The following is a 72,089-nucleotide window of genomic DNA, read 5'->3' on the forward strand; positions in this document are numbered from 1 at the left end:
TCCTTCTCTTCTAGGTTGTCCTTCACTTGTGTGTAATTTGAATTCCCAATCTATTGTTCTGTCTTTTATTTCTTTGCTGAGGCTTGCCCTTGCTATTGATTTTTTTATTCTGCTGTTTTTGTAAAGTAGGACATAAATCTAGCTCTCATAATTTTTTTCTCTTTTAAATCAGGAGCAGCCTGTTGTGGTTCCATATTCTCCTTACTTTCAACAGGGTCCTACATCTCTTCAAGTGTTACATTATTTTCCTTTGTTTTACAGTATTTATTCATTGATGCCTAAATTTGTTTATTACACATAGAGACTATATTTCCTACTGTTGTTACAGTTTTTTCTTTTGATTTATTTGTTTGCTTATTTGATTTATGTTCAAGGTCTGAGATTCTCCTTCCAGAAATTTTTGGTAGCTTCAGTTAATTTTTTCATAATTATTTCCTTCCTAATCACTCACTTCTTGATTCCCTTCTAATCATGGTTTCCCAGGGAGCTTGAAATTCACCACCAATCTAGGTCTTTGCCCCAAATGATTTTTGACAGGTCAGATATAGCTCCAGCCCCATGCTGTGCTCTTTCCTCAGGCTTGGTAGTTTCCCAAATGCATGACATCCTATCTTTGTGAACTGTTTTACTACCTCAGTTCCTCAGGGCTCTACACACACATACATACACACACACACACACACACACACACACACACACATATTGTGTGTGTGTGTGTGTATGGATTTATTGTGTATTTATAACCTGTTGCTGATTGTAGTCAAATAAGGATGGAACAATTTGGCAGTAAGAGGTTGAGCACCACTTATGTGTGGGCAGGACATTTTTTTTTTTGCATTTAAATTCCAAATCATTGGATTCTGAATTGAAATTGAAAGTTTTTCTTTCCGCTTTCCCACTTGAACTTCTAATAAAAGAGCTATAAAAACATAGGCTAGAAAATAATAGTACTATACATTTACCTCATGTTTTACATTTTCTTGTGCATCATTTGATTCTCACAACAATGCTGAAATGTAATTTAAGCTGGTATAGTAGAAGCCTTGGATTCAAGTCCTGGTTCTCTTCTACTAACCATTTGTGTGTGAGCTTGGTCAAATCACTTAACCTCTGATTCTTAACTTACTCCTCTATAAAACAGGCATAAACATTCTTACCCTATCTTCCTTAGGGCAATGCATACATATACTCTAATACATTTTTATAAACTTTAATATATTTTACAAAAGTGAACTCAAATTATTACCCCCATCCTGAAAGAGTAAACAGTCTATAAGATTTGTTCATCGAACACACATGAACTCCGATTTTTCTAACTTCTAGTCTAACATCCTACTTTCTTGGGAGGGAGAAGATATAAATGTATGAAACATTTACTACAACCATATTGTGAGCTTATAAAAAAATGCCATACTCTTCAAGTGCTTGGAATGCAAAAGGTTTGATAGCACAAACATTTTTATTGTGCTCAAGTATTTAAAGAAAGCACCATATGCATAAAAATAAACCCTCAAATCTGTAAACCTCATTCCCCATTTATTTTTTGTTTCTGAGAAATACAAGATATGAAAATTAGTTTACATTTCTGGCACAAATGCTCATGAAGCAGCAAGCCTAAGTTCTCATATGTATCAAAACAGCCATGTAAATACACCCTTATCAGTTTAAAAGTGTGTAGAATTTTCACATCCAGAAAAATATAGCTAGCCATTCCCTTCTTTTTAGACTTAATAAAATATCAAATCTATTATTACTGCTTCATTCTACAGTTATGAACAGGAAGATGTAGGATGATTGGAGTTACATTATGACTAGTGTATACATTAAATGTAATGCCTCCTGGGAATGATAGAGGAATGGGAAAGATACAATGCATCAGACTGTTAAAAAAAAAAAAAAAAAAAAAAAAAGAAAGAAATTCTGAAAGTTAGTCACAAATGGACATCATTGTTTTACTGAGAACATGATGCAACAAACTGATTAAATCTGTAGTTCACAATAATTGGGGGGAGGGGGAAGTTAATTTAGTATCTATTTTGTCTGGTAGACACACACAATCTACTTTTTCTGTCCTTGTAACTTCGCCAAAATAAAACTTTTGTCATCAATTGCCTCAGTCAAACTGAGACCTCTTAAAGACCTTAGTTTTTAAAAGGCCAAAATTTCTCACCATCCAGGGCCATCTCCAATAATCTTGATCTCTATCTTGCCATTAGAGCCAGATGGCTCTGGAAGGGAAAGTGAGGCTGGTGACTTTGCACGGCCCTCCCTCATTTAAATCGAATTCATTTGTATGCCATAGCATCACCTCATCTTCAAGAATGAAGGACAAACAAAAAACAACTTTTGCCATCTAACCTACTGGAAAATATTCTTGAAAGGCATATGCAGAAACTGTCAGTGATATACTAAGTATAACCAAAGAGAGTATCTGTAGTAAATATGTAAGAATTATTGTCATTAGGATGTCAACCTGCCATGCTCTAAATAACAGGTTATTTTAGATTTTCTTCTTCTATCAACTGCAAATCATTAAACTGAACAAAAAAATGGAAAATAGGCATTTTTCCTTTAAAAACCAGGAATATTTTATATCTCTCTCCAAAATAAATGGTTCTCTAAACCTCACGTATAACTTTTAAGACTAAATGCAATGAAAAGTTTTAAAAATAAATATATATTTATTATAATAAATCAATTCAACTCAAACCACTCAGAGCTAAGGACTACAGAACTGAAATTCTTGTAATAAACTATTATAGATCATCTAGAGAGGAAAGACCAGCTTTTCAGTATAACTATAACTGAATGCCTTTTATCATGGGCACAATTTAGTGTATTTGTAGGCATAAAATGAGATATTTAAAGGAAGGGGAGCCCTAAACAGATAGACACTATCAAAAAAATCTGGCTCAGGAAACTTGAAAGAAAAAGGTTAATCAATGTTATGATAGATTTTTGCCTATCTGAGCCAACTAGGAAAAAAATAGAGCTATAGCCTTTAAAAAATCCTCATGCTTTGGTTGAAGTCAGACCCTTTTAATGATACAACTGTCTATTATAAGGAATGCATATGTAACGAAGAAGCCTGATATTTCCTTTAAAATATCACTTCAGCAGATCTTCTGTCACATATAACTTTGCTTGGTCTATAAGTCATATCTGTAGACTATCCTGGATGCCATGACTAAGAAAGTATTATTCTCACCTAACGTTATGAAGTCATTGCAAGCAACTTATATCAAGCTATTATGGATTAAAGGCATTCCACACCATTTTATTTTAAAATTAAATCAAGAAGTTCCAAAGATCAAAAGTAATATATTTAATCCCCTCCTCAGTTTTGCTACAAGTATATATGTATATCTATATACATATACATATATGGGTTTTTATTTTTTTTAATTTTTTTTTTTATTTTACAAAATCCTTTCTATGTGACCACAAGAAGAGGCTTATTTCCATAAAAGTGAATCCAAATGGCCTCACTACAACAAATGTACCTAGGAGAAGACTTTAGGATGAAAATGCAAACAAGAGCCCTCCAACTGAGAAGAGCTAATAATGGCCAGTATGAAACAAGCAGCAGCTAAAGCTCATCATAGGCACTTACTATGGAAGTCCATTAAATAAACAATGGTCCTGCTCATTGGAAACAGCATTCCGGGGAGCAAGGGAGTTCTTGGAGATAATAGCTTTAAAAAAATTGCTAAGGTAGGTTATGTAAGCATCATTAACATATGGTGCAAAGGTAAGGTTCTCTCTTAGTTAAGTGTGGGTTGTCCAAATCAATTTTTAGAAAAGTGTGGCATTGGTTTTCTGTTTTGTCTGGTTTGAACAGATATATGGCAAATCATGGGCCTCTTCTCAATCAATGAATGGTATTCTAAGGAACAAAATTTATCTATTCAAACTTCAGCCTTTATGAAAGTTAAATATATGCCACTGGATGAATCCCAAACTTGTTTTAATCAACACAAATTCTCTATTAAATTTAATTTGTTTTTTATGTAACTATTATAGTAAATATCTTGGGTAAAGTGAAGAGAAAAGGAAATGAATAGGATAAAATGGAACATAGGAATTTCAGGTTATGGCTATTTAAGATATTGTAAACAATGATGTTTCTAAAATTTTATTTTTTTCTTCAAAAAAACATTTTAGAAGACTGCCTTTTCACCATAGGTTAGTAGAGGGAAATTTCCCAAGCATTTTAACTTGGAGAGGAACTTTTAAAAACTCTGTCTATGAAATATTTGTCTTTCTATGTTACGCCCTGTGGCACTACCCTGCTCACCCCCTTTCCCCAGCTCCTCTTTCTCCCATTTTGTAGCTATGCTAATATAGCATGATTTGCTTCCATTTGGGATCATCAAGAGATAGTGCTGCATTTAACATTTTCTCATCAGGAGCAAATAGAAGCATGATGGCTATATTGTAAAAGTGACAAAGAGAGGTGTTTAAACCTACTGACAATGGGAAAAATCGTCAGGAATCAAGGAAGCTGAGTTTTGAAAACCATCCTAGAAATTAGTTGAGACCTAAACAATTAAAAAAAAATCTTCATGACTTTATATGCCACAAAATTCATTTTTGGTCTCTATTACCACCAGGAGTAGGGGAAGGGGAAGGAATAAGAGAAAAGAAATAAATGTTGTTATTCTGAATTACCAGCAAGTAACCCAGTCCAAAGTCCTATTTCTTCCCATTTCTTGCAGTCTGTCATTTCCCACACCATCATCTCTCTATCTCAGAACCTAGAGAATCAGTCTTCACCCTTATATTTGCATAGTATTAATATTTCCCAGAATTGTATTGTTGTCTTCTTGCTCTCATCCAGGTTCCTGAAGAAGAAAGAGCTTTTCAAACATGCATCCCACCCACTTGCACAAGAGTCTATAGGTCAGATCCCAGTTAGCAGCACGTTGTCCAAATTGTTGAAAAACCATTCTCTGTTTTTCAGAATCATGATCAAGCCGTTTTGTCCACAGTTTCAGATTTTGCCCTCTGGATCATACATCGTCGGATGATGCTATCGAAACTTCCAAGGTAGAATAAAGCAATGGTTCGAAAAAGACCCATGGTAACGATCTGAAAGAGAAAGTGGGAGCTCATTCATTAGCTCATTTCAAGAATGCTTTTAAGGGCATCTTTGCATTGGACTGGGTGATTTTCTCAGGCATATTTCTAGTTTACTTTAAATCAAAGAAAGCTCTACTGAGAATTTCAATTGTAAAAACAACATTCACATAAACTATAAAAAGAGGAAATATATTTGTCATCTCTCCTCCTCTGAGGTTCACTCTTTCAAGATTTATTACCCAATCGAAATCTTAGAAGCAGTAAGCTGAGCTCATAGGTACCTTCTTTCTCAAGGAATTCAGTATTCCATTATTTCCTTCTTTAATGTAACTCTTGCTTGTTTACCAGGGAATCTTAACATGCTGATATCTACTCATATTCTCTAATTCCCCAACTCACCCATCTCTTCAACTCTTGTGCCCTCCCTCCCCACTCCATCTCAGCTCTACATAAGGAAGGTCACAGTTTTCAGTCTTTTGGGTATTCCACTTGGATGAAGTAGTGAGGTAGCACTGTGGATAGGGCCCTGAACCTGGAATCAGGATGATCAGATACTACAGTGCAGTCCTGAGCCAGTCCTTTAACTGCTTAAAATCTGTATGATTGTTTTTGTTCTTCCTTCATTCTCAAAGAAGATCAATGATAGCACAATGATCAGAGTGATGTCTTGACTTGTGAGTGAATTAGATTGAAATGAGACAGAGCTGTGCAAAGTCATCAGCCTCTCTCTCTCCTCCTGTGATTGCAGTCCATTGACAAGACATAAGTAAAGACAACTGGTGATGGCTCAGCTCATATTTAAGCATTAAATGCCTGATACATAAGCATGTGTGTTTGGCCAAAAATTTTGCTTAAGTATTTTTAAAAGGTCGTAGCACTGCAAAATAGAAATAACAATAGTATTACTTAATAGTGTATTTGTAAAGATTAAATGATATATTTGTTTTGCAAACCTTAAAGTGCTATGTTAATACTAGCTATGATAATGAAAAAATTCCAAAAATTTCTTTTTTTTTAAGATCATAATCTCCTAGCATCCTATTTTCCTCTTTCCTGTTTAATTCCTAAAATTATTCTTTATTCTTATGGGAACTTCTTATCCTTTCATCTTTCTCCCGGGTCAACATCTCTAATCTAATATCATTTTTTTCCATTTCCATTTTTAACCTTAGTGATAATTAGTTCAATATCACACTCTCCATTCTTAAATTCTGTACCCCCTTATTCCATGGATGCTTATACCTGGCCAAACTCTAACCTTGGATTATTCCAATCATTTTCCTTTTCTACTTCTATCATAGGCTACTCAACAGATTGGAAGAAAATCACCCAATTGAACTAAGTGTACTACAAATTTATGTTATTTAACCTCAACTGATCTGTCACTGCAGTAAAAAAAAAAAAATTCTTTTGAGCCTATCTAATTTATTCCCTATTCTGTTCCCCAGAAGAGCTTTCTAAACTTAGCCTCAAATTTCTTATATTATCTTTTGCCCACCTCCACAACTACTTTTTCAGCTGAAAAACTGGAGACTATTCAGGATAAACTTTCTTCTCCCCTTTCTCTATATCCCCAACCCTGGATACCATTTCCCAGTCTCTGCTTTTCCATCTTTGAGGAAGAGTTTGGCCCTTCTCCTTTCCAAGACAAACCTCTCCCCCATGTACCCTTAATTCCATCCCTTCCATTTTCTCCAGCAGATGTATTTCTCCACACCCCCAAGGAAAACCTCCTCTTTCTGATCTTCAGGCTCTGTATATATTAATTCCTTTCTGCTCCTTAAAAATTTCCCTCATTAGAACCTACCATTCCCCAAAGATAGGATCTCATAACTTTCTATCCTTTCTCTATTTTCTTTCCTCTCAATAATTTGTAGTGTAGCCTCTAACCTCATCACTCAACTGAAACCATTCTCTCCAAAGTTACTCATAATTGCCAAATCTGATGACTTTTACTCAATCCTCATCCTTCTCAAATCATTGTTATATTTGACCCAATTGACTACCTATCCTCTCTTCCCAGACACTGCATTCTCTGAGTTTTCACAAAATTCTCTTGGTCCTTTTTCCAATGGGATCAGTTCTTTCTAGTCACTTTTGCTGGCTGCCCATCTATGCCCCCTAACTCTGGATAAAACCAAGACTATCCTGGACCCTCTTTTATTCTGTCTTTCTACCGTCAGTTGTAGATGGATTGATGCTCCAATGACTTTAATTATCAGATCAATGTAGATGACATCTGGATCTCTATACTCAGCTCTAATCTCTCTCCTGAACTTTAGTCTCCTGCTTATTATACATTTCAAAGTGGATTTCCAATAGGCATCTTAAAGGCATCATGTCCAACTAAGAACTAATTATCTTTCCCCAAAATATAGCTCTCTTCTGAAATTTCCTGTGTCTGCTGAAGGCATTACTGTCTCCTGGGTACATTCCTCAGAAATATACCATTCCTCATTCTCCCACACTCTATATATCTAGTTTCCAAATATTGTGATTTCTCCTGTTACATCGCTCTCATCCTTCCCTTTATCTCTACTCCCATAGTCACTATTCTAATTCAGGTCTTTATCACCTCTTGCTTGGATTATTGCAATATCTTTACCACAGTGACTGCTCTCTGGTCATCAATCATATTTCCCTTTTACCCAAGTCACAGACTCTACCTCTAGACTGTCCATTTTTGACAATGATCTTTTGTCTTAACTTAACAAAGAGCTGTGGCAATTAGGTGGCATAGTGTGCAGTTTGGAGAACCAGAGTTCAAATCTGGCCTCAGACACTTACTAGCAAGTCACTTAACCCTGACTGCCACAATGGGCACAAATGCTTATTATACCCAGATTATGATGAACATGGGAAGACAGAGTCCCTCTTGGCAAAGGACTTCTAGAGAAAGTCATTGATGTTTTCAATGTGGAAAAATAGAACATCTGAGAGCTCAATGTAGGCAAAGAGATAAAGTGAGAGGACAGGGTGAAAGAATAAGACCCAAAACCCTATGTACAAAATCCAACTGAGGTTTCCGCAGGACCTCAGAATGTATATTGACCCAGGGAAATGAGAGGCAGGGCCCTCCTCCAAAACCTCAAACAAAAGACAGATGGGGCATGACAGCAGGTGAGGTAACACCCAGAGAGTCTTTAGAAGTTCAGGACTCTGATATGGTCAATCAGCAGAGAAGCAATCAGATGGGAGAAAGGGATTGCAATTGGAGAGAATATAAGCTTTTTAACCTGACAGAAGGGCAGTATCCAATCCAAGTAGCTCCAATGTAATTGCCAGATGATGAGGAGAAATCTAGAAAGTGGTTAATAGAAGGGACCAGATAGGTTAACTGCTTGGGAGAAAGGGTTTGCTTGTATTCTCTACAGATGGAGAAGGAATCAGATGGGTGCCAATGAGCACCTGGAGAGAGACAGAAAAAGAGAAAAACCTCAAAATAAAGAAGACCTAAGAAACATCTGACACTGAAAGAGCATGGCTGATAATGAGACAGGTATAGAACTTCAGAACCAGCAGGAATCATTGGATTCCCTAAAATGAAAAATTGTTGATAAGATTATTACAGAACTTACAGGAGTCATTAGATTCCCTGAGATATGATAAGATTGTTATAGGACTTCAAAATCTGCAAGAATCATTGGATTCATTGAGATGAAAAATTGTTGTTAAGACTGTTACAGAACTTCAAAATCTGCAGGAATCATTGGATTCCCTACCCATGTGAAGTAATGGACAATAGATTCCTTTTGGACTATTTCTAGGACTTATGGACATGTATAATTCCTCTTGTTGATTCAAGTTGTCACATCACTACTAGCCTGTGTTACTATGTGCTTATGTAATTTATGTAATTATGTGTAATGCCTCCCATGTTAAGGGATTTATGTATATCTGTTTCAAGTGAGACCCTTCAGAAACCCGCTAATCTGATTTGATTTCCCATTTCCTTTGGTTTTCATCTCAGGGAGGGCGTGATCACCTCTTTTTATGGTGTTTTCACCCCTTTTTTGAGGAATAAGGGAAGGTGTGATCACCTCCTTTTGGGGGTTCTCACATCCTTGACAAGTCAGAGAGAGTGACCACCTTTCTAAAACAAAAGAAAGCGGGAGATGTTATGGGCCAGAACTCTGAACTTGAAACAAGGATTCTTACAAGGTACTAACTAAGTGGAATTGATGAGACAATGGTTATCTAGTTTAGCATGGTGATTAATACTTCTTTAAGTTCAGTATGAATGATTTAGTCTTACAACAAATTTCCTAGTTTTCCTAGTGATTGACTTATACTCAGTGTGGAGCATATAAGCAGGGACTGAGAGTCACAGAAGACTAGCGCACTAGAAGCTCTCGGAGCCAAGGAGACAGAGATTCATTTCACCTTCAGTCAGGCTCCTGGTGGTTGGCCTGCACTTCCCCCACTGAGACTAAGGCCGGCCTGAAAGGCTCTCCAGAAAGCTGCCCAGTCCCAGGAAGGAGATAATAAAGAATCTGGACTTTAACACCTGGCTGTCCTCCTGGTGACTGCTCTGCTGAAAAGAAGGCTGCCCCAGAGACCCCCAGAAAACCCAACAAAGAACATTACAGCCTCCAACAAAACAAAAAACTTACAAAGGTTCCACAGGTCATCCCCTCATCATGCCCCCTTTGCTTTGCACATTTCCCTTTGCTGTCTCCCTCCTCCCCATTCCATTAGAATGTAGACTATGTGAGGGCAAGAATTTACCACACAGTACCTGAAACATGGTGAGAACTTAATAAATTCTCTATCTGAGCTCAGCTGACCTGCCTGCTATTCCTCACACATTATCTATCACCTATATTTTTATGCTTTTATACTGGTTTGTTCTTCATGCCTGAATTGTATTCCCTCCTTATTTTCATCTATTAGAATCCTTTCTTTCCTTAAAAACTCTGTTTGAGGATCACCTTCTACATTAGGCCTTCCCTAATCCTCTCAAGTTGTGAGCGCTTTTGTTCCAAAATTACCTTGCATTTATTTTTACATACTTATATATGCACATGTTGATAAAGAATATGTTCCTTCAAGGGATTTTCTGTCTCTGTATCTCTGAAACCTAGCAGTTAGGAGGAACTTAATAAAGGCTTGTCAATTGGTAGAGAGACTAAATGAAGTATTGGGGTATTAAAGGCCCATTTTTTTATTGCTACAACCAATCTTATAAAATGCTACTTGGATTTGGGGGAGGGGGATTTTGGTTAGGTGGCACAATGGAGAGAGCATTGGACCTGTGTTCAAATGTGGCCTCAGATTAGTAACTACTACTACTATGTCAAAATAGCACCTATCTGAAATAATATATGTAAAGTGCTTAGTACAGGTAACATATAGAAGGTGCTTACTAAGTCCTTTTTTTCTTCTTTCTTTCCTTCTTCCCTTCCTTCTTTCTTTCCTCGCCATCTTTAATGTTATCACTGTGTCCAGTTTTCCTAATTGATTTTCCTGTCTCTGGTTAATGACTACAACAACACAGCCTTCACATTGTTGCCAGTTCCTAACAATACTACATTTACTATAAATGTACAACTTATAAGAATCTATGGCAGAACTTGCTGTTGCCTATGAGGACCAAGTCCCATCTCCTTCTTGATTTTAACAACAATAATAATAGCTAGCATTTATATATAGTTTAGAATTTATAAAGTACTATACATATTTTATCTAATTTGATCCTCGCAATAACTCTGGGAAGGGAGTGTTATTATAGTATTATCCCCATTTTACAGATGAGGGGAAACGGAGGTACAGAGAAGTTAAATGACCTGTCCTGTGTCATTTAATAAGTGTCTAATGTTGAGTGTGAACTCAGGTCTTCCTGACTCCCGAGTCCACGATGACACCAAACTGCTAGATTTTCCAGGCACTTATCATTCCTCATAAACGAATTCAGAATTATTTTTTCTGTTCAAATTGAGCCACAGTTAGGTCAATTTCTTCTGTGTTTTCCCAATACAAATTAACCTGCATTTTCACATCTTTCTAATTATGCCCTCTTTAGTTCTTCCCTCTTCCTCTACCTAAGACCAAATATAAAAACAAAACAGTTCCTGCTTTTTAGAAATTGAATCCCGGAAGGTATACAGCATGGAGATGGATATATGGAAAGTATTCCATATATTTTGTTGTTGTTTAGTTATTTTCAGGTATGTCTGCTTCTTCGTGATTCCATTTGAGGTTTTCTTGGCAAAGTTATTGAAATGGTTTACCATTTCCTTCTCCAGCTCATTTTACAGATGAGGAAACTGAGGCAAACAAGGTTAAGTGACTTGCCCAGGGTAACATAAGTGTTTGAGGCTGGATTTGAATTCAGGAGCCTTCCTGGCTTCAGGTCTGTCACTTTGTGCACTATGATACCACCAAGCTGCTGCTGCATAATCTGAAATCAAGTAGTCTATCCTTCTTCCACCTTTCCAGTCCCAAAGTCCATAGCCCTTGTGGACAAGACTCAGCTCAGTCATTTCAAATGGATGGAAACTCCTTCACTATTTAAAGGACCTTCAGAAAAGGAATTCCATGGCCTCAGATAATCCATTCCACAGAGTCTTATAATGTTTATTAGCAGTGAACTTTCCCTGTCTAATGCTATCATAGTATAATTTAAAATGATTTCTTCTTTGCTTCCCTGGTAGAAACAGAAAAGAAGTGATCATTCTAATAAGAATCTTTCATACTGTTATTAATGCTTTCCTCAACCCTCAGCTTAAAAGTGAAATGCCTTCTTCACATACTGACCTATCCAAAACTTACCTGCTGAAGACCTTCTGTAATAGAAGTTACTGGTGACATTCCACAGGTCAGTGATGATAGCATGTAGCCATCTGAGCCAATGGAACTATTAAAATTTCCTTGCTGAAAAATAAGAAAAAAAGAAGTAGTTAATAGCAATAGCAGCAAGACACTTCCTGCTCACTCCCCTTGTCAAATTCATGCTGACATTGGCTAAAGGACAAAAAACTCTGAATTTCCATTTATTGACATCTACTTCTTTAGGCAAGCTAAGGTATGGATATGTATTTCTTTGTGCAAATAAGTCTTTGGCTGGCTCTGTGGACAGTGTCCAAGTACTGAGAACCATTTAGAGTCACTAAAACATTAGGACCATTAGCTCTGAACTTAAAGTAAAATAAACAATCCCTTTCTCAAATAAGAAATAGTTATAAGTTTTAGCAGTGGTCATCCTTCTTGATCTCTCTGCAATGTTAATGAATCCGTCCTCCTGAATAGATTAGTGTTCTTCAGGTCCCATGATACTGTTCTCTCTAGTTCTCTCCTTTCTAACCAATTCTTTCTTTACAGGCTTCATCATCCACGGCCCGCCTTCTCTGTGTGGGAGTACCCCGAGGGTCTACCTGGGCCTTCTCTTCCCTCAACAGCTATGTTCTTGGTGATCTCATTAGCCACCATGGGTTCCACTATTCATGTCTATGAAAATAATTTCCAAATCTACATATACAGTCTTTTCCTTGTTCCTATGTTCTAGTTCCACTTCATCAACTGCCTGTTGGACATTTACTTGAATAATCCCATAGGCATCTCAAACTTGCCATTTAGAACAGAACTCATTATCTTTCCTTCTAAATCCATCCATCTTATTGACTTCCCTATTCAGCCAAAGACATCTCTTCTCTTATAGGCATCTAAGTTTGTTTCAGTATCCTCCGTAACTCTTCACTTTCCCTCCCAACATTCACAACCCCTCCTACACACACCATTTCCAATCCATAAAATCTTGTTAATTCTACTATTCCAACATCTTTTATATTCAGCCCCATTTTTCCACTCATATAGCCTTCACCATAGTTCAAGCCCTCATCCACCTCTTACTTGAATTATTGCAATAGTTTACTAATTTTTCTCTCTGTCTCATATATCTCTCCTCTACAATCTATTTTCCACACAACTGCTAATTTGCCACTGTTAGAGTTCATGTTGATTTTTTCATTCCCCTGCTCAAAAAATTTCAGTGGTTCCCTTTTGTCTCTAGGATAAAATGAAAACTCTTTTGTTTGGTATTTGAGGCCCCTGAAAACTTGGGTTCAAAACAGCCTTTGCAGACTGATTTTAAGACTTCCCCTCTTCCATATTCTAGTTAAAATGGTCTATTTGTTCTCCCTTCATTGAACGCTCTTTCCCACTGCCTTATATTTGCTCAAGCTGACTGGTTCTTATTTCTGAAATGTTATCCATCCTCACTTCTAGCTCTTAGGATTCCTAGCTCTCTTCAAGACTTATCTCAAAGGTCACCTTCTTTAAATGACTTTTACCGACTAGTTCAGTTGTTGGTGCTCCCATGAAATTACTTTGCATTTTTAGAATGTGCATTTATTTGTGTATGAGCTGTCTTCCCAAGTAGAATATAAGCTCCTTAAAGGCAGAAATTATTTCCTTTTGAATTATAGGTCTATCATCTACTATATTGCCTGGCACTGAGTAGATACTTAATAAATGCTTACTGAATGGTGCATTACAAAGAATTCTGAATTTTAAAATAAGGGACATGGTTTCAAGTCCCAGCTAACTTTGCTCTTTGGACAAATCATTTAGCTTCTTCAAGCCTTTGTTTTCTTTCCTGTAAAATGGGTTTAAGTTAGATGACCTCTAAGGTTCTTTCAGCTTCAATTCCATATAATTCTAAAAAATATTTTCTGATTATCTCACTGTCTTGATTCTTCTGGTAAACTCAAGTCCAAGAAAATTTGACTAGTATATATCACTATAAGTCCTCTCTTATAGTGAACTAATACTGCTGCTTTGGAAAAATCCATCTGCCAAAAAGAAATTATGAGATACCCTGAAAATCCATTGTATCTTATAACTATTAGTTAATATTCAGGAAAATAGTAATGGATAATTGCAGGAAGAAAGAGACATTAGACTCTCTATGAGTTAAATAGAACAGTAAACCTCTGAATAAAAAAACTGCTTTTAAAGCAGATATATAACATATGAACTCTAGAGTGTGTATGATTTTTAACAACTCAAAACTCTTTTTATGTTTCAGATTACATTATACTCTTTTTAATGATCTTGGATTCTCTAAAAACTATACTGGTAAGCTGGTTTTTGATGTAAAGTAACACCGGGTTTATAATTCTGTTATTAATTATTAGAATATTCAAGAGAGAAAAAATGACATCTGACATTAAATATTATGAATTCTATTCCCTTCATAAGTTAAATCATCTTCATTAAAAACTACATACAATTATTATGTATGTTTTGAAATAAACTTGGGATATAAATCTAAGTATGTGGTGTTGCCAACCCAAGGAAAAGAAAAAAATAGAGATTTTACTTACTGTGGCATCTTTGACAATTTGTTTTGCCACCTGTTCTGGTTTGCAAAGTGATGAGGTCTCTGAAATAAGTTGAGTCTCTAAAGGCTTAGGAAGAAGAAAGTATATGTGTCAATATCATTACAATGCTAATTAAATTAAAAGCTGACATTACTTTTTCTAAGTACTTTAATGTTCTCATTTTTATTAAGTTCTTATTCAGGAAAATGTCTGAAATTTATGAATGCCTATTCCTTCATAGTGATTGTAAAATTCAACCCAAGGAGTAGGATGAAGTAATGTGATGTCTAGTTTTATAGAGCACCTAATTTCTCATCTCAGAGAAAGAAAAAATATATATATTTGTGCATGTATAGAAACTGTGTCTCTCTGGACCTTCACCTGCAGCTGTCAACTGACATATAGTACCTTGGACAGAGTATAAACTAGACTTTGTGGCTTAGAAAAGTTCTGTCTCAAGATGAATGCTAATGTTTTGATCATCCTCACACATGAAAAGGCTTGGATACAGCTTGTTGGGCCCTATTAACTGAAGACTTTAGCAAAGAGTCAGTTCAGTAATAATCCAAGGAATCTTAGTAGATCTTAAGAAACTAGGGGAAAAATTTCTTATGACTCTCTTATCAGTACATAGGAAATTGTTATTTATCCTATTCCAGTGCTAAACAAATGAATAGACAACCTAATAAAAATTTCAGCTTTTGGGTTTGTCTACAATGAGATGACATACGTAAATCTCTTTGCCAAATCTAAAGTCATATGTACATATAATTTATCCATAAAGAGTCCATTTTCCAATCAGCATGCTTTTTAATTCATTTAATAATTTAATATATTTACTTGGGTGTACATGTGGTAAAAAACTAGACTTGGGAGTCAGGAAAATCTGAATTAAAATCCAACCTCAGACAAGTCGATGGGGTATAGAGCTTTGGACCTGAATAAACAAAGACTCTGACTATAAACAAGTCATTTAGTTGCTTTGTGCCCCAGTTTCATAATCTATAAAATGGGAATAATAATAATACCTATCTCAAAATTGTGAATATCAAATGAGTCCACAAGTTCTTTGCAAACCTTAAAATATTTTATAAATATAAAAAGGGGATAATAATAGCGCTTGTAAAATGGAGATAATAACAACATCTACTTTACAGGATTGTTGTAAGGATCAAATGAGATAGCATTTGTAAAACCTAAAGCTTTATTTTTAGTATTCTCTTGACTCAGAGCTCTCAAATTCAAATATTCTTTTTTCCAAGGATTGTTAGGTTATCAGAATTGAAAGAGACCTTCAGAGGTTATCTTGTTTAACCTATTCCTGAAAGGTGGTGCTAAATTGTGGCCAAGGTCATTTACCAAGATAAGAGGTTTGCGTGAGACAACCCTCCCAAAACAAACAACACTAAAACTATATATGCTTGGAATGGCATTATTTCTGCCATCAGAATCACTCTTATGAGAATATGTATAAGAATAAGGGCATTTGGAACAGAAATGTCCAATACAAGTCTTATGGAACACATAATATTAAATCATCCTGTGCCAAACTCTCAAAAGCAGCTGTATTTTATAACTGAAGATAACTGCATAATTTAACAATAATGCACTTTATGAAATGTTTTGAAAGAAAAAAGCCAAGTCATAGGACTTAAGTAACAATTCCTGAGGATGCAGATTAAAATTTAAATTCTGGCTCTTCAGAGGATGCACCAATTTTATCTGACTGGTTCTAGTACACACTAATAGTTATGGAGTTAACTAGTTCTCTAGCAAAACTAGTGGCCATAGAGTTAGCTAACTAATTCTCTACTAGACACAAGTGGCTATAGAATTAGTAAACCAGATTGCTAGCACACACTAATATGGTACCTCCCCAAGGGCCCAATGGACCAATGGAGAGTTTTCCTTACCCACAGCAGCCTGTGCAACATTTTGCTGGGGAAAAGAAAGCACATTTAAAAATTTATCCTGGAGCCTGAGTAAAAATGAAACTATCATGGGTTATTATCCCCACTCCAGAAATAAAAGTCTATTTACTCATGTAATAAATCTGCTTAGAAGAGCTTCTCTAAAAACAGATTAATCTGTTCTACCCTAAGATAAGACATCTGGATTAAATTTAAATGGTGCATAAAATGAAAGAGATGAGAGAAAGAAGGGGGAGGAATAGGGAGGGCGGGACAGAGAAAAGTTTCTAAACTCTAAATATATCTTACAATTGCTGAGACCATGGAATATTAAGTACCAATTTTCTTCTGAAGACCTTAAGACTTATTAAGGATTCTTATAAAACAGCAAGAAAAGCAGCACGAATTTCATAATCTAAAGTGTGCTAAAGACTTCAGAGGTAATATGGTATGTAAGAAAAAAAATTAACAGAGTTGGAATCTTGGCTCTGATATCTACTAGTTTTTTTTTTTTTTTAATCATAATCAGCTTTAATTCTCTGGACCCCAGTTTTCTCTTCTATGAGATTGAAATAACAATATTCTCACTGCCAAATTCAAGAAGATGCTATAAGGATCTTTCTCACAATTTTTACTTTTTTAAACTACAAAGCTACAAAATACAAATTATTATTATATCCCAAAATATTTTTTTTCCTTAAAAAATAGCACTGCAACTTTCTAATCTCATCAGATACTGATTGGATTTTTATTTTCATACAACCACCAGATTAAGTAGAAATTAAGTGTATTATTGTAAGCCCTTCTTGGGCTCAGGAAGGCTAAGTAATGATCTAATTAGTAAACGTCTGTATGAACAGAGTCTAGGTGTTTTGAATCAAGTGCTTGTTTTTTTCTTTCATTATGATACATAGGGTAGGAATGAGGGATAATTTAGAACCATCAAAAATAGCCTATTCCACAAGAGAATAAGAGGATTCAAAATAGAACAGAATATTTTCATCCCATTCACAAAAGCATTTGAAGAAAAATGGACTATCTGGGATTTCTAATAAAAGTTTCAAGAACTATAAAGAACTTTAGACAATCTGTAAACTGAACAGAAAGAATACATCCAAAACCTAACCTTAAAGTGAAGTATGAAACCTTGTTCAGGCAACTATGATCCTTTCTAATGACACATTAAGTTTTTATTAGGTAAAAAGGTTAGAAGAAATGCAGTTATATAGTTAGCTTTCACTCAGGCATGACATTATTACTGTTCCTGTCTCCATTTCCTTGGTCCTACATGCCTGGAGGCAAGTTCCCTCTCCTCTTTGTCCCTTAGAATCCTTAGCCTCCTCTAAGACTTACTTTCCTTCTTGCACAAGCCCTTTCCTAATCCCCTTAGTCTTCACTGTTCTCTCTCTCAAGATATGACTTTGTATTATTTTATATTATTGCTGCTATCTATTACAGAGAGATGACTGATTTAAAGTACAGAAAGAGACACTGATATTTTTATATATAACCATGCAAATATTATGTCTTGCTTGAGATTTTAAATATTCATGCTTTGCATATTGTAAGAAAGATCAGGTGAGTTACAGATGTGAAAAGTTACATGAACTTTTAGATGAAGTCTTCCCATCATTAGTTTAACTTAATTCTTACTTTATTGCAAAAGACCTCTCAGGGAATGAGAACAATTACATAGTTGTAATTAAAAAAAAAAAAACATCAATAAAATAGAGCAATAGCCTTAAAAATTATAAAATAACACATAATTATGTATTATTTTGATGACTTTGAGGTTCATGTAAGAAGTTTGGAAATTCTCTATGCAGCTGAGGCAAGAGGGGGCAGACTCTTTTTGTGTCCTTTCTCATGAAATACTAAAAAATAAATTGGAATCATCAGGTACTATGCTGTTAGATCTAGTCAAATGTACTATTCGTGTGTATCTGTGTGTGTGTGTGTGTGTGTGTGTGTGTGTGTGTGTGTGTGTGTGTGTGTGTGTGTGTGCGTGTTGTTGCTGTTATTGCTCAGTCATTTCATTCATGTATGATTCTTTATGATCCCATTTGGGATTTTCTTGGCAGAGATACTAGAATAGTTTGTCATTTCTGTCTCCAGCTCATTTTACAGATGAGGAAACTAAGCCAAATAGGGTTAAGTGATTTATCCAGGGTCACACAACTAGTAAGTGCCTGAGGTTGGATTTTAACTTGAGAAGATGAATTTTCTGACTTCAGGCCTAGTGCTCTATACTGATTAAGGGAAATTATGGGCGAATTGATCAAAATTCAGTTTCAAGGACACTCTAGAATAGGAGCTCTTAACCTGGGCCCTACTAGCTCCCAAAGGAGAAGGGAATCAATGGAAAGATTAAGTCTGTAAATTTAAAAAAAAATGGAGAGAATATAATTGATTTCCTTTGTCATATTTTATATTTTGTTTTATGATTTTTAAAACACTATTCAAAAGAAGAGTTTATAGGCTCTACTGGATTTCATGATGGAAAAAAGAGATTAAGAACCTGTGGTATGCAAGGTAAAGAGCTAGCCAGCTTTGGAGTCAGAGTGACTTGTGTTTCAAGTCCCTCCTCTGATATACTATTGACATTGTGATGGTAGCCAACTTACATCAGTTCTCAAATGACCTAGGCAACTCTTTATAATGAAATTACAAAGCTAATACTGACTTTGTGGTACACATACACATATACACACATATGCTTGTGTATATTATAATATTTTATATACACAGCTATAAGCACACATACATATATATATATATATATATATATATATATATATATATATATATATATACACACACACATACTCTCCAATATTCATGGCAATAATGGTAATATATTCATTCAGTCAAAAAATGTGAATATAAAGTAGTAAAAAAGAAATTTACATTTTCTAAGTGCTTCCCTCACAACAAACCAGTGAGGAAGGCAGTGTGTTATTATCTCCTTTTTACAGACTGGAAAAACTGAGGTCTACTATAGAGAAGGCAAGTAATTGGTCCATGATCACAGAGTATCGAGTGCAAGGGTATCCCATGTTTCAGTGGTCTACAAGAGGAAAAAGATATAGTCCTTGCTCTAAAGGAGCTTATCGTATAGTAGAGGAAATGTAATATATGCACATATTATCTACAAGATAAAATGTGAAAATGCAATAAGAACTATATGAAAATGTGAGTGGAAATGTGATTTCTCAATCAGGGAGAGAGAGCTTACTTCTGGCTAAGGGGTACCTGGAAAGACCTCATGGAAATCAGAAGAAGGGACAGGTGAAAGGACGAGACTGAAATATAGGCATGGGAGCAGCAGAGGAAGCCACCAAAGCAAATAAAATTACCAAAGGAGAGGCTGCAGAGAAAGAAAAGAATAGAACAGAGATATGAAATCTGGGGAATAAAGACATTTAAGGGTAGGAAAAGGAAGAGGAAACATTCAAGGAGACAGTGAAGGAGCAACTCGAATAAGAGGGAAAAAACTTTCAAGGATCAGGTGTCACAACAGTGTCAAAAGTAGCAAAGAGTGAAGGAGAGGTAGATTGTCCCTCAAGAAGGTTCTGAGCAAATAAATATTTTATTTGATTCAACAAACACTTAATATATCTCTGTTTGTGCAAGGCACTTTGCTAGATGTCAAAGATAAAAAACCAGAACCAAAACAATCCCTGCCCTCATAGCCTATATATTATAGGAAGGATGTAACATGGCCCCAAATAATTAAATACAAAGTAATTCAAGAAGGAAAAGCTTATTAAGATTGGAGGAGATCAGGGAAGTAGTCAGGGAGGAGGTGACACCTGAACTGAATCTGGAAAACAAAGATCTCGAGAGGCCCAGAGGAGGAGAGACTGCCTTCCAGGGAAGAAGGACTGCTTGTACAAATGCAGAGGGAGAGGGAAAGTCAACTTCAGGGAATGACTAGCAATTCTGTTTGGCAGGAAAGGAGAGTGCATGAAAGGAAATGGTAGGAAGGAATCTAGAAAAATGTACAGTAATCATTTTGAAATATCAGCTTGAGGAGTTTGTAGTTTATCCTGAAAACTTTTGAGTGTAAGGATATGGTCAGGCCTTTAGCAGCTTTGTGGATGACTTGTTGAAAAGCAGAAAAACTGGAAGTGGAAAACATGTTATACAAGTAGAATTGACAAGATGTAGCAATTAATTGGATTTTGTTGGGGGGGGAAGGGGGAGTGGACAAAGACAACCCAATGATTAAGATCTTAGTTGATTATGAGAATCGAAGGGCCATCATCAGAAACTTGAGAAAAGGCAGTTTTTCAATAAACACAAAACATTTCAATACAGAAAGAACAAAAAAAGAAAAATAATATGAAATCATGAACTTCTGCTACAAGATAGTTAACAAAATGGTTCCTTGTATTCGTTACTAAATTTCTTTTTGTTTTCTGCTATATGTTTTTAATGTTTTTTAATTAATTGATTGAGACATAATTTTTTTTGCTTCTTTATCACTAGCAATTAAAACAAGATGAAATCTAATTCATTAAGATTGTTATTGTTTTTTTTTAATCAACCATGTAAGTATAGGATTATGGAAAGATAGATTAAAAACAGTTCATGTAACTTGCCCAGAGACATATGGCTAAGAAGTATCTAAAGCTGAATTAAAATCAGGTCTTCCTGACTCTGGGTCCCAAACTCTATCCATTGTACCATCTACCTGTCAGAAAAACAAGGAATCTGAAGCATTAGAAGACAACATCAAAAGGTACACATAAAAGTAAATAATGATAAAAATTACCTTTGTTTTCTTTTCTTCTGCAAAACCTGGGGTGTCTGTATCTGGTGGATATGCAATTGTTATATAGATGTTATATGGCTTCACCTGCATTTTAAAAGACAACATTTATAAGTAAACAGAATACACACAATATAGTTTTCCAAATTATATGCTGATTTTCATATATTATATGTAAATACAAATAAATATGATGATTCTCAAATGATATTCAAAGTTTGCTCATTTAAGAAATGGCACTGCTGAACCAAGATACCATTTTCTCTGAGACGTTCATTCTGGAAAGGAGCATACAAACAGGCATCATTTGGTATTCTCACTCCAACCGTTTTAAAATAGAAAACAAGAGCCCTAAAGTACAGAAAAAACATCTTTTGCCAAAACCTCCCTGAAGCCCATGATTCTCATCCCTATTCAAGGAAGAATCAAAAGATGGAGAAGGTGATTCATCCATGCACATTCAACATGAATACTCAATACATGCACAAAATAAAGGCTCAGATATATTCATAAAACCATATTCCTTCCAATCTCATTTCTCCTTTCACTAAGACCAGATAGACTCATTTTTCCCACCCTCAGGCAATATGCTGGTTTCTCTTGACTAGTTTTTTTCCTAAAAATGTGCTACTAATTATCATTTTAACTTCATTTTACCTGTGTAAAAAAAATGGAGAATGAAGTAATTATGTCCTAGCCTTCACTGCTTAGAGAAAAACCCGTGTAGTAAAAAGAAATCTGAACAATCTGAATTAGAGAGATCTCGAACTGGCAAATTGTTCAAGCTGGAGAGTTCTGAGCTACAAGGTGTTAAACTGATCAGTTGCCCAAACTAATCCAGCATCAATAAGGTGAGTCCTCAGAAGCAGAGTCACCAGGTTGTTTAAGAAAGACAAACTGGCTCAGGTCATAATTAGAATAGGTTAAAACATTTTCAACAATCAGCAGTAGGATTTGCCTATAGCAAGTCAGGGAGACTAAATCCTCTTCCCCCATTCTCAATCCCTCCAACAAAAAGCATGCTATTGATAAAGAAAAAGGCAACAAGGTATGGTAAAAAGCACTAAATATGGAATCAACAGAAACTTGGGTTTGAATCCCACTGGTCACATTAAAATTTTTTGAAAAATTACCCATGGAAGTATAGGATTACGGAAACATAGCTTGAATGGAGTCATGGATAAGTAACAGTCTCTGAAGCTTCAATTTTCATCTGTAAAGTGGGTATACTAATAGCAACAAGTTCACAGAATTGTAGTTAGAATCAAATGAGATAACACAGCTAAATTTTTTTTCAAATCTTTAAAGCACTAAATAACTGTCAAGTATTGTTATTATTCATGTTTTTATTATTGTTATCAAGACAAGCTAGACACACATTCCCAGATGATCCTTGTTGATATATAGACACTAATATACTTCCATCCCTGAAAAAATATTTCCAGGATCATATAATCATCCTTCAATAATTCTTCCTTAGAATAAAACCCTAGACCTTAAACACACATTTTCTTTTACACATTCTTCAGGCAACCCATAGAACAGAAACCCAAATACTATTGTCATCTTTCCTGACCATGAGGTCTCCCAGGTCGTCTTTTTCCTTCCCTAAATCCTATCAATCCAACTCCTTCATCCTGGAAGGATTTTCACATTTTGAATATTCCCTGGATATATGACACTAGACCACGCTTCTCTAGCATACCTACATAGAAAGGTCTTTTACTTACCATGGAATATATTACTTCAGATACCTCAAATCAATAAGATACAACTTTTCTAAGAATTTCCACTACAGAACTGTCTTCTCTATATTTTGCATATCTAAATGAATATATAAAAAATATTTATCAAATGCTTCAAATATGCCAAAAACTGTTCTAAGGGATGAAAATACAAAATTAAGAAATTCTCTATCTTCAAGAAGCTTACATTCTAATGCAGAAGAAAAGGCATAACAGGGACTGATGGCAAGGAAAAAGGGAAGAGGGTAGGACATGAAAATGGCCAGACTGAAGACAAAAAGACATGATCCTAGAGAGAATAAAGCTGGGTGACTTAAGTCCTCTGGACAGAAACAGAAAAGAATACAAGCTATATTAGTCCTCTGGCTAGTTTGTTTTTTTAGTTGTTTAACCTGAACCTAATGAGAATTTTTAAAGAATAATTGTCGCTTCTTAAAAAAAGATTTTTTAATTTTAATAGTTAATTTTGCTGAATTTTTCTCTTTTTTTAAATTCTTTATTGTAAGGTATGGTTGTCTAGGAGAGGTAAAGGGAAGAGGTACAAGGGGAAATCCAGGTGATACAAAGAAAAAAGATATCAATAAAAATTCATTTTTAAAAAGAACCAGAAAGTAAAAGAAAGTTTATATATTTCCTAAGAAATGAGTTAAGGGAGCAACTAGTTGGTGTAATGGATACAGCACCAGCCCTGAAATCAGGAGGACCTGAGTTCAAATCTGACTTCAGACACTTAATACTTTCTAGCTGTGTGCCCCTGGACAAGTCACTTAATCCCAATTGCCTCAGCCAAAAAAAAAAAAAAAAAAGAGTTAAGAATTAAGGGAGCAGAACTAGAGACTTTAAAAGAAAAGATAAAGGACCAAGAAGTCAAGCCAAAAAACCACCCCTTATTCTGGGCCTGAGTTAATTTATCTGTTTAAAAAGATAGTGGTAGTTGGAGAAGGGGGAACCAAGTTTGAAAGTATGTAAAGTTCTCTCCAGTTCTAAAATTCACAGTTCATCCTGCTTCTCAGAGACAATCCCTACTTGGGTATTTCCTTCAGAACCTCATATATCCTAGTATCTTTACCCTAGCAGTGACTTGCTCTTTCAGACCACATTATTCTAGGGTACCACACTGTAATCTCTTCATTGTGAGCATTGTCCTTCACCAAGACAGATTAAAATCCCTCATTATTTTTTCATTTTGTGGAATTCGTGCCCATGTTTATCCATAAAGCCAATGCAGAAGAACTACCTAACATACTATAAACGTTACTCTAGTTCCTTTAAAGTCTTGAAATTATGAAATCTAGCACTTATACTGCCCACTTATCTCATTCTCTTTATTTGAACAGTCCATTTCCCTTACCAGCCTATATGTTCTTGATGACATCTTTTACACAATTTCCTTTTTTTAAAATAACTTCTTATTGACAGAACCCATGCCTGGGTAATTTTTTACATTATCCCTTGCACTCACTTCTGTTCTGACTTTTCCCTTCCCTTCCTCCACCCCCTCCCCTAGATGGCAGGCAGTCTTCTACATGTTAAATATGTTATCCTAGATACATATATTATACAATTTCCTTTAACAATGAAACACAAGCTCAGAGGAGGAAGAGACCTCAGACACCAACTAATCCAAGCTGTATCTAAAAAAAAAAAAAAAAAAAAAAAAAAAGCCTGCTTTTACAATATACTTAACAAATTGCCATCATTGGAAATGTCATGGATTGTTTATATATCCACTTCTGGGACACCTGAATATTTAATTCCTTTGAGAAAATGCTGTTTCATGCATAGCTACACCAGGCCACATCAGTGGAGTGCTTCAATACTACTAGAGGTCAGGATTCATCAATGGGGGTGCTCCTTCTACCAGCATAGAAGAATACTTCTTTCAATGAATGATCTTTAAAGAGTTCTAAAGTCAACACAGCCATGCCTTGTGGCCACCTGGACAGTTAAGCTCATCAAATGAAGGTATGTTGGTGCTTGGATGACAAGATTTAGAGTCTGATCCTGGGCCCAAATGGTAGCACCTCCCAGAGTTTGCAACCTACTGGTGTATCCTGCAAGAATTTAGGGTCGGTCCACAAGAAAATAAAAACACCAAAGGTACACCTTAGGGGAGGTAGAAACATTGTGTTAAAGAGATGGGCGTTTGAAGCTGGACATTTATCTAAATAGATGTCACCTGGCCCGATCTTTTCCTACTCAGTTCTGAGCCTAATGCATGATTTAGCTGCAATTCCTATGCAGGTGATGCATACTGATGAATTCATTGATTCCATTGTGTGTTCAGTCACTTCTCATAATCTAATCAATGTGCATTGGTCATCCACTTTGTCTGCCCCTAGTAGACAGCTAAATCAATCTTTTCCAAAAAATTATAGATTTTGTTGATGAAGCACTAAAGTGTTCTGGAGTTTGTGCAATTAGCAAAATATTATTTGAATAAAAGCAAAGGAGGGAATCCTACTGTTTATAAATTCTACATAAGATAATGGATCCATCCATGACATGGATAAATACCTTAAGTGTTTTCCTGTTTTCTTGCTTTAATTGATGATTATACTCAGTGAGTCATTAAAGTCACATCCACTGTCATATGGGATAGAATCTTGTCTTATTTTAAATACGTTCATGGGAAACAGCTTTGTTTGAATGAGATCATTTAAAAACAGCATTTTCTTCTGTGAAATCAAATCATAATAACAAATAAAGCAGAGTTGTATAGTTCACAGACTTTTTGGCGAGTTTTATGATTGTAAAGATATGGTTTGTTATAAAAAAAAATCATCTACAAAAACTGTTTTGTTCCTTTCTAATGTTCTTATTAAAGGCAGACTCATTGTATGCATAATTCTTTCTCAATCATTTTATAAAGGAAGCAGGCATATGAAATGGCAGTTGCTGATATATTCTCAAAACTTTTTACTTAGTAAAAGCATCTTCATGATGCTTTTTTTTTTTTTTATTGCTTTGGAGTCTATGAGACATATTTAAATCAAGCGTCTTTAAAAGTGTGTCACTCACTTCCAGCATGTATTAAGTCAAGTCTAGGCAATCACCTTGACTTTATTGTTGTGTCATTATCATTTCCTCACACAATATGTTGGGAACCGTGGTAGTTCTACTCTTATCTCAATGAGAACAGATGACAATAGGAATCCTGGCAAACCAGTTCTCTTTCACACCAGTTTGTTGTTCTCCCTCAAGTTTCATCTATAAATGTTCTGGAGATGTTCTGGCTTAACTGCGGCTTATATCATTCTCTTTGTAGCCTTGTCTCCTTTTCAATTACTTTTCAATGTTTGTATAATAATAACTTTTAGCATCTTCTATCATTATGTTCTATAATGCTTTACAAATGATTAGCTTAATTTGCCATAGACACTCAACTGATTCCTGCCAGTCCTTTTCCCTCGTTTTCCACAAACAAATACTACTCCAAGAATTTCTTCCACTTTGGGTATAGCTCTCATTTTAAGCCTCACCTCTCATTTTAAGTTCCTCACCTCTATCATAAGCATCCAGCACCCTTGCAAATTGCCATTCCTAATCTGGAATAACTCCCTGAATTAACTCCCAAATATGAACAACAATAGAGTTTGCAGCCTTCCACTACAGCTCCCTCCCTTATTTTTTAACCTGAAGCAAAAGCCCTCTTTTCATATCTAGATATCATCTCCTATCTTGGAAGCCAAATCTTTACTCTTGTTACCCCATTTCATATCATCCATTCCAGGGCACTTCTCAGAATTCTATTCTAATGTTTTAAAACAATGGGAAAATAAGGTATATTCTTCACAAAACAGCAATTCATCGAGTAATATTTATTTAAGTGCCTGCTATGGGCCAGTCACAGGTGATACAAAGACAAAAATGAAACAGTCCTTTTCTTAAAGTTACTTATAATCTATCAAGGGAGGCAGAATGTATTCATACAAATATATGTAAGATAAGTGGGAAAACAGGCAGGGAGGATTAGTTAAGACACTATAATTCAGTCTAACTCCTGAATGCCCTCCCTCTTTATTTTCCTAATTCTGAACTCACTTTTAATAGACTATGATAAGTTTCACCCAAGTCAATCTGCCAGAATTTTAATTTGATGGAATTGGCAGATTTAGATTTCAAATACTTAAAATGTCAAGAAGCAGTTGTCTACTTCCCAATGAGATGACATCTTTAATCTCATGGGAGGCTAAAAACCCAAAGCTAAAAATTAACATATCCTCAATAGCCTCGGAGAATATCTCAGGGTTTGCTTTTATCACCCAGGCCTCCTTTCTCCCACAGATCACATGCTAGAAGCCTCTGGAAGAAAATGCAGGAGTCACCTGTGGGTAGAAGGTCCTGTATAGCAAGTTTGAATCCTGCAAAAGCTAGTTACCCAAGGGAAGAGAGAAATAAAAAAACAATCTCTTCAGTTTGGTTCCAGCTCAAGCAAGGCTAATATGACATTAATCATCAGGAGAGAAAACACAACACAACTATAAAATCTTAGCAAAAAATTCACTCGTAAATTTTCCCTTGACAAGTGGAGCTCATTCCCTCAACATCAATAGGCTCAGCAGTTTTAAGGACCAGTTTACAGTCATAACTAGTTCTGGACTTGGGCCAAGTAGAGAGAGTGATGAGAAAGTACCCTATTCATTTCAACTTCTTTCCAAGGTGATGACCTATAATGGTGTTCCTTTTCTTCCACATTTGTCCCAGAGAAAATGATCAAAACAAGTCCTGAAAAGAACTTCCCTCCCAGAATAGTCTCCTAGGATATAGACCACACGATTTAACTTTTCTTTCCAAGCCATGACCTTGGACAATGTATCATAAATCTAAAGCTGAATCATGTCACAATTATGTACTCATACTAGGAAAATTGGGAAATGAAATACAAAAAAGGTTTAGCTCAAAATCAAAAGTATCATTTCTTAAAATGGAGGTTATTGTGCAGTTTCCAATGGGTTGGACTACCAGAAGTATCAGAAATTTAAGAAATATTGCCAGGCTTCATTTATTTGAAACAGAACTCTAAACAAAACAGACAATTCAAATAATTCAATCCCAGTTTTGAGAGAATCTCACAATTCAAATTAGCTGGGAATCGGCATTTGTTTGGAATCACTTGCTATTCTAAATTAACTAATACTGGCTACTTCAATTTTATTTTTCTCAGTTACAGATAAAGACAATTTTTACATTTGTTTTTTTTTTTTAAAAAAGAGTTCCAAATTGTCTTCCTTTCTCTCTCATCTCCCTCCTTCCTATGAGGGTAAGCAATTTGATATATTATATATATGCAATCATGCAAAACATATTTCTATATTTGTCATATTGTGAAAGAAGAGACAGAACAAAAGGAAAAACACATACGCACACACACACATACACACACACACACAGAGTGAACAAATTATACGCTTCGATCAGACTCTCAATTCTTTTTATGGAGGTAGACAGCACTTCTTATTGTGAGACCTCTGGAATTGTTTTGGATCATTGTGCTGCTAAGAATAGCTATGTCATTTATAGTTGAACATATTGCTGTTACTCTGTACAATGTTCCCTCGGTTCTGCTCACTTCACTTTGCAAGGCCTGATTATTTAAAGGGTGATATGAAATCCTAGCATGGGTTGAATGGATCTAGGATGCTCTCTGGGCCTCCTTCAGCTAAATGACTATGAGATCGGTTTTTTTTCTTTGGTAATTAACATCTTTGGGGCCCACATGAACTAAGATGAAGGTATCAGAGTACATAATGTTCCTTATTTCAGTTATCCCAGTTGCATCCCTCAGCTTGTCACAGCACCTACCTAATTCAGCTAAACTCCATCTCTTCCTGCTCTTTCGTCTTTTTCTGTTTTTCTTCTCTATTATATCCTCTAAAACCCTCTCTTTATCTTTAACAAAATCTTTCATCCTAGATATATTCATCTCATATTCCTTCTATAATAATTATTGTAATAGCTAGTATTTAATAGTGATTTAAGGTTTGCAAAGTAATTTACAAATATTATCTCATTTGATCCTTACAAAAACTCTGATAGATAGGTGCTATTATTCCCATTTTACAGATGTGGAAACTGAAGCAAAGTTAAGCGTTTTGCTCAAGGATATATAACTAATAAGTGTCTGAGACTGGATCTGAACTCAGTTCTTCCTGATTCTAGGTCCAGCACTCTACCCATTGCATCATATTGTTTCTAATTTCTGGGGATCAGGGAAATCTGGTCTTCTTAGAGATCTATCCCTAGCCATCTTCTCTACAACAGGGATTTCTCCTTTTCTCATGCCCTTAGGCTCCACATAACAACTTCCAAATCTTCCTTCTCTTGCAATCATCCAGCAATCATTCCCCTCTTCTCGCTCTCCAATTATCTATCACAGCTAGATCTTTCTTTCTTTTTTTTTTTTAATTTTTATTTAATAATTACTTTACATTGACACAGCTAGATCTTTCTTGCTATGATGTACAGGCTCCTAGAATTTACTCTTCTTCTTTTCTTAAGAAAAGTTTGCCATCTTTTTGGCCTACCACCAACTTCCTTCTTCCCTGCTTATATTTCCTAACTGCTGAACAATAATGAGGGAAAGTCACACAATAGGGATGAAATAGTTCTACTCAAATGATCTAATCTCAAATGAATGTTCATTCCTACATGTTAATCCTTCTATTCTTTCTAAACTATTTTCACTAGTATTTCAAAAGTTTTCTTTTCAAGTTTCTCATATTAGCCTCACTCCACTCTCTCTCAGAAGATAAACTGCCTTTTCTACTTTTCTAAGAAAAATATCAAGTTCATTTGTGCATTCATCATGTCAGCTCCTCTCTTTCTACATCTCATAGCTCTCTCTAGTTCCATCTGCTTTCTATGCTCCATGCTCTGAGTAAAAGACATCCTTTTCCTTTGAACAGACTATTATAAAGATCCAAGGAACCTTTATTCCAGCAATTATTTCCTGTAACCTTCAATTTCTCCCTAGCTTTAGGTTCCTTTTCTGACAACTACAAACATGTCTTGCTCTCTTCATCTTTAAAAAATTCAGGAATGGTTTGACATAAAGAAAACTATTAACATATTTGATCAACAACATAATTAGTAAAAATCATATGACTATATCAATATAGAAAAATACAATACTCATTCCTTATTTATAAAACACAATACTCATTTTTATTAAAAAAGAAAACACTTGAAAACAGAAGCATCTAATCTAAACCCAGCAGCAAGCATTATTTGTAATGGGGATAAGCTAGAAACCTTCCCAATAAGAGCAGGAATGAAACAAAGATGCCCATTATCACCAGTATTATTCAATATTGTATTATAAATGGTAGTAATAGCAATAAGACAAACAATTTAAGTCATTTTGAATATTATAAATGTTCAAATCAACTACAAAGCACCTACAAAGGAAGATACTATTCACATTCAAAAAAAGAACTGATAAATAGCAATGTATATGATATAGTGTTTTACATATTTATACACACACATACATATGCACACACACATAGAGAGAGAGAGGGAGAAAGAGAGAGAAAAAGAAGGCAAGAGAAAGAGAGTATAGTTTTACGTATATATATAACAGTGATATTCATAGTATGGTTTAACACACACATGTATACACACACACATACATATATATTAGTGTCTAATGGTAGCCTTTTCTAGGGTGGATAAAGAGGCACAGAGAAAAAAAATTAAAAGTACACAGCAAAGAACAAAAAAACTTAGAAGGAAGCACAGAAAAGCAATGTAGCTTTGAAAATGATGTCTAATATTTATTGTATAGTTTTTTAAGTAAATAATGTTTAAGATGAAAATTCAGTTTTATATGAGTCTTCTTTTTAATATTGTGCTGTATAAATGGAAATGTTTTTGCTTTTTGTATTTAAGTTCAAAATGAATATATATATATATTTTTTCAATCCTTCATTTATACCTTCTTCTCATACTAATGTCCTTTCTTCTCATAGCCAAATTTCTAGAAACACTCAGTGCATCCACTGCCTCGTCACTCTGTCATTTTTTGTGTGTTCATTTATTTTTTTATTTTCCACCTAGCCCTCCAACCCCAGTTGAAAAAAAAAAAACAAAAAACAAAAAAACCCCAAACCCTTATAACAAATATTCTTAAGCAAAAAAGGTAATTCATAAGTATGTAATTTCCAAAATTATATATCAGTCACAAAGATGCTATTATCAATAAGCTTTTTACATGTTCTTTTTTTCTTCTTCACTTATTAATATGTTCTTTGGCCCATAGGGGTCCAAACATTTTGATTCCATTTTCTGTCTGTGACTCATTACTCTTGATGATTCATGCATCAATCATCATAGTTCCTCTGGCATCATGAATACCCACTCTTTTTTCCAACCCATACAATCTAGCTTCTGACTTACCACTCCACTGAAACTACTTTCTCAAAGATAACTGTAATATTTTCACAATCATCATTTCCCTGACTTCTCTTTTGACTACCCAACACTTCTCCCTCACCCAAGCTATATTTTCTCTGCTCCCATGGCCTCTGGGACTCTGCTCTCTCCTGCTTCTCCTACCTTTCTGACTACACCTTTGGATTCCCCCTAATCTAGCTTAATAACAACCAGAAAGAAGGATAAAAATAAGGATTTGGAAAAATACTTAGAAATCACCTAGTTTCTCCTTCTTCACTTCTACTTTTTGGAATCCTTGCTACTCTTCAGGAAAAGACTCCAAAGAGCTACCTTTTACAGAAGATCTTTCCTGGTCTCCTACTAATGGTTTCCACTCTAAATCTATCTCCTGTCTACTGTATGTCTCTTGTAGACCTATGATAGATGAGCCTGTAGCCTCCCCTTGTTAGAATGTAAGCATGTTGTGGGCAGGGATGTGTTTCCCTGCCACCTCTTGTTCCTAGCACCCAGAACAATGTATAGCACACAGTAAATGTATAGAAATGCTCTTCTATTGCAGATCAGGCAACTCCAGTTCTCATTGTTGTAGCCAATGTGTGGGGAAAGCAAGACTTGAATCTAGATTTTCTTGACGCTAAAGGCAGACCCACAGCTACTCTGCCAAAGTGCCTCTCAGCCCCATACTATGAACCTTACATGTCATAAACTGTTGGACTATTTAAGATAATCCTAAAAGACTACTATTGAAGCATACTATTTTTCACTTTCTTTCATCTCTTTTCTTTTATCTGAGTGTATAACCTTTATCTGATTGCTTATTGTCTCAAGGAGGGGAGAGAGGAAGGAAGAAAGAGGGATAGAATTTGGAACTCAAAACTGGAAAAAAATGTTTAAAAATTGTTTTCACATGTAATTGGGAGAAAATGGTGAGTGTATTAGTGTGTTCAGAGCAAAGATAAAACAAAGAAGTTAAAAAAAAAATTTACCTCCATTTGCAGAGCTTCAGCTAATCCTCGAAGAGCAAACTTAGACGATGAGTACGCAGTAAAGCCAAATAACCCTAATTGTCCAGCCTGGGAGGATACAAAGACAATTCTGCCCATCCTTCTTTCTTTCATGGTGGTTATCACTGCGCGGCTGGGGTATACGCTGCCCAAATAATTTATATTCATTAATCTCTAAGGGGGAAAAAGATCACAAGTATTATTTGAAAATTTTCAACCTTTAAGGCACTTAACACTTAACAATTCAATTAGTGTTCATTAAATACCTACTACATGCAGGATATTGTACTAGATGCTTGGAGATCCAATAGCAAAAGTGAAGGAATCCCTGCTCTCAAAGAGCTTTTAATCTTTTGGAAGATACAACACAAAGAGAAGACAAGACAAGACAAGACAAGAAAAGAGGAGAGAAAAAAGGAGAGGAGAGGAGAGAAAGAAGAAGAGAGGAGAGAAAAAGGAGAGGAGAGAAAAAAGGAGAGGAGAGGAGAGAAAAAGAAGCTTCAGGACAGTAGCTTCACTTTAGCTATAGGATATGAGAACTCAAAAGTCAAGTCAACTTGCCTGGGATCACACAGCTAATAAATGGCAAAGGTCACATTTGAAGTTGTTCTAACCACTGCACCTTCTAGGTGCACTAATGTGGTCCAGTCCTGGCTCTGATACTTGTTAGTTGTGGAACCTCTGGCAAATTAATTCTCTTCTCAGCTGCCTCATCTGTAAAATGGGTATAATAGTAGATGTATTCCCCAATGTGCAGGGAGTCTTCAGGGAAGGCTTTGCACAGGAGGCTGCTGTATCAGGGCTGAGATTTAATAAGGAGTCTAAGCCACAGAAGTGAGGAGAGGGAATATTGGGGGCCATTTGTGCAAAGGCCTGGTGATGGAAGATAAAGAAACTGAATTCAAGGCTAATTTGCCAGAAGGGTAATACAGAATTAGTCTAGGAAAGATAGTGTAGAAGGTTTTGAAAGCCAAAGAGGGAATTTGCATTTCATCCTATATGTGGAAGTCATTGATGCTTCTTGAGCAGAAGAAAGACTAAGGGAGATCCATGTTTTAAGAAAATCAATTTGGATGACTGGGGAAAAGGGGAAAAACCAGAGGAAGAAAGAACAATATTAGTTGCCTCTACTAAGAAACTCAACTGCAGAATTACTACTGACACTACAATTATAACATGAGCCTTATTCTGGCAACTGAAGTTATTTATGCCAGTAAAAACTGGCCAAACAAGCTTTCTTCTGATAAACTTAGGTGTGTTGCAAACAAAAGTAGGTGGTGTCTCTCTCTTTTTTTTTTTTTTAAAGAGAAGTGTTTTGATAAGAAAAATATATTCATTATAAATCCCAACACTGGATTTGTCCCCCAAAGAAAGATAGCCAGGATTCTGCATGTGAATCAAGAATATAGTTTACTTTTACATAAATCTCATCAATCTGGGGAAATTTAAGAAAGAATCTTTAGTTTTCATTTGAAAATCAATCAAAAAATGTTATTCTACATATGCAATTTGCTATGTAAAAATAGTTGAAATAGAATATCTTAAAACTAAATAGAAATAAACCATTTAATTTAGAGAATGAATCCAAAATGATATTTGTATCTTACATATTCATAATAAATCCACATTTGAAGTTCATTATACCAGAGAATGGAATATTCCTTTCTAGGAAATGCCTGGAGGGGAGATTAAAAGGAACAAGCTAAGCAAGGATCAGAGGCCCCAGAATATAAGCCTCTTTTCCACATTATGAGCATGATTTTTTTTTGGGAAAAAAAAAAAAGACCCATCTATGGGAAGATTCAGGAGCTAAAAAGGCCATAGGGCCCAAAAGAGAGGCTGGGTCAACTCCAAATGGGCCCTCTCACTAGTCTTGGAAACTGGGACAGAAAAGCTACTGTCCAGGCCTATTTTCCACTTACCCAATAAAGAACAAAAAAGATGTTGATAAAAATTTAATTTTCAATGGGAAACTGTTCAATGGAAATTCAACCATGAGAATTAATTTTCCTCAACCCCATTTACTTTACATAATTTATTTCCTCAATCATCTTACTTTTAATCATAAATGTACACAAAAACACATGCACATAATGCTTCTATCACAAGGCTGTTGAAAAAAATTTTAAATTTAAAATAAAAATTTAATTTAATTTTAATTTTAAATCTTAAATTTTAAAATGTAAAATGATTTGTAAAACTTTAAAGTGTTAACCAAATGTGATCTATTATTATTATTGTGCATACTTCCACTAAACATACACATATTAATTTTATCTAGCCAGCATGTAAATGTACACATTTTCCCCTAGGAACACAGAATCTTAGTAATGGAATAATTTTTAAAGTTGCTTTTTTCCCTTTGTCCCAAACAGTACAAGAGCTTAGCCAATCTCTTCTTTCTAAAATTGGCTTAAATCCTCCAATTTCTTAAACTGGCCATTTCCAGAGTCAGCTTACCTCCTTTCTCTTATAATCTCATCTTTGACTATTAGTTTTCTCTTAGATATTTCCCTCCAATCCATTCTAAATACACTATAGGAAAAAATTAATTTCATCAATTGTTTTTCATAGGTTAAATGGAAAATGGACCTTTTTTACCTAACTGATAAAGTTGCTTTAAATTACTATTTATAACTTGGTGATCTGACTAAGTAGGAAAACTGGTAGAACCCAAAATGAACTCTGGTTTAATGAAATAATTTGGATGAAAATCTAGGAGATTTTACTACTAACGTCAAATTAATAGAACTGGATTCTGGGTGTTTTAGGTTTTCTTAGCTGAAACAAGAAAATGTAACATATCTCAAAGGAGAAAGAGGTCACTGTTTAAACTGTAATGGAAATTTCAATAATACATTAAGAAAAAAAAAACAGTTATCAGGTTAAAAATTGTGCTTTAGAGAATATAAAACTTAAGGTATTTCTTTTTTAGGCTGAAGTGAAACTCTAAAAGTGCTTCAATGGTGAGAGTCCTACATATAAGTTGTGATAAGCATAGGTAGGTGACATGGTAGATAGAGCACTAGCCTTGGAATCAGGAGCAACTGAGTTCAAATCCAGCCTCAGTCACTTAGTAGCTATATCACTTTAGGCAAGTCACAACTCCATTTGCTTTCACAAAATAAAAATAAAAAAAACGTTGAGATGGTTCTAAGAGCAGGCATTTACCATTCCATTATCCCTAATTTTAAAGGTTTCAAGAAAGAGCCTACTGTTTTCAACTAGCAGCATTAGAGTGCATTTCACATATTTAATTATTAAAGGAAAAGCATTCTTACTTACCTCAAAATAATTTATTTCAAGATCTTCAAATTTTCCTGAAACTGATGTCCCAGCACAGTTTACAAGCATGTCAACAGGGCCCAGCTTCTCTTGTGCCTATAAAAAAGGTCATCGCTGCAGGTGTCTTGGTTAATAAAAGATGTGAAACTCTTAAAAATGCAAGAAAATCATTTCAAATACTAACAAATTCTTTCATTTACCCCAGGTAATGAAATAATAAATGTAAAAAAAATGCTGATATCCTGACCCAAAAGACCAAAACTCTTACTTGTTTAATGACATTTTCCACTTGTCCATAATCTTGAGATACATCGACTGAGATACAAAGCACGACCTAATAAAATAATAAATACATTTAAGTGCCTGCCAATCTATTTCTAAGTAGCTTTACTTTGAAAAGAGCCAAGTTCTTAATGTGGAAATATGTTTACATGATTGCATATATATGACCTATATCAGATTGCTTGCTATCTTAGGGGGAGGAATTAGGAGAAGGAGAAAAAAATTTAATCTCAAAATCTTATGAAAATTAATGTCGAAAATTACCTTTAAACATATTTGGGAAAAAAGAGACAATTTTTCAATAATCAAGTTCAAGAAAGTTTCCAAATGTATGGGCATGTATTTGAAGTGAGCTAACAGAGCATTTATTTAGCTTCCAGGAAAAACAAGCAGAAAACAATGTGTTCAAAATATTAAAACCTTAGCAATATTGTATCTGTCAATGATTGCTCTTTGATCAAGAAGCTGTGATTTCAAATCAGATGCTAAACATCAAATTCGGAGAAACCAAGAGTTAGGTAAGTAGCATGTCACCCCAACCCACAAGCATCTTAGTTCCAAAACAATTTGAATTAGGAAAGAAGGCAGTCTGGTCAAGGGTGAAGTCACTGAGGCTATTAAAGTTTCATGATCTAGGATGAGAATCCCAGATCATTTTCAAATACTAAAAGCAAATCAAGTTCTCATCTTATGGTTTAGCTGTTCTGATCAATACAATGATCTAAGACAAGTCTGAAGGACTTATGATGAAAAAAATGCTATCAATCACCAGAAAAAGAACTGATGGAGACTGAATGTAAATTGGAGTATATTTTTACTTTATTCTTCTTGGGGGGAGGGGAGGTAATGATGGTATTTTCTTTTGCAACATGGCTAATATGAAAATGTTTTGCATAACATAAGCTATATCAATTTTTTTGCCATTTCAAAGAAAGGAGATGGGGAGAGGGAGGAAAGGAATTTGGAACCCCTTTTTAAGTTAATATTATATTTTCTATGTGTTGAGAAAAATTTAATGAAATAAAAATATATTGGGGGAAAAAGTTCTCATTCTATATGTCAGGATTCCTAATAGAAGTCCTACCTTGGACCTATTGATCCAACAAGAAACATTTACTAAGACTTACTCTGTGCAAAGCAAGAAGGAAAGTCCAAAAGTGGATAAAAAAAAAAAAAAGTGGCTTTGAAGTGAAGAAGACCTGGCTGGCTTATATGAATAAAAACTAGTCATTTAATTTTCTAGTGACCCTAGGCAACTACCACCTAAGCCTGTGATAATCAATAAGCATTTATTAAATGTCCATCTGCCAGGCACTGTTACAGAATTCACTAAAGTACCAAAAGGAATTCACTAAGCACCAAAAACTTCTATTTTAACTTTTTTTTTTCTGAAAACTTAAAGTTTAACCTCACCTTGGGGGAAAAAAATTATACCTTCAAAGTTTTTAGAAGCCAACTCCCAAGGGTCAGCCTATCTAGACAGGCATTCTAAATTCTAAAATTCCTCCTATACAAGCACAGATATGACCAAGATATACAGTAAAAAGAAGGCATTTCTTGCCACCTGCCCCATAGAAGTTTGTGTGGTCATTCATTCAACTGATTTTGCTTAGAAAAATGTCTTTATTGTCTGAAATTGTTATCTAAAAATCTATGTTTCTGTCTATATGTGTTTTCTGTTAATGATTTCAGTTCCAAAGCAACTAGAAAAAAATTTCAGCCACTTTAAAACAGTCTAACAAGCACTTTAATTAGAAAAATTCTATAATCTTATAGGTATGTGTTGGTAGCTGAAGCCATACATTTACCTTGGACCAGCCTGATTAGTACATAAAATGGGTACAGGAAAGTGATTTACCTGTTTATCATTAATAGAGTGTTTTTCAATTTCTTTCTTTGCCTGGAGCAACTTGTTCTGAAATTAATGGAAAGCAATTAGTTTGGATGATTTATTTTATTTCTTGGTGAGAGAGGAAGTAGCTCATAATATAAACATTTATTAAACAGTAGGAAAAAACTTAGAAAAGTACAATATAGCTCTCACCCAAACTCTTAACAATATCATAACTAGCACATTATAACCAAGACTCTTTAAAATGATCTGGAATTTCAACAGAATGTCATTTAACCCCAGGTCTTCTTAAACTTTTTGTACTCCCCATCTCTTTTCACACAAGAACTTTTTACATAATCCCAGGTATATAGGTATATAAAATAGGTATACGAATCAAATGATATGATAATAAATCATAATTTCATAACCCCTACAATGAGTTATACAATCCTATATGGAATCATGATATACAATTTAAGAAACTTTGACTTATTCCCCCATTTATGATTGTTCCTCAAGGACTGTCATTTTCAAACCCTACTTCCTGACCCCAATTTTTTCATGGAACCAATTAATGATATCTTGCTGGCTATATCTATAGGAAGTGTCAATTCTCTTGTCTGTAGGCACCAATTAATTAAACTTACTCCTGTATGAGAGCATAAATAAGAAAAAAAGTTTTTTTTTTAAAGTTTGAATTACAGTATTAAATGATGAGTGAACATCTTGCATATGAATAGTTAAATCAGTCCTATTTCATTATGTAAAGACACAAATGCAAGCATATGGTCATTTTGCACTACTCAAATTACTATGGTTATAAACTTATAATTCTATATTTTGAACTTTACTTTGGATCTTTGGATGTTCTCAGAAAAATCTCTAGGCTTTAGGCCAAATGGTATCGATATTTAAATCATTTTTTTTTTTTGCATTATTTGAAACTACTTTCCATAATGGTTGGACCAAGCTTATCATTTCCTATCACAAAAGAAGTATACTCTGATAAGTCTGCAATATAAAGAAACCATATATTTTAATTTTAGGTATCCTAAAGGCAAATAATATGAAATTCACATATCTCTTTTCAAATTGACTTTGTGAAATATTGTTTTATGGCTACAGATCAATTGGTGAAATAGCCATTAATAGATAATGAGAATACTCTCAAACTCAAATGGATCTGGGAACTAGTAGTTATGAAAAATTCCTTCCATGATGCAGATCACAACCTTTACATAGCTGGCAATCTTGTGTTTGCCTCTCTCCTCCCATAAGTTCACACTCCAGGGCATCAACCAAGGCAAAGTACTACAGGATTTCCTCACTGTCTCCTAACATAGGATAATAGTGGAGTACTCTATGCATTTGTCAATCTTTGATCTTTCACATAACTAGCTTATCAAAACCCATATGATTCTTTGATAACTGACAGCTTTTTTTACACTGGTTGTAAAGTACTACTTGCTCTTGCCTTCCATGAGTTCACCACTGCCCCTGTGTAAGATTCATTTTTACTTCTTCATAGACTATTATATTACATGCCTAATTGCCATAAAGTAATACAGTATTTTAAAATGTATGTTTTCATGGGAAGTTTTGGGGTCAATAAAAAAGTTTTGTAATTTCCTAAAAGGCAATCCAAAGCATCCTTCTTCTCCCTATTGTACTGGATTGTCTGTCTGTTTTTCTCTCACACGCACAGCCCCCTATAGGTTTGCCATTCAAATATATATATGTATGTATGTGTGTATGTATGTATATATATGTGTGTATATATATATATATATATTTCCCAGAGTATTTTATATATACATATATAAAATTATATATACATTATATGTATATAATACATTATATGTATATATAAAATACTCTGGGAAATAAAGATTTTTTTAATCCAGTTAATCTTTTCTGTAAGGATGGGCAGGTCAAACTCTCTCTAAAACTTGATTCAATCAGTATAAAGTTACCTGAAAATCAGTCACTTGATGTCTTGCCACTGGATCCCAAAAGCTCTGGAGGACAGAGTGAGGCTGATAATTGTGCACAGTTTTGCCTCACTTAAATAAAATTGACTTGCAAATCAAGACATCAACTTCTTGATGTCATTGGTCTACTTCAAGAACAAAAGATGAACAATGCCTGAAAACAGAAGCTTTGGAATATGGCCACATTCATAGAAATTCTGTTTTCAGCTTGGACACTGAACTGGATTTCTTCTACCACAAAGATAAGCGGCAAGCATATACCTCACTACTTTATTATGCCTTATCTAGTGTTTATTATCACAGGATTATTTCTGTAACATCTCTTGAGTAATCTTGAGTGATTTTGATGGATAGGAGATATTTTGTTGGAAAAGAACCTGTAAAGTGGCATTTTCTTCTATCAATCAATCAACAAGCATTCATTAAATTCCTTTTGTTTACCAGATACTGTGCTAAGCCCAGGGGTTACAGTTACAAAGAATGAAACAATCCCCATTTACATTCTGATGGGGGGAGGGAGGAATACGTACAGCATCAATATAAAATGAAATAGAAATATAATAAATATAATTAAGTACAAGATAGCTTGGAAGGAAGGAAAAAAGGAAGGAGAGAGGGAAAGAAAGATGGAGGGAGAAAGGTAGGAAGGAAAGAAAGGAAGAGAGGAAACAAATGTTTTAAAATTTAAATTTTTTAAAATTAAATTTTTACTAATATTTTCTGTTTCTTATTTCATCATAGTTATCCCAAATATATCTCCTAGACATTCCTGCTCCCTCCCAGAAAGTCATCCCATATAACAAACAGTATTTTTAAAGGGGGGGGGGGGGGAACAGTACAACTGATATTTTATACACACATACACACACACACACACACACACACACACACACACACGTATACTGAAAAAAATCTAAAAATATATGCAATGTGTAACACCTGTGGACCTTCCAGCTTCATGAAGGAGTGAGTTGTAGGTATGTCCTCTCATATCTCTTCACTTAGTTCTGTATGATCTTAAATTCACTTTTTGTTTTTTGATGTATATTCATTTTCATATATTCCATTTATATATAATTTACTATTTATATAGTTAAGTAGGGTTTGGAAATGACGGTCCTTGAGGAACAATCATAAACGGGGGAATAAGTTAAGTCAAATCCAATATATTCCATTTATTCCATTGTTAGGACAATATTAAGAGTGTGAATCTGTAAGATCAAAAGCACGGAAGGGTATTTGATCAGTAGGGAAGTTCAGAAAAGGGAAGGGTTTGTGGGAAAAGTCAAGTCAAGTCAATGTTAAGCACTTACTACATGTCAGACGTGATATCTCCAAGCAATAGGGATAAATGAGAGGGAAGAGGTGTAACTGTGTGGAGGAAATAATGGCGAAGTCGAGAGAAGGCAGATTCCTTCCTCAAAATGGAGGTTCTTGAAAGAACTAACTAATGGAAGAAGACTTTAGGGGGAAGAGAAAAAGCACCTGAAGCTTAGGGAAAAATTAAGAAAATGAAGGATGGATAGATTAGAACATTCCTCAAAATGGAGATTCCAGGAAGAACCCACCAATAGAAAAAAGGGTGAAGGGAAAAGGAAGCCAAGTCATGGGAGCAATGTCAGGGGAATGATAATAAGTTCAATCTCCTACAGGTTAGCTTTAGATCTTTGGGAGATCCAATTTGAAACATCCAGTAGACAACTGTAAGCTCTGAGGAAAAACCGGGGTAACTAGGTGGCAAAATAGTTAAAAGTACTGAGTATAGAGACAAGAGGACCTAAATAAAAAGTAGGCATCTGACACTAACTAGTTATGTAACCCTGGCCGAGTCATTTGATCTCTGCCTTGGTACCTATCTCACAGTTATTATGAGGATCAAATGAGATAGTATTTGTAAAGTGTTTAGTACACTGCCTGCCAAAGAGTAAACATTATATAAATCCTTATTCCCTTTCTTTATATCATTATTTTATGTTATATATATTGTGTTATATGTTTAGGTATATATATGCATATATTCACATATTTACATCTGTATATATATTCACAAGGTGTATCTACATGTATATTTATAAAATGATATAATTATTATACATTTATACTTTCTATGTTCAGTTTGTGTGTGTGAGAGAAAGAAAAGATTATGTACATAGACATAATAGTTAACTTCATGGTAACTGAAGAGGTTATCAAGAGAAAATATAGATAGAGAAAAGAAGACACAGGACAGAACTCTGAAGTACACTCACATTTAGAGAACATACTATGGGATAGCTTTCTATCAACAAATAGTAGGCACATAGGATCTTATAATCTCTAGATCTGTGACATAAGCAAAGATGCTGAGTAGCATTTGCAGAAGCCAGCTTATTCCATACTGATAAGATGTACTCAGTTCCTACATACGTGACTAAAAGATTTTCTGTTGATGCACATACAGGTAGAAAATTTATTGAAGCTCTCTCTCAATCTTCTTTTCCAATATTAATAAGAAACAAGATTTTCCTCCCATACCTTTTGTAATCTCCTAGTTCATTGGATATTAGTCCTTTAACATGCTCACAACTGTATCATTTCCAGCATGGATTTCCTCTTGTAGATGCTTAGCTAAATCTGATTATTTCTCCCATCTTTGTTATTTTTAGTACCACTTCTATCTCTTCCATGTACACGGCAGAATTGTAACATTAGGGTCCATTGTGTCTGACTGAGAAAACATTTTGTTATCATGACTTTTACAAATTTCTCAATTTTTCTTATTTGGTGTTTTTTTTTTTTTTTTGTTTTGTTTTGTTTTGTTTTGTTTTTTAATGCTTAAAAACACTTCAGATGACTTGCTTGGTTAGATATCTTGCCAAGGTATTGTTGTTTTTAACTTGTTTTATTTCTCTCTGCTTTGGGATACTGCTTATAACTGTCTATTATCCTTCTTCATGAGATTTTGCAAATGAGTTTGCAAATTAATTTGTAAATAAGTTTACAAATGAATGTTGCATTTAGCAGTGATCTTTCTGTGATTCAGAAGTAATACAGAGGTTTGCTAAGATGTCTAACTGGTACTTTTGATCTCCTAATTATGGCAATTAATTTACATTGATTAAATTTTTAAATAAAAACATAATCAGTGTCAGTGTTAATTCCACTGATCAGTTCACATTTGATTGTCAATTCTTTGCTTAAATAGTTCGAGGTTAAGTTGTTTCAGTTGTACCCTCTCATCTTTTTTTCACTATTATATTTTATTTTTGTTTTCAACTAATTATGATCTTAGCTCTAACCATTCAATGATCTGACAATACACAACTGCCTTGAGGATATCAGACAGAAATTTAATACAATCTATAATTGTCACATTCTATATGGATATACAAGTAGCACGTGTGGGATGTCAAAAACAGCAAGAAAAAAAGATAGATGAGTTATTTTGGTCCGGGCTCTGCTAATTATAAGTCATGGGACCCTATTAAAATTATTAATTCATGTCATAACAAAATTATTATTGGCTCTCATCCTATAAACATTCAAAATATAAGCAAGCCCACCAACCATGTTAAGACCATTGGTAGTCTGAGAGCAGACCACACTTGTGGATATAAATGCCATTTTTAGCAGAAGTAGATCATGGTTCACCCTGTAAAACAGTGAGTGAATCTATAAGTTTAAAATAATAAATGAATTTTACCTCATTTCTTGCAACCAGAGTTATGAATGCTCCTTGCTTATAACACTCAATTGCAATACATTTTCCAATGCCACTGGAACCTCCAGTAACCTAAAAACAAACAAAATCAAATAAATGCAATAAAATATCAATTTTTTTTACTTCCTTTGAGGGAAAGATTACTTAAGATAGATATTTATCAAAGATTTAAAAAAAAAACAAAGATACACTAGGCAACATGGATCTATTAAAATGTGCCTTGTCAATGTCACATGAAATGTATTTGAAAGTAATTTACAGATTGGATAGCATCAAACATGTAACAGAGCAACACTGTAAAGGATAAACATTGAGCTGTTCTTGAAACTTGATCCATGACAGAATCAAATTATAAATCAAACACTTGCAATTATTTATCCTTAAGTCCTTTCCATGGAAGATACTTTATAAATCTAACAATCAAATTTGCTCTGTCTCAAGGCCCAATCTAAGTGTGGTTTTCCCCCAGCCCTATTATGCCAAAGCCATAAAATCTCAAGACTAGAAGGGACAGTTCCAAAGCTATCTAGTTCAATTTCAACAATATCCTTGCCTAATTCTACTTGGAAATCTCCAGTGATAAGGTCTTTCCCCTACTTCCCAAGGCAGCTCCTGTCCCCTACCCAGCACTACCCAGAAGGATTTCTTTAAACAAGAGTCAAATTCTATTTCTCTATAATCTACTGGTCCTAAGTCTGCCCTTTGAGGCCAGACAAAAGAATCCCTCTTTCACATGACAATCTTTCAAATACTTAAGACAGCTATCCTGTTGACAGTTTCCTAACTAAACACCCCCACTTTTTTCAATATCTAGGTGACACAGTAGATAGGGAGATGTAAGGAAGTCCTGAGTTTAAATTTGGCTTTGACTAGTCACTTAACCTGTCACTAATCTCTTTGGTTTCCTCATCTATAAAATGGGGATTATAACAGCAATTACCTCACAGGACTGTTGTGAGCATTAGACAGGAATATATTTGAAAAGCACTTTGCAAACCCTGAAAAGCTACAAAAACGCTAGCTATTGTTGCATTATTATAAATATTAGATATTATCATTATTATTGTTCAACCAATTACCCCTGAATGACACAGTATCTTGTATAGCTCTCTCTTTCCTCCTTATATTCCTACAATGAGAAGTATGGCATTTGGTTAAATTGGAAAGATCAGGTAGCTTTATTAAAAGATCACTGTTAGAACTCAGAACTAGTCCAATTCAATTCAATTAAGGATACTAAGTATCAATGTCCCAGACCACTATACTAAACACCAGGAAGACACAGTAAGGTATCTTCCCCATTCTCAGGGAATTTATAACTAGCAGAATAGGAGACATACACAAACTTATACATGAAAGATGCACTGAAGAGGTTAAAACATAATATAATGGGAGATCTAAATGGGAAAAAATCTATTACTAACTTGTAGAAGCCAGGGTAGACTTCCTTATATTAAGTTGAACTTTAAAGAAAAGATAAAAACATTTAAAAAATAACAACAGAAAGTAGAGTGAGGCATCCTATATATATAGTATGAGCAAAGGCAAAGCCAGGAACGTTGGGGAGGATAGGGGGGTTATAAGTAGGCTTGTTTGACAGAATAGTTTGAGACAAGCCTTAGAAGTTAGGGGGTCCTGGATTGCTCCCTAATATCTATTTTAAAGATATTTAAATATTTACACATTGTCTCTCCTTGTTAGAATATAAGCTCCTTAAAGGTAGAAACTAGCTTTTGTCTTTGAATTCCCAACATCTAGTACAGTGCCAGGAAAACAATAGGCACTTGATAAATGTTCATTCTGATTATTTGGACTTCAGAGGCAGGGTTGGAAGTAGTCAAGTCAACAAGGATTTGTTAAGCATTTACTGTGCTTAGTACTAAGACTACAAGCATAAGCCCAAACAAAAACAAATCTCTACCCTTGAAGAGCTTATATCCTAATAAGAGAAGAAAATACAGGAAAAAAAAAAGGTGAAAAGTGGTGAAGAGGAAGGTATTTTACAATTCTGCTCTATGGGATCTGCTTTCACTGAGACATGATGAAGAAAAAAGTCCACAAAATAGAAGCAGAACCCAGATAGGAATGAAGGCATGAGCCTTCCTTGGTTACAAAAAGGAATTGACCAATCAGATGAAGGGCTACAGGGATAGAGTGATCTTTCCTGATCAGAAGGCTGCTGAATCCTTTAGATCACAAGAGCATGGTGGAGCCCAGAGAAGAATGAAAAACCAAACATTGCTAGTCTGGATACTTTCTTAAAATGGTAGTTCCAAGAGGAACTCACCAATCAAAAATGAATATGATTTTTCTTGGTAGGCAGTAGAGGGGTTTTGAGCAGAGAGTAATACAAATCGATGCATAAGAAATATGTCTGAAAATAGAGCGATGACTAAGGAAGTAGAGAAGGCACTTGAGAGAAGATTGGAAATATTATAAAGCATTCCAATAGCCCAGAGCAGGGGTAGTATGAATAGAACAAAAGAAACAAATGTGAAAGATATTATGTACAATTGACAGAATTCAGTAATTAAGAAAATATAAGATGAGTTAGAAAAAAATCAAAGCTATTACTATATCCTCTGTTATACAACTAAAGTTTCAGACATATGTTGGAGTAAATGTCCAGGTACATCAAAAGGATTGGGTAAATAATAATATCCATCCATTTGTCTGGGATAATACTACTAACAAATAGTAAAGGAAGAGTAGATTTGGGGAGAAAATAAGATCAACTTTGGGTAAATCAACTTTAAAGTTGAAGTACCAGTTGAATATTCAGTTAGAGATGTTGGTCTGAAGGTTGAGTGAGACATCAGGGTCATTCAATTAAATTCACTGATTATTCATTGTGTTTACTATATGTAAGTCTCCTCTCCAGAGTACTGAAGATACAAGGACAAAAAACAGACAGTTCTTACTCTCAAGGAAGTTACCACTTTCTACTGGGAGAATGCAACATAAAACACAGACAAAAATAAGATAATTCCAAAGGGGAAAAAGAAGAGATCAGGAAAGGTTCTGGACATAGACACAAAGCTATTTTAAATGAAGGAACTTGGAAATGAAGACAGATTATATCCCATATGGAGATACGACGCTTGAAAAAGGCATGAAGATGAAAAATAGCGTGTTGATTTCAGAAAATATTCAATAGGCCAATTTGTCAGCAATATTGAGTATGTGAAGTAGAATGGGGGTAATTATTCTGGAGGGAGAAGAGATCTTCAATACCATCTAATTTAATCCCTCATTTTACAGATGAGGAACTACTTTGCGGAGGGATGAAGTGATTTGCCTAAAGGAAGAGAAATTCTCTTTTTTTTACTGATTTTCAGTTGTTTTTCAGTTGTGTCTGACTGTCATGACCCCACAAAACATAATAATAATAACTAACATTTATATAGCCTATACTTTGTGCCAAACATTGTATTAAGCACTTCACAGTTATATTTCATTTGATCCTCAAAAACACCTTGGGATGTAGGTTCCACAATTATTCTCATTTTACACTAAAGGTGTATTGCCAGGTCTAAAGTTAAGTGAACATTAAGTGTCTGAGGATATATTTGAACTCAGGTCTTCTTGCTTCCATGCCCAGTGCTACCTCAATGCACCTATTTCTTTCTATTCACACTACCACCACTTAAGATGAGGCTCCTCTTCATCTCTTACTTATATGATTGCAATAGTCTCCTGACTGATTTCCCTCCTACAAGTCTTTCCCTATTGCAAACCATCCCCCACACAACTGCCAAAATGACTTTCCTGAAGTACAGGTCTAAGTGTCAAAATGACTCATCTCCACCCATACTTCTCAATAAACTTTCCTGGTTCTCTATTACCTCTCCTGTTATGATACCTTGTATTTGGGCTTTAAAGCTCTTCACAACTAGTTCTCTTCAGTCTTCTTCCAGTTTTCTCCCCTCCACATACACTAAAATCCAGCCATATTGGTCAACTTGTCCCTGATACATGAAGCTCCTCTTCCACCAGCCTTTGAACCTGCTCTTTTCTGCTTAGAATGCTTATTACTCCACCTCCAGCTCTTGCTTCAAGAGTCAGTTCCAATAAAACCTTTTGAAGGAGACCTTGTCCAGTTCTACTGATTGGTCAACAAAGATTCACACTGCATCCTGGATCATCATCAGTCATCTAGACCTCTGTTTTACAGACTCTGGAGGAGATAATGAGGCAGAAGACTTTGCACAGCTCTATCCCACTAATATCAGTTCACATGCAAGTCATCACCCTTAGGGTGTCACTGGTCCTCTTCAGGAATGAAGGATGAACAACAACAGCTCTTAATGCTTAGTTACTTTGAATCTACTTTGTATGTATCTTTTATATGCAGACATATTTCTTTATATGTGAGTATGTATATACATGTATACACACAAAACACAGGCACACACACACACATTGCCTCCCCATTACAACATAAGGCTCTTCAAGTCAGGGGCTATTTTTGCTTTTTTCTTTGTATCTTAGCCCTCAACACAGTGTCTGATATATAGAAAATATTTAATAAATGTTTGTTGAAACACTAAGATCACCTCATACCTATCAAATTGGCTAATAGGATAGAAAAGGAAAAATTATAAATGTTGAAGAGGATGTGGAAAATTGGGACACTAATTCACTGGTGGTAGAAATGTGAACTGATCCAACCATTCTGAAAAACAATTTGGAACTAAGCCCAAAAGGCTATCAAACTGGGCATGCCCTTTGATCCAGGAATGCCATTACTAGGTCTGTATTTTCAAGAGATTTTTAAAAAGGCAGAGGGAGAAGGAATTTATGACCTATTATTTATAATAGCTCTTTTTTTGTGGTGGCAAAGAAGTAGAAATTGGGTGTCCATCAATTGAGGAATGGCTAAACAAGTAGTATATGATTATAATGGAATATTACTGTACTAAAAGAAATACTGAACAGGTGGATTTCAGAAAAATTAGGAAATACTTATATGAATAGATGCAAAATGAAATAAGCAGAACCGGAACATTGTACAAAGTAACAGGAATACTGTATGATGAATGATCAAGTGTAAATGACTTATTCTCACCAATACAATGTTACCAAAAAATTCCAAAGGACTCATGATGAAAAATGCTATCTCCAGAGAAAGAATTGATGGAGTCTGAATGTAGATTGAAGCATATAATTTTTCACCTTCTGTATTTCTTATTTTTTTCTTTGCATTTGTATCTTTTTTCATAACATGGTACTATGCTTTATTTTTGGAAAGGTATAACTTTTAATAAGTTGCTCACTGTCTCAGGGAAACAGAACGTTGTTTGTTGAACATTTAGTTGTTAAAAAAAAAAAAAAGTTTGTTGACTGACCCATGAACTCACTGTTCCAAACAAAATAGTTTGTGCAAAAGAAGTATGGGCTTTCCTACCTCCATACGTTTGCTCATGTTTTTCTCTATAGCTGGAATGTCCTCCTGCTTCATCTTTACCTATCCTAAATCTCCTACTAATCCTTTAAATCAAGGCTTTTTAAACTTTTTTTCCATTTGCAACCCTTTTTGACTGAGAAATTATGTGACCCCCAAATATTGAGGCACATAAGATAGGTATACAAATCAAACATTTATTGATAATAAATTATAATTTCCTGACCTCCATATTCAGTTACATGAACCACATGGGATCATGACCCATTAAGAAATTTTACTTTAAATCAATGCTAAATGCTGTCTCTATACAGTCTTCCCTCTCATATTTCACACAGAACATTGGTAAGTCTTTGACATACTTTTCCTATAATGTGCCTTGTTATAATTATCTATGAAACTCCATATAGGCAGAGATTGTGAAGTATCTAGGGTTTTTTTAGCCCTTAGAGAGGCCTTTATAATGAAGTAGGAAAAGATCTGACCTTGGACTTGGGAGATTTAGTTCTAATCCTACTCTGCCATTTATCTATGATCCTGAACAAGTTACTCCATTTCTCTCTCTCTTTCTCATTTTCAGTTTCTTCATCTATGAAATGACCATAATCATGCTTGTACTACCAGTATCTCAAAAGGCTGATGTAGGGAAAGAGCTTCATAAACCTGAATAGCCACTCCCATTCATATTGCTTATTTATTATCATTACCTCCCAAGTGCCAAGCATTGTGCCCTATTTACAACACACAGTTTATGCTTCAGAACTTTGCAAAGTTGAAATATGAAAGGAACCAAGGGACCAAGAAGGGAAGAGATACAGGACAATTAACATTTATAGTTCAACCAGAACAGGAAGAAGATACTTTTGAAATGGCTAGGAGAGACCCAAGTAGAACCTAGTTAAGACAGTAGAATGGACAAATGGCAACTCAGGGCTGGTAAGATGAGAGGCTACCAGACTATTGTTGTAATCTGGGAGCCACCTGCCAGTGGCTGCTAGAGTGCTAACTCAGACCTGTAGAATGGATCTCTTCATGTGAGAGGAAGATGATACAAAGAGACGCAGTTGCATTATCTGATCTCTCTCCTCTTCCCTCTGCCTCCAATTTATTTCATTCCCAATCCACAAGGAACAGTTGTATCAGTAAAGGCTGCTTTGCAACTCCTTCAAATGTTATGATTCACAGCTGTAGGGGCTCTCGGAAAAGTGGCCTGCCCCTTTACCTAGGCATAGTCCTTAATAGACTATTTCACCTCTTCCAGAGATGTTTTCCCATTTATACCCAATTTATAGCAGCAAATGCTTTTTGGAAAGGTAAAAGCACCCTTAGTCACAAATGTTCACTGGAAAGAAGTCCATCCTCTTGAATATGATCTTTTGCATTAGATGACATGTTGGAATCATAAAAATTTGGGTAAAGTCATTTCTGAAAAAAACCAATAAGTGCAAAAAATTTTAATACTATTTTCCCCTAGTTTAACTCATGAGATATGAGAATTAGAAGAGACATGAAAGAGCCACCTTATCTAATCCTTCCATTTTACAGATGAAGATATATTAAGATTCAAGGAAGCAATATCTGCCGCTCAGTCATGTGCAACTCTTCACAATCTTTTTGGGGTTTTTGGTAAAGATATGAGAATGGTTTGCTATTTCCTTTTCCACTCATTTTATAGATGAGGAAACTGAGGCAAACAGGGTAATTGACTTGTCCAGGGTCACACAGCTAGAAAGTGTCTGAGGCCAGATTTGAACTTGAATTCTCCTCGCTCCTAGTCTGGTATTCTACCCACTGCATCACTTTAGATGCCCCAAGAAGCAGTTTATCTTACAAATTCATACAGCTAATTAGTGAAGAAGTAACAGGAATCCCAGGTTCCTGACTCCTTAACAAGTTCAGATTTCTTTCCATTATGCTATAAGAGTCAATAAATCAGGAGTTTTCAAAGCAGAGTCTGAGAACCCCTTGGGTTCCCTGAGACTCATTCAGGAGGTCAAAACTATTTTCAAAATAATAGATTTTCATTTCTAACATGGTAAATATTGATAGATAAGACTCATAAACAAAAGCTCTTTGGAGGATGCTCAATAATTTTTAGAACTAGGATTTGAACTCAAATCCTCTGACTGTAAAAAGCCCCTTTATTTTCACCAAACTAGGATTACAGCTCCCATTACTGCCTCACAAGTATGGCAAGGCTCAAAATGAAAAGATATGGGGAAGAACTCATCATACAAATGTAAAGTCTGTTTTCTGTGAGTATAGTGTTCTCCATTAGAGTTGCTGTTATTTGTCCTTCATTCTTGAAGATTGACCATGACATCAGGGAGGTGATGCCATGATATGCAAGTGAATTAGACTTAAGTGAGGGAGGGCTGTGCAGGGACAACTGCCTTACTTTTCCCTCCAGAGCTGCCGGAGTCCAGTGGCCAGACATAGATCAAGATGACTGGAGATGGTTCTAGATGCAATACATTCTATCCCATTGCATCTAGGAAGACCCTGATTTTTTTAAACTAAGGTCTTCAACAAATCCCAGTTAGTATTTTCTGTTAAGGAAGGTAGAATTGCACCATCGAGTGGGCGGGTTCAAAAATGACTCCAAGCAATCTCAGCACCCAGATTAACTCTTTCTTAACACAAATCTAATTCAAGATAGATACTTACAGAGTCAGTTTTACAGGTGAAGTGAGAAGTAAACCAGAACAGTTGTTGGGTCATTCAGAGTATCGTTCATTCTTCTAGACTACATTTGGGATTTTCTTGGCAAAGATCCAGGAGAGGTTTGTCATTTCCTTCTCCAGCTTATTTTAACAGAGAAGGAAACTGAAGCAAGCAGGGTAAAGTGACTTGCTCATGGTCATACAAGCAATAGGTGCCTGAGGCTAGCTTTGAACTGAGAAGATTTATCTTCCAGACTCCAGGCCTGGAGTTTTATCCACTTTGCCTCTGGTGTAACTAAGTAAAAGTGGAGAACCGAAAAAGGGAAACTAAATGCTATGTAATTGCCATAATCCATATGGGTCTTGAAAAGAAATAAAAAAATGTACCTCCCTCTCTTCTCTGCAGAGGTAAGGGGCAGAGTAGGGGTATACAACACTGTATATGCTATTAGATTCCTGAACTGCTTTTTCCCTTTGGAAATAATTTTAAAATATAAAAATAATAATAATGATAATAATACATGTGCTGATTCATATGACATTCCTATAAATTTAATGCTTGCTGGAAAAGAAATGGAGAGGAATACATTCAGAAGTCAAGGTTACATACAAACAAAAGCCTCATTTTAAAAAAATATACCCTTGACTATGTTGCTTTAAATTTATAAGTTAAAGGGGAAACTTTTCACACTGGGTTAAAAAAAATGCAATTACAATATTTATTGCCTGAATTGAAAGAAAAAAAAAGATGATGTCAGCTTTAGTTGCACTGAGCACAGGTGACAGACAGTTAAAAGCAACATTTTAACCTACTTAAAAAAAAAATCTCTTCCTTACCATTATATCAACTGTAAGATTTTTAAAAGGTTACTCACTCTTTTCTACCCAATTTTTGCTTTTTATTAAGGGCAATTAGGAAGACTGGTTGGCCTACTGGATTCTGTTAAAAGAGAGACAAAGAGAAAAGGTTTCTAAGGAACCTTTGAGCTCTCACATTCAATGTCTAGAGAAAAAAAAATTCTGATGAAAGGTATGGTTGGTGGAATGTCTTTCAGAGATTGGAATCACACCTCTTATTTTCTAATTCTTTCCTAAGAGGGAGCAGTAAAGGTTTCCTAACATTTACAGGCTATGATTAATTGATATATCTTTAAACAAATCCAAGAGTCCCTCTTGTGCCTCAATTTTACCATTTTTAAAATGAGAAAAAAAAAAAAGAGTAAAGGACTATTATGGGAATGGCTAAGTAAATAATTATGATGAATACTACCCTGAATGCAAGAACCTAATACTAATCTTCTCCTGTCTTGTCCCTTTCCAGAAAATCTCACAGGGGCAATTTTGCTTTCGGTTTCTTACCTAAAACGGTCTTACAAATTGATAGTAATCTCAGGGGAATTAGCATGTGCATTGTTTTTTACATTCTTGTATTATTTTTCCAGCATTCTCAAACACAGATTTTTAATATGGAATGGTTACAAATAAGACATTTCTCTATTTCTTTCGAAGCAAATATCAGAGAATATATTGCCTAATGTGTGGGCTACAGTCCAGACAATTTTAAGCTGAAGTTCCTTAAATTACTAAAAACAAGAAACAGTGTTAACTTTTCTAACTTAGTATACAGCCTCTATTGATGTTCTTTAGTGGATCCCAGGTCTGGAGTGAATCCTAAGTTTCACAAGGCTAGGTCAACAAAGCATAAACTCTAGAAGGCCATTGTTGTCTAGTCGTATCCAATTCTTCATGAACCCATTTGGAATTTTCTTGGCAAAAATACTGGAGTAGTTTGCCATTTCCTTTTTTAAATCATTTGACCAATGAAGAAAGGGGATGAAGTGGCTTGACCAGGATCACAAAGCTAGTAAATGTCTGAGGATGGATTTGAACTTGGTCCTCCTGATTTGAGGCCTATCATTCTATCCACTGCTCTACCTACCTGTCCCTAGAAACCCTACCAAAGAAGAAAAGCTTTGAGAATAGAAACAATGACATACTACATGTTTTCTGCCAGCAAACCTGACTCAGATTGTGAATAGTTAGTTCATCGGTCACAGTAATTCTTCAATGACTATCTATAGTTATATAAAGATGTCTAGGCAATGAAAAGTTCTTGAAAATACTAAACTATGATAAACAAAAATAGCTGACATTTGCCATCATTTTAAGGGTTGCAAAATACTGTACACACATTATATTTCATTTGCTACAATTCTATAAAGTAAGCACTTTGCGGGAAGTGGGAGGGGGGGAATTAAAGCTGGTGATTTCATTGGTGCCCACATGTAAACTCCCTCAGAAAATCAATAATCCTTCTATTTTGGAAAGTTGATTAGGTCCAAAGAGGTTAAGGTTAAGTATGAGAGATGGGATTTTAATTTAGGTGTCTTCTGACTTGCAAGTCCAATGTCTTTGCCTCATAAAAGATAATCTAGAGAAGATTTGTAGAAGGAATCAGATAAAAACTCATTAAGATGAAAAGTCAAGGATAGGTTGTAATCTGGAGGAAATAATACTAAGTTGATGGATTGATTAAAAGTGGAATAACTTAAAAGAGAATACAACTTTTAAAAACTTGCCCCTAAAGCATCTCTTCTTTAAAAGCTGAATGGTCAGAATTTTGAATTTTTTGAGTTATTTGTATCCTTCCTTTTATTTCCCTTCCTAAACACAGCACTGCTTGAAAATAAATGGAGTTTTATGAGAAGACATGTAAAGAAATGAATTTTGCCTCTCACTAACTCTTGCCCTAATTACAAATATAGACAAAAGTAGTGTTTTATAATAATTTTCTAGTACAAGGACTCAGGTTTCAAATGGCTAAGGGAAGTCACTTGCAAACCTTATCTGGATAGTTTGAAGATATTACTATTTCCAGTCTTCCTCCTAAATCCTCCTTCATCACCCTCTTTATTCATATTCAGGTTCTCCTCTCTTTGTTCCCCCTCTTTCAAACTGTCATAAGCTGTTATGCAATTTAAATGAGGAAATAGATGTCAAGGACCTAAAAAATGCCATGTAGATGTGAAGTGATATCATCTTAATAAAGGTGGGAATGTTAAGTCCACCAAATAAGGGTAAAACAAAACAAATAAACAACCCTTCCCTTCATTTCTAAAGGGCCTTTTGGATGACATTTAACCTTTTTTGGAAAAAGCCAAAATCATAATCATATTCCATACCCAAAGACACTTTTGGTGCACAAAAGTAGGAGAATAAGGGTGAGGACAACGGGGAATATATTATGTAGGAGAGAGGGGTTGAAAAGAAGCAACCGGAGTCAGCACAGGCACCTCAGTGGTGTTTGGGGAGGATTTTTCCCCCAAGAAAAAGCTATGGTGAGACACTTCCAAGATACCTACTGCTTCTGTACAAGAGAAGATCCATGGATCCCAGCTACCTCACTTAGCCCTGCCTTCTGTGGTCAGGCTTCGAGATTCTTCTCAATTGAACACACATTAGTTAACTAATCAGGCTTTTACCAGGCCTCTTCTTCAGAGCAGGCCTGCTGGAGTGTAAAGGACAAAGCCCTGGCCCAAATGTCAAAAGAGATGAGTTACAGACCCAGCTGTCCATTGCATGTCTTTGGTGAAATTGTTCCACATCTCTCTGTGCTTTAGCTGACTCATCAGTAAATCTGAGGATAAAAATATCTCTTCCCTTAGTTGCTTCAAGGATGACACTGTCTACCAAGCACTTGAGTGAAAAGTATTCTAAAAAAGACAAGGTATTATGGCATTATCTCCAGAGAGACAATCACCTTTAAGGTTTCCCTGGCCATCCTTCTCGGGTCTCTGCTACATACCCCAGCTCCTCCTCATAACGGCCCCTCCTCCTGCCAGTGGTTAATTGAATAGACGTGCTCTATGTGTACAGTACAGATAGAAGTAGAGAACCTATTGGATAGCGTATCACTCTCTGGTCTGTTTCAGGTGAGGGAGGGTGCAAACCAAATCTCCCGGTCCTTCACCAGTCTCGCACAGCCTAAGAGGGCTGACTGCGTCAGGTGACCTTCCAAATGGCCCTCCTTTCCATCCCTGCCAGGGCCTGGCAGCAGATACTGGCGCACCCGGAAGGATGAGGATGATACCCCCCAAACAGGAGCCCGAGCCAGGGTGTCCCTTCTCTCTTTCAGGGCTTTTCTGATGCGGTCACAAAAGGTCTTCCTGGTATTTGGGGATGCAACAGATGGGGGTGGGGGAGGCTACCTCGGGGCACCTGGAGAACGCTTGGTAATTGGGAAGGGAGTGAGAAAACCCTCAGGAAGGGGGAAAGGCAGCAGCGGAGGGAAGGGGGCGGGGAAGGAAAGCAAGAGGATTAGTCGAGAGCAAGGAAAGAATCGCTGCCCCGGAGAATTAGCAGCAGGAGCCACAGCGGCCGTGGGCGAAGGAGCGGGAGATTAGCAAGAAGCAGCGAGGTGAGGAAGCCGGCGAAAGAAAGCAGCAACAGGAGGCAGGTCTCAGCACAGCGTGGATGCCCCACGGGCCAGGACATCCCCCTCTCCCCCAGCCCCGTCCCGTCCCCGGGCGGGTCTCGGTCCACTCACCACTACATGGGCCCCGGGCAGGGCGAGGGGCTTAGGACTGATGAGCGGAGAGACCATGTAGAGCAGCAGCACGAACGCTACGATGAAGGCGGCCGCCAGCAGCAGCATCGCTCTGGCAGCAGCCGTGGACTCTGGGGGCCGGCAGCTGGGCTGGGGGACGCTGGAGGGGTGGGGAAGGAGAGGGAGCTCGGGGTGCAGGGGGTAGAGGGAAGGGCAGGACCCAGGACCCGGGGTGCTGGCGAGGGAAGAGCCGGGCGCCTACGGCAGGAACCGGGAGTGTTTGGGTTAGCCTCCGAGGCTGGCGGGGATGGGAGTAGGACGGGAAGAGGAGGAGCCCGGGCAGGAGGCGCGGCCAGGGCTCGGGCGGGGGCTTCCCGGCGTGGAGCTGAGAGGGAGAGCGGCCCCTGGAGGACATCGCAGCCCCGAGGCTCCCGCGCCGCCGCCTGCAGAGCTCAATCCGGGCCTGGCCGCAGCCTCGAGATCTGGGCGCCGGCTTCTGTTTCTTCTCCTGTGGGAGGCTTTCCTTTGTTGGATCATTTGATATTTGCTTCATAATTGAGTAAATAGGCCACTTATTCAGAATAACCCAGTTATTGCAAAACTGGGGAGGGTCCGAATTATTGCTGTGGCTCTGTCCTTGCTGAGGAGGTCTGAGTCCTCGGGCTCATGTGAGTCACCGCGAGCTGGGCCCGGGTACCAATGGTCCCATTCCTGCAGGAATTACCCTTACCCATGGAGGAGGCCTTCCCAGTTTTTGCTGGGGAATCAACATCATACATAAACTAAATCCCCAGTTCGTAAAATAAAGTAAATTGTACCAATTTTATCTCTTCCTTTTAATGTTTTATACCAGAAATGCTAACAAAATGAATGGGATTAGAATCTAGTCATTTATTTTAAAAATATGTATGTTTTAATCATAGATGTAATGGAGTAAAGAATGACCTTTAAGTCAAGCGAACTGGGGTTCAAGTCCAGCCTCTGACTCATGCCAGTTACTTAATCTCTTTATTGCTTTGTAGGCAATTCTCATTCCAGAGTTCCCTGTTTCAAGGAGATCCCAGGTCCGTATTGTAATCTACACAGGAATAAAATTTTCAATTCCATTTTCTGGAATTTAAATAAGAACTGTCAGCAGAGATTCAAAAGAAAAATGGATTTCCACAAGGATTACTTAGAAGAAATGGAGAAAGAAACAAAAAATGATATAAATCTCTGGATGAAAAAATTGAAGAAAATACAGAGCTTACAAGAAAAAGTGGAAAAAACTTCAAGAAGAAATTGACTCCTTAAAAACTAGTGTCAACTAGACCAAACTGGCCTCTAACCTGTGGATGGCCTGAGACAAACAGAGCAAGCTAGAGACAGGGAGAGTCAGGAATCAAACAGAACTTTAATTTCAAAGTGAGGGCAAGGACTTCACAAAAGAATACACATGCAGGCCCATGCCTAGTGAGGGCAGACCCACAGAAGTGTGTCAAGATCTTAATACTTATACCAAACGCCTTTGCAGTGAGCTGTGCCCCTGACAATAAGAGGTAACAGCATCAATGAGAAGTTTGATTCATAGCAGAACTTCGTGACCAGCATGTATTTGTTTAGTGTTTGTCTGAGATCAGAAAACACATAGTTCTGGTTAAAGCAATACAATAATTAGGTGATTTTGCCAAATATCCAAAGAGTAAGCACAAACTCAGGGTACAGCTTGTTTGCTGAGTGTCTCCTAAAATCTTGATACTAGAAATAGCCCAAGCAAAAATTAGTGATTCCACAAGAGAGCAAGAAATATTAAAAACAAAAATCAAGAGTGAGGTGAAAATATAGAAGAAAAGGCATGACCTGGTATCAGAAACAAATGACTCAGAAAGTAGGTCAAGAGGGAAATGATTTGATCTGTACTTCCTGATAACCATGATTTAAAAAAAAAAAAAAAAAGCTTGGGCACTATATTTCAAGAAATAAGTGAAACTTTCAGATGTATTAGAACCAGTGGATAAAGTAAAGATGGAAAGATTGCCAAAAAAGATTCTAGGAACGTCAGTCAAAATTGGAAGCTTCCCATATCCAAGAAAAAATATTGCAAGCATCCATTAAAAAAGCAAAGGAAGCACCAAATAATTGCTTAAGACCTGACAGCTTCTACTAAAACAAAGTAATCTTTGAATACAATATTCCAGAAGACAATACATAGGTTATATCCTACAAAGTTTTGTATGATCCTATAAGAGATTGAAATTAAAAACTGATTTTTTTATTCTATTTTGTCAAGACTTATCAAACTAGATTTAACATTTCCTCTTGATGTTCTTTATTCTTGAAAGTTTGCTCAGGTAACCTTATGTCAATTGGGTCACAATTCTACTCTTATAATTTGTAACTACAGCCTTACATTGTGACTACTCTTAAACTTGTAATTTGACCCATCACCTAGTTTCCCGAGAAACCAGAATAGCCTAAAGGTAAATCTCATCTATCTAAACCATTTTACTAAAAATCAGTCTTTGTCAAATTAAAACTGATGTTGCATCTCTCATAAGGACAGCTAGGTGGTACAGTGGATAGAATGCTAGACTTGGAGTCAAAAAGACTCATCTTAAATTCAAATCTGGGCTCAGACATTTACTAACTGTGGGACCCTAGCCAAATCATTTAACCCTGTTTGTCTGTTTCCTCATCTGTAAAATGAGGTGGAGAAGGAAATGACAAAACACTCCAATATCTTTGCAAAAAACGAAAACTAAAACTAACCCCCCCCAAAAAAAATGAGATCATTAAGTGTAGGACAAAACTGAACAAATGATTGAAGAACAGAGACTTCCATCACTTGAAGAGTAATCACCCGAAGATTACTAATATCACCTGCGAACTGATCTCATCTTCCAGTGATATGATGAAGAGCCAAGATAATACTTACCCCACTTCTCACTTGAAATGTCTATCCAATGCCCATCAACTGGAGAATGGCTGGGTAAATTGTGGTATATGAATGTTATGGAATATTATTGTTCTGTAAGAAATGACCAGCAGGATGAATACAGAGAGGCTTGGAGAGACTTACATGAACTGATGCTAAGTGAAATGAGCAGAACCAGGAGATCATTATATACTTCAACAACGATATTGTATGAGGATGTATTCTGTTGGAAGTGGATTTCTTTGACAAAGAGACCTAACTCAGTTTCAATTGATAAATGATGGACAGAAGCAGCTATGTCCAAAGAAAGGACACTGGGAAATGAATATGAATTATTTGCATTTTTGTTTTTCTTCCCAGGTTATTTTTACCTTCTGAATCCAATTCTCTCTGTGCAACAAGAGAACTGTTCAGTTCTGCAAACATATATTGTATCTAGGATATACTGCAACATATTTAATATATATAGGACTACTTGCCATCTAGGAGAGGGGGTGGAGGGATGGAGGGGAAAAATCGGAACAGAAGCGAGTGCAAGGGATGATGTTGTAAAAAAAAATTACCCTAGCATGGATTCTGTCAATAAAAAGTTATTATAAAATAAAAAAAAAAAAAAAAAGAAATGTCTATCCAGTCAGAAGACGATACCCCTATGTTGCTGGAGATTTTGCTCTGTCATCCTATTAATCACAATAAAAGATCCTGTCATTCTTTACTTGGTCATTGAGAGAGGCCATTGATCCCATTTATTGGCAATCACTATCCTTACTAATAAATGGATTGTGCTCAGAACTTTTTCTCTCAGAATTTCTGTCATGACAGAGGGAAAATAAATCTTTAATGCAATCGTATTTCTGAAAAAAAAGAAAAGATTAAAGTTGAGTAGGTACTTTGAAATACAAACACAAGAGTACAGAGAAACCTAGGAAAGCAAATTTATTTGAGTAACTGGAAGAAACTATATGATGATGTAGTGCTAACAGTCTGATACAGAAAAAAGAAATATGTTCCTTTAGAATTTTAATGTTGCTAAAGAATAATAAAGGAATTCAAAGAATACAGAGATTCTAGAGAAGTGAATTGATTGATTCTGTTCCAAGACTTAAAAAGGAGAAAGGAGGATATAGGTATAGTAAGATTGCAGGTTTGATAAGTAAGAACTACCAAGAGGCCAAATTAATTTCTCATAAAAGCATAGAAAACCAAACGGCATCATCAAACTGGTTGGTCAGTGGAGGTAGCTTGTGATGGGTATTTTATAATGTAAGGCAATGGTTATTTCTTGGGGGACGGGGAGGCTGTTACTCTTCAACCATTGGTTGGGGACTCATCAAAACTTTGAAACCAACAAGGCTCTTGTGGGACCCCAGATTTTGATACACTTTAACACAACCCAAACTTTCTGCATCCTATTTGTCTGTTCCCTGTGGTCAAATGCCCACACTGGAAGTAACAAAAGCACTTAATGGGGTCTATTCCATAGGGAAGGAAGTGGATTTTGCTATTTCTCAAAACTATAGTACCTGAAAATAATTAACAAACATGGAAGAAGGTGTTGGAGGAGTGAACGTCAGATGGATCTTGTTCTTATATGAAATGGACAAAAGTCAAACATACAAGCACATGCACACAGTTTGGTGTAGAAATATATCAAATTCAACAGACAAACAAATAAAAGACAGTTAATACTTGGGAGGTAATAGTCATAAACAAAACACCAGATCTTATAGGAGATTAAAAAGGGAGGAAAAAGGAAAACAAAGAACTAGAAAACAAAAGAACTAAAACAACTGGGAAATGGCTGAGCAAGTTTACCCCAGGCAAACACCTTCTCTAGCCCACAGTTCTTTAGGATTTATCTTGTCCTACTTCTATGCCACTTCCAAGCACATAAAGTGGCCTGATGTCCTAGAACAACTTTTTCTAAGGATAAACCCCTGTGAACAATTATAACTTATTTCAATATTTTCTTGAATGGTTAACACATTTCTATTCCATAATACTCACTCTAACCCAGTAATTCTGAACCCCTGGGGGTTATCAATGTTTATGCCCTAGTCCATCTCCCACTGACTATCCCTTTATTCCTATCTTCTTCAACACAATTGCCTCTCCCCCATCTCCAATTTGAAAACTACCCAATCCTTCCATTGCCCTCTCTGGAATGTCTACTCTATAGAGAAAAACTGAATTTGATCTTATACTTTTTCTTGGTCCTGCTGTCTTTTTGAACTCACTGAGATCTGACTTCTGATTACCCATTCCAGTTCCATTTCACTCATACTTGACATTTGATCAAAATGGGAGAGTTGAATTACTCTTTGCTCCCCATTTCCAGTTTTAGATTATCATTCTCCCATCTTCACTAAGTAATTTTTCCTACTTTGAAGTTCATTCAATCCATATTTATCATCCGATAAGGATTTTGGTATCTCTAAGCCTCAAGGACACTCTCCTTTCTTCCTCTAACAATTTTATGCCTGGCTCACTGTTTTTCTCTCCTGCCCACTATTTATACTCATGAGAGGGATTTCAGCATGTCGGTCCTCCAAAAATACTCTTGTAAGGAATTCTAGTGAGTCTTGGCCATGTCCTTTGTTTAACCCTTTTCTGAGATTATAAGAATGTGTTTGCAGTTATCTGTTATAATGCATGAAGGAAGGGAAAGCCACTCTTACTGTGCATTAATTAATAAGTTTCCTTTATTAATGGCCTGTTTTGCTTTGGAAACCCAGCCAGTTCCCTGAGTAAAAATCGTCAAGCTAGAAGGGGGGAATAAACTATTCTCCTTGATAGGACTCTTGAGACAGAAACTTGATCTCCTATCTTCCTGCTCCTCTCACATCACTGAAAGACCTTTTATCCCTGTCCCTTTTTTAGTCTATTTCATGGCCCTTCTCCCTGCAAAAGTAAACCTTTCTATATATAAAAGTGACCCAATTTTATCCCATCTTTTAAAATAGATTGCTCCTTTATCATTCCTATTCTCTCATTAATCTTCAGTTGTTTCATATCTACTGACTGCTTTCTACTATACGGTATTTTCCATCCTCAAAAACTCACTTGTTCCATCCATCCATCCCCACTAGCTATCATCCTCTACCTCTCTTCCCTATTGTGGCTAAATTCCCTGAGAAGGCTCCCACTCAACCTTTCAAGACTTCTTACATCTTAGTCACCCTATATATTCTGTGATTCAATGACACTGGCTTCTTTGCTGTATATGGCACATGACATTCCATCTCCCAGGATTTTCATTTTCTATCCCCTATATCTGGAATGTTCTCCCTGATTTTTGCTTCAAGCTTCTTTTGATTCCATAGATTCTCTCAGCTAAAGTAATACTTTCTACAAGAAGCTTTTTTCCCCCATTCTTCTTCAATTTTATTATGCACCCTCTGAAGTTATCCCAAATTTATCCTGTATGTATCTGTTTTGAAATAATTGTTTCCATTTTCTCTCCCTCATTAGACTGTGAGCTCCTTGTGAACAGGAACTTTGCCTTTTTTGGCATTTATGGCACTTAGAACACTGCATTGAAAATAGAAATTACTTAATAAATATTAGTTTACTGATTGTCAAATGTAGTGTATGGATTTTAATAAATATTATTTCAGAAATGACGAAAGAGATGATTCCAAAGAATCCTGGGTAAAATGAAGTGATGAAGAACTAAGTGAGCAGAATCAAGAGTTTGTGGTTCATTTCTGTTTGACTGTTCATTTGTGACCCCATTTGGAGTTTTCTTGGCAAAGATATTGAAATGGTTTGCCATTTCCTTTTCCAGCTCATTTTACAGATGAGGAAACTGAGTCACACAGGAAATATGAAGCTATATTTGAATGCAGAAAGATGCCTTCCTTATGCTAAGCCTGGCATTTTATCCACTATGCCATCTAACTACCTCTATAGTGAATCTTCTTAAGAGAATTATGAAATAATAGAAGTATCTTTGGAACATGCATGGCATTCTGTAATTGATGCATTTCTACTTATCATAGTCCCTAACATCCAAATGCAGCATTGCTACTAGATGAATCCTTGTCTCAACTATTACTGGGCTGGTTTCCAAAGACTTCTTATCAAGTTCTCAAAACTGGGCTGATTGGCTCCCAATCCCAGAAGACCCCTTTTTTGTACCTCCTGTGGCTTGAAATTTGGGTTAATATATTTCTTGAATTTATTTACTGAATTTCATGCAAGAACATTCAAAAGAGGTTTAAGGCTTAGGATTAAAATGAGAGAGATGGCAACTCCATCCTGATAGTCATATCCTGGCCTACAAGTATGGTGTATACAGAACAAATGTATAAGAAATGAAACTATAATAAAAATGATTTAGGAAAAAAAAACTTATTCTCACTCAAAATATCAAGATAAGTAAATGAGAAAATATTTTACAACCTCCATTATTTACCTAATGACTCAAATCTGTAGTTTATATGCTATATGGCAATATAGCTCTAGAATTTTAAATCTGAGTCAGGACAAGGCTAACCACTTAAATAGGTAACTTTTCTTCATGAAAGAGACTATGATGGGGTGAACCAAAACTTGTCTACCTAAATAGACTATTGGTATGGGTTTAGATGAAAAGAAAAGAGAGGAGTCAGTTTGGAGTCAAGAGAACATTGGTTTAAATCTCAGTTCTGCCATTTGCTACCTAAGTCATTTTCAACAGATCACTTAATCTTTTTGTGCCTCTGCTTAATGTAAAATCCTGTACTTGGGATCTGGATTCAAATCTCACCTCTAGCACGTTCTACCTATATAACTTCTTCTGAACTTCTTAAGAACAAGATGAGAGAAGCATAGTTAGACAATAGTTTGTGTGGGAAAAAAAATTCTGTGTTTTTTTTTTTTTGTAAGTTTAACATTAGTCAATAGTTTAATGTGAAAGACAAAACCAAACCACATCAACATAGCCCAAGAGAGTGATTTCAAACTTTGCCATGCACCATGTTTATAATCAAGTAATGGTGTAAAAATTACTGCGATACTCTGAAGGGTTAATGACTTCCTTGGGATGGGCCTTCTCTTTATAGATTCAGACAACTCTTCCACACATGAATAAATCATTTTTTGTAGGTAGCTATACTCTCCCTTCCCCCATCAATCAATAAACATTTATTAAGCACCTACTGTGCTAAGTACTAAAGTTTCAAAGACATACTAATAACAATTCCTGTTCTCATTGAACTCCCACAATCTTATAGAAGAGATAACATGCAAACAATTGTGTTCAAATAAGCTATAGATAGGATAAAGGGGGAAATAGTCAAAAAAGCAGCAGCATTAGAATTAAGAGAGGTTTGGAAGGACTTCTTGTAGAAGATGGAATTTTAGCTAGGCTTATTGGAATCCTGGGAAATCATGAAGTGGACACAAGGAAAGAAAGCATTCCAGCAATGAGAAATAGCTAATGAATATTCTCTAGAGATGGCGTGCCTTGCCACTAGGTGGTTGGCCTTTCAGTGATGAGTTTCTGAAATATTAAAAGTCTTTCTTTTTTACATGACAAAGCTTTCATTTAATAGTATTTCTTCTCAATTACATTTGAAGATAGTTTTCAACATTCATTTTAGTAAGATTTTAAATTCCAAATTTTTCTCCCTCCCTTCCTTTCTTACTGACCCCTTCCCCAAGACAGCAAGCAGTATGATATAGATTGTAGATCATATACAATCATGTAAAACATATTTTCATATTAGTCTTGTTGTGAAAGGATAATCAGAACAAAAGAAAAAAATCATGAGAGAAAAAAGCAAAAAAACCCCAACAATTATTTAAAAGTAAAAATAGTATATTTTTTATTTGCATTCAAACTCCTTAGTTCTTTTTGGATATGGATAGCATTTTTCATCCCAAGTTTATTGGAATTGTCTTGGATTACTGTATTTTTGAGAAAAGCTAAATCTATAATAGATAATTGTACAGTGTTGCTCTTACTTTTACAATGTGCTACTAGTTCTTTTGGCAGGACTTTCTAGACTGTTTTCTGTTGGTATGACCCTTAAGAACCCAAGATTCCCTGCAGGCCAATATGAGGCTTGCATGATAAGATTAAATACCACTTTAGGGGAGGGTATGTCAATGATTTATAAGATTATCTCTACCACTCTTTCCCTAGCTATAACTAAAATCAGAAGTGAATTGTGTGTTAAGAAGGCATATGGGATGAAAGGTGCATCTGAATTTATTTTTTTGTTTGTTTGTTTTTCCCAAAACTAATCAGGGAAGTTCTTAGTGCTTGTTTATTTCCTCATGTAATAAGAAAGGCAATATATCAGATGAAAGAGTCAAATTGCAAAAAGATCTTATTCATAATATGGGGGAAGAGATATGGCTAAGAATCCATGTAGAAAGAATCAGTTCAGTATGAGTCTTTATGATTTACTAATTGAACTGAGATCATATGGTATTGAGAAGTATTGGCCAGCTATAGGTAGATAGAATACAAATGAAGGTAAAGACTAAGCACTCTTTGCCAAGAAAACCCTAAATGAGGCCACGAAGAGAAACACACCTGAACTATAACAGTTGAGAGTATGATGTGCAATATGAAGAGAGAACCTGGTCAGGCAACATCGGAATTATTATGAATAGTTCTGGGTGCTACAGTTTAGAAAATACACTAGAAAACAGAATCATGTGCATAAGAGGGCAACTAAAATATAATGAAGAGAATAGAGATTATACTACCAAAAGATGTTTAGGCTGAGAATGGGCAACATTCCTGTCAGTAATTTATTCCTTTGTAGCCTCGGTGTCAAATATGACATTGTAGCCTGAAGAACTTTAAGTGGGCCCCAAATCAGGTTATACTCTATAAATTGAAATATTTAATAAGACAAACAAAAATACTATGTAACATGTTATTGTTTGGTTGTTGCAGCCATATTTAATTTTTATGACTCCATTTGGAGTTTTCTTGGCAAAGATACTGGAGTGGGTTGCCATTTCTTTCTCTAGTTCATTTTACAGATGAAGAAGCTGAGGTAAACAGAGTTAAGTGACTTTTCCAGGGTCACACAATTAGTAAATAGCTGAGGCTAGATTTGAATTCATGAGGATGAGACTTTTTACTCCAGGTCTGGCACTCTATGTATATACTACACTACCTTGCAGTCCTATAGAACTATAAACATAGATAATGTTACTGTTACTGTGCATCCCAAAGAGATCCTTTTGTATGACTTAGTGGCATTTTTCTATTTGAGTTTGGCACTATCTTATATAAGTTTTTTTTTTAATCATTCCATCTTTCATCTATCTTATAACCCCTGATTTTGTACTTTATCCCTATTACAACCTCCCAATTTTTCTACACAATCTTCAGTTCTTTCTCAGGCTTTCATCTTTACATTGACTGTACTCCTCTACCTTCCCTATCTTGACCTCTTTGTAAATCAGTTTCATTGTATATTATCATTTACATTCAAATCCTTTGCCAACTTGGCAGTCTCTGATACCTTGCCAAGTGCCAACCTTGAATTCCTCCCACTATCCTTTTTAACTTTTATTCGTGAATTACTCATCAGAGCCAGAGATAAATTTATGAAACTGTTCTGATTGGGTTCACTACAAATTTATTTTATTTAATCTCAGCTGAGGCTTCATTGAAAGGAAGAAATCTTTTAATACTTTCCTAAATGATTTGCTATCTAAATCACCAAAATGGTTATTTCAAACCTTTTCATCACTCCTCAACACCTCTGCAGCACTCTTCTAAACCTCTGAGCTAATGACCTCATTTTTTACCACTTTTTTTTAATGGGGGAATTTGCTGAAAGCTCCCTCTTCTTCCTTTCTTCTTTACTTACAACACTCAGACATCTTGTACTACAATCTCCTCTTTTACTTTGTCCCATCCAAACAGATGACGTTCTTCAGGAGATTGCCTCTATTAACATTCCCAGTCTCTGTGGGATGATATTTATCACATATAATCTTTAATTTTTTCCTATATCTTGACTTCTTTCCTGCTACTTACAAATATGATTGTTTTTTCCAAACTTAAGAAACCCTCGCTTAATTCAACCATTTCTGCTATCTTCTGGTATTTCTTCTTCCCCTCTCAGCTAAAACTTTTAAGGGCTATCTACCTAGATATCTCCATTTCTTAGGGTCTTACTCAGTTCTAAATTATGTAATCTGGCTTTGAATCTTTCATTCAATTTAACCTACTCTCTCCAGTCATCAACACTCTCTTTATTGACAGATCTAAAGGCCTTTTCTTAATCCTCTTCCTTCTTGATCTGGTGTATAGCCTTTGGCACTTTTAATTACATTTTCCTAAATAATCTTTCCTATCTAGATATTCACTCTTCCTCTACCTTCTGAATGTTCCTTCTCAATCTTTTTTGATGAACACATTCTTCCTTCCTTCTTTCCTTCCTTCCTTCGTTCCTTTGTTCCTTCGTTCCTTCCTTCCTTTCTTCCCTTGTATTTATTGTACGTATACTTATATAAATATATTATTTTTCTTGAGAAAATTGTAAGCTCTTTGAGAATAGGGATTGTATTTTTGGTCTTTATATCCCCCCAGTGCCTAGCACATGGATTTTTCTCCCTCTTTTTTTCCTTACTTTTTATATATAACGTCTCTTTCTTTCATCATCATCACATTATTCTAAGTTTCTCACTTATTCCCCACTGACTCTTAGAAAGTCATCCCATATAACAAACAGAATTTTTTAAAGGGGAAAAAACATCATTACAACTGATTGCTATATCGGAAAAATCTGAAAACATGTGCAATGTGTAACAACTGTGGAATTCCTCCTCCACATGGGCACTTTCAGGGTATTTTCTCATATGTCCTCATTTGAGTCCTCTTTGAACTCTGTTCATTACTGAAGGACTACAGAGCCAATGTGCTGATTTCATTGTTGAATGTCTGTGAAACCTGAACAGTTTTCTAGCACTGTGCTAGAAAACTGAATCATTTCCATTTGAATTGTCTTAGGAAGATTCTGAAGATCATTTGACAGGAAAATATCAGACATTGAAGTCCTTTCTTGAACTTCTCTGTCAAAAAAGTATTGCAGAGAGATTTACATGAACTGATGCTAAGTGAAATGAGCAGAACCAGGAGATCATTATATACCTCAACAACGATACTGTATGAGGATGTATTCTGATGGAAGTGGATTTCTTCGACAAAGAGACGAGCTAACTCAGTTTCATTGATCAAGGATGGACAGAAGCAGCTACACCCAAAGAAAGAACACTGGGAAATGAATATAAACTGCTTGCATTTTTGTTTTTCTTCCCGGGTTATTTATGCCTTCTGAATCTAATTCTCCCTGTGCAACAAGAGAATTGTTTGGTTCTGCACACATATATTGTATCTAGGATATACTGTAACCTATTTAACATGTATAGGACTGCTTGCCATCTGGGGGAGTGGGTGGAGGGAGGGAGGGGAAAAATCGGAACAGAAGTGAGTGCAAGGGATAATGTTGTAAAAAATTACCCTGGCATGGGTTCCGTCAATAAAAAGTTATTTAAAAAAAATGAATACACACACACACACACACACACACACACACACACACACACACAAAGTATTGCAGAGAGCACAACTCTGTTGGACTGGCCACATTGTTAGGATAACAAAAGTATACTTGCCAAAAAAAGACTGAGAACTCACATTGGGCAAGTGCTCATGTGTAGTCAGAAAAAATGATACAAGGGCACTCTCAAGATCTCTCTTAGGAACTTTAGAATTGATGGCATAACATGGGGGACACTGGCACAGGATCATCCAGTATGGTGTGCCCTCATCAGAAAAGATGCTGTGTTCTATGAGCAAAGTAGAATTGAAGTAGCTCAAAAGAAACATGAGATGTACAAAATTAAAGAATCCATCCAAAACATTCATATGGATTATATGTGCCTGGCCTTAGGTAGAGAATTTCAAACTTATATTGGTCTGACCAACCATAGCCATGAACACTGTAATTTGATTCTATCAAGTGATGTCAATTTAGCTCTCTTTGAGAATGAAGGACAACAACCAACATGTCCATGTTCCTTGAATTTACTTATTATACCTCTTTTTATGTCTAGGTCATGTATCTAATTTGATCTTAGTAAATGGTACAAAATATTGGTCTGTACCTAGGTTCTGCCAGACTACTTTCCAAGATTCCAAATATTCCACAGATCCACCATTCTATTTCTTAGCCAGTACCAGATACTTTTGAATACAGTTTAAGATCTGGTACTGTTAAATCTCCTTCCTTTACATATTTTTCTATTAGTTTTTTTAATATTCTTGACTTTTGTTCTTCCAAATAAATTTTGCTAATTTAATTAAAATCAATTAAATAATTTTTTGGTAATCTAATTTTGATGGCACTGAATAAATAGATTAATTTAGGTAGAATTGTCATTTTTATTATATTGTCTTGGCCTACTCATGCAATTAATATTTCTCCAATTATTTAAATCTATTTGTAGAAAAATTATTTTGTAAGTATGTTCATATAGTTCCTAGGTTAGTCTTGGCAGGTGTACTTTCATGTATGTTCATATTGTTTATGGTGATTTAAAATAAAATGTCTTTTACTATCTTCTTATAGAACATAGAGAAATACTGATTAGGTAAATGTTTCTTATCATTTTAAGAAAAAAAATTCATTTATGCTTATGCTTTCAAGTATTTTTCATAAAAATGAGTGCTATATTTTGCCAAAAGTTTTTATTTTTATTGCTTTTATTATTGATATAATCAATTGTTATTAACTTTCTTTATATTGAGTCAGCTCTGCATTCTTAACACATCCCTTTTGGGCACAATATATAATGTTTGTTTTATATTTTTTATATATTGTCATATATAGTCTAGAATTTTTGCATCAATATTCATTAATGAAATTGGCCTATAATTTTTTAAATCTATTTTTGCTCTTCCTGGTTTAGGTGTTTTATATAAAGAGTTTGGTAGGACTCTTTCTTTGTCTACTATTCCAGGTAATTTACTCAATATTGGAATTATATTTAAATGTTTGATAGAATTCATTTGATACTTTTTTAAAGGAATTTTATTTATGGCCTATTCAATTTCTTTTTTCTAAAATAGTTTAGATATTCTATTTACTTTTCTGTTAGTCTGAGCAATTTATATTTTTGTAAATATTCTATTTCACTTAAGTGTTAAATTTATTATTATGCAATTGAACAAAATAACACCTTATAATTGCTTTAATTTCATCTTCACTGGTAGTATATTCACCCTTTTTATTTTTGATACTAGTGATTTGGTTTCTTCTCTTTTAAAAAAGTCATATTAGCCAATGATTTATCCATTTTATTGTTTTTTATATATTCACCTCCTACTTTTTAATTAAATGGTTTTCTTACATTCAGTTTTATTAATCTCACTTTTAATTTTTAAGATTTTCAACTTAGTGCTTAATTATGGATTTTTAATTTTTTTCTAGTATTATTAAAATTGCATACCTCATTCATTAATGTGTTATATGTCTTTTATGGATGTAACATTTTAAAGATATAAATTTTCCTTTGATTATTGTTTTTGTAGCAACCATAAGTTTGGATATATCATTCACTTTAACATAAATAGTTATTGTATCTATGACTTGTTCTTTAAACCACTTATTCTTTAAAATTAGGTTATTTAGTCTCCAATTAATTTTTAATCTGTGTCACTGTGGTCCTTTATTATCCATCTGAAAAGGATGCATTTAATATTTCAAATTTTCTACTTTTAACTATAAAGTTTTTATGCTCTATTACATCATCAATTTTTGAAAAGGTACTGTATGCCACTGAGAAAAGGTATATTCTTTTTATTCCCATTCAATTACCTCCAGATGTCTATCATATCATCTCCTAGATTTCTTTTCTATTTATTTTTGTGATTAGATATGAATTTTTCTAAGAGGGAAAGGTTAAACACCTCTCCCCACTATTATAATTTTGCTATTTCTACCTATAATTCATTAACCTTTTCCTTCAAAGATTTGGATGCTACAGCATATGATGCATATATGCTTAGTATTAATATTACATCATTATCCATGGGATCTTTTAATACAATGTAGCTTCCTTGCTTTTCTCCTTTAATTAAATCTGTTTTAGTTTTAATTTGTTCTAGGTGGTAAAGTGGATAGATTACTGAGCTTGAAGTCAGGAAGATTCCTCTTCCTGAGTTCAAATCTGGCCTCAGATGCTTGCTAGCTATGTGATTCTGGGCAAATCCCTTAACCCTATTTCAGTTTTTCTCATCTGTAAAATGAGGTAGAGAAAGAAATGGCAAACTACCCCAGTATCTTTGACACTGAAACCTCAAGTTGGGTTACAAAGAGACAGACACAACTGAAAAAATGACTGAACAGATTCTGATTTCTATTCCTGCTACTTATTTTAGTATCAGCTGAAGCATAAATTTTACTTCAGCTCTTTATTTTGTAATTTATACATTACTTGTATAAACATTTCTTGTTAAACAACATATTGTCCTGTTCTGATTTTTGATCTATTCTACTATCCGTTTCTAGTTATGAGTGAGTTTATTCCATTCACATTCAAAGTTATAATCTTTTGTGTATTTCCCTCCAGCGTATTCTTTCTCACTGTTTATCTTGCTCTCTCTCTTTGCTCTATGTCTCCTCGGAAGTCTAATTTACTTCTGACCACTGCCTCTCGAATCCTTTTTTCCCCCTATCATCTTGCCTTCTTATTTCTTTGTAAGGTAAGAAAATTCTATATCCTACAAGATGTATATGCTATTCCTTCTTTAACCCAGTTCTGATGAGCATAAAGATCTTGCACTATTTGTCTTCATCCCATCCTCCCCTCCATTCTAACAGTTCTTCCATTTATACCTCACTTGTATGAGATAATTTGCTCCATTTTACCTCTCCCTACTCAATTTTATTTTATTTTTAAAAATCTTATTGAATATTTTATTTCCCCCCAAATTACATGTAAAAACAACGTTAACATTTTTTTCTTCAGATTTTTAATTTAAATTCCAAATTCTCTCTCTCCATTCATTTCCCCACCTCATCCCCTGTTTTGAGAAAACAAGCAATTTGACATAGGGTATATGTGTGTAGTCAGGTAAAACACATTTCAATGTAAATCATTCTATGGAAAAAAAAAAAAGACCAAAGAAACCTTTGACCATTTATTAATTGAGGAATGGCTCTAATTTCTATCAATTTGACTCACTTTTCTGTTTGAGAAATAAAGTCTTTATCATA

The 72,089-nt window shown here is 35.4% G+C and overlaps 1 protein-coding gene across 1 annotated transcript; it reads right to left on the reverse strand.

Annotated features, from left to right (window-relative positions):
- Window positions 1-1,440: 1,440 nt before the first annotated feature.
- Window positions 1,441-56,141, reverse strand: KDSR (3-ketodihydrosphingosine reductase). Its single transcript, XM_051969913.1, has 10 exons — window positions 55,938-56,141; window positions 43,307-43,396; window positions 37,658-37,714; window positions 35,786-35,851; window positions 35,518-35,613; window positions 32,215-32,406; window positions 21,090-21,173; window positions 14,406-14,489; window positions 11,854-11,955; window positions 1,441-5,091 (listed from the first exon to the last, which is right to left on the reverse strand). The coding sequence occupies exons 1-10, from the start codon at window positions 56,043-56,045 to the stop codon at window positions 4,972-4,974; spliced, it is 999 nt and encodes a 332-aa protein (XP_051825873.1). The 5' UTR covers window positions 56,046-56,141; the 3' UTR covers window positions 1,441-4,971.
- Window positions 56,142-72,089: the final 15,948 nt, after the last annotated feature.

The sequence above is a fragment of the Antechinus flavipes genome, chromosome 1 (genome assembly GCF_016432865.1).
Source record: "Antechinus flavipes isolate AdamAnt ecotype Samford, QLD, Australia chromosome 1, AdamAnt_v2, whole genome shotgun sequence".
NCBI classification, from domain to species: domain Eukaryota; kingdom Metazoa; phylum Chordata; class Mammalia; order Dasyuromorphia; family Dasyuridae; genus Antechinus; species Antechinus flavipes.

Coding starts and splice junctions, on each gene's coding strand:
- KDSR (XM_051969913.1), bottom strand. CDS start 56,045: ATGCTGCTGCTGGCGGCCGCCTTCATCGTAGCGTTCGTGCTGCTGCTC. Junction 35,852..37,657: donor ACTCTATTAATGATAAACAG/GTAAATCACTTT, acceptor TTATTTTATTAG/GTCGTGCTTTGTATCTCAGT. Junction 21,174..32,214: donor CTGAAGCTCTGCAAATGGAG/GTAAATTTTTTT, acceptor TTTAAAATGCAG/GTGAAGCCATATAACATCTA.